At 44.3% G+C, this 72,089-nt stretch overlaps 1 protein-coding gene across 1 annotated transcript; it reads left to right on the top strand.

Annotated features, from left to right (window-relative positions):
- The first annotated feature begins 32,621 nt into the window (after positions 1 to 32,621).
- On the top strand, positions 32,622 to 59,949 carry LOC142187830 (vomeronasal type-2 receptor 26-like). Its single transcript, XM_075261679.1, has 6 exons — positions 32,622 to 32,741; positions 36,079 to 36,272; positions 36,660 to 36,912; positions 42,844 to 42,924; positions 56,393 to 56,516; positions 59,048 to 59,949. The coding sequence occupies exons 1-6, from the start codon at positions 32,622 to 32,624 to the stop codon at positions 59,947 to 59,949; spliced, it is 1,674 nt and encodes a 557-aa protein (XP_075117780.1).
- The last annotated feature ends 12,140 nt before the right edge of the window (positions 59,950 to 72,089 follow it).

Below are 72,089 nucleotides of genomic sequence, written 5' to 3'. Positions count from 1 at the left end.
TAGATGACATCATGGTCATTTGGGATGGATCCAAAACAGAATTTGAATCTTTTGTTTCTTCTCTCAATACCAATGACATTGGGTTGTTTTTCACCTTTGAGGTGGAGTCTGGGTCCCTTCCTTTTTTGGACCTTGACATTTCGAGGGCAGGGGATGGTGACTTACACACTACTGTTTATCGAAAACCTACAGCTACCAACTCTTTACTACGTTGGGAGAGTCACCATCCCTTGCCTTTGAAAAAAGGTATACTAAGCTGCCAGGCGGACCAGAAGGAGAACTGCTCCCAACGGCACCCCCTCGACAAAGTACCACCACTGAGGGTCCTAGTGTCACCAGGCGTGAGAAGTATAGGTGCATGTTGCGGGAATACCTTTCCGACCACAGCCCTGTCCTCTCCGATCCCTTGAACTTGCCCTATATGCCTTGGAGGTCCTGTCCTGCCACCAGCGTCCTGAGAGAGAGTTCAGTGCAGCCAGTGGCATCATCACTGACAAGCGCACCCGCCTGTCAGCTGAGAGTGCCAACCGGCTCACTTTGATAAAAATGAACCACCACTGGATAGAGCCTTCATTTTCGTGCCCACCTGTGTAAAGCACCCCAACATGAAACTCCATGTCTGTGCTCAACCTCTCCAATTCCTCCTCCGCATCCTGATACTCATCCACCATAAGCGTTGCACAATTCTGCTCCTACTAGGCTCCCTCCACCATGAATTTCCCAGAACTCTGCTGGTTAGAGGCTCAATCCACTCTGATTTTCAAAAACAATGCTGGTGCCAACCTCAACTCACTACATGAGCCAAATACACTGCTGTTGCAAGGCTCTCCTCACTCCAAGTACCCAATACAATGCTGGTGACAGGCTCTCCTCACTCCAAGTGCCAAATACACATGTTTCAAGGTGTTTTCCACTGTCAGAGAGGTGGTATTGAGTGTGTAAAGTGTGTAGTTGTTAGGCTGTGATGTTGGGGTAATAGAGGGTCTTTGGTGTGTTAGATGCCCCCAGACATGCTTCCCCTGCTGTCCCAGTGTCATTCCAGAGGTGTTGACATCATTTCCTGTGGTGTCATAGTGGTGACCCTCCTGAGACGGATTTGGGTTTCCCCCTTAACGAGTATATGTTCCCCATAGACTATAATGGGGTTCGAATCGGATTTCAAACCTCGAACATTTTAGTGTTCGCTCCTCTCTACTAGGAACCTATCTATAAAACATAGTGTAGAATACTCTTAGGGTTCCTAGGAAACTATTTATAAAACATAGTGAAGAAAACTCCTTGGGCTCCTAGTAGCGTATAGATAAAACCTAGTAACCTATAGAAAAGGAAAACTATTTAGGATATTCAGGACAAACACGGCTGATTATCAGCTGATTCACCCAAAGCAAGGTTATGCAACCTTTTATTTTACAATTCAATGCTGTATATGCACAAACCAGAATCCTACAGATAGGTCTACATGTACCTTACACTAGCCCAACATGCCAATAAATTTCTAGACAGATCACTGAGAAGAGCAGACAAGGTGTCAGGTGAAACGATGAATCACACTAGGATGCGAGAAGGCCCGAATAATAGATGGCTTTGTTTGGAACATGAGTTGTCTTTAGTTAAATAGTCATAGGTTCCCTGGTTGGCAAAGTAAAGGCTAAAATACTTTTCCCCTATGCCCAACAGCAGCACAACTGGGGTATTTCTGCCCCTATGAGCTGTTAGGACAGGTCGAATTTTTAATTACCTAACAGCTTTTGACCCCTATAAGAGGCCGGAAGACCTTCTCCTCCCTTGTGTTTTTTTCTGTCCTGTGGGACAGGACAGGTGGTAGAGGGGAGCAGGAGTTCTGACCTCTTATAGGGGCCTGCTGCTCTCTCCCCCCCCCCCTCTTACCTGACAGTGGAAGACCTTTTTTGCTTCTTTTTTCTCCGTTGCCCTTTCAGAGCCTTTGCTGCTTCCTCCTCCCCCGCCGGGGGAGCTCTCCGGCTCAGGCGTGCGCCTGTAGCATTGCGGCGCCGGGTCTGGGGCTTCCCTGCGCAGTTAGGAACTTTTGCTCCTGGGAACCTCTGGTTCCCCGGCTCCACCGGCTTATTCGTCCGCCGCGCATGCGCGGTATGCAGATCGCGCGGTGGGCGAACTGAACTCCCCTAGAGATGAGCGGATGCTGGGGTGAGTAAGGGGTGAGTAAGGGGTGAGTAAGGGGTGAGTAAGGGGTGAGTAAGGGGTGAGTAAGGGGTGAGTAAGGGGTGAGTAAGGGGTGAGTAAGGGGTGAGTAAGGGGGGGGTCCCTCCCCCTATTTTTTGCATTCTTTCCTCCAAATTTTCCCTCTGGTAGTCCCACCCCCTGGCCTATATAATCCCTCCTAAACCATGTTTCAGTGCCTGTTGCTCCGGTTACTGGCACCTCAACTAGAGAAGCTCCTTGGTCAACTTTGCCCTGGGAAGCTGCTCTGTTTATACAGGTTTGGTGATGGCGGCCAGGGGGAAGGGGTGGTAAGAGAGTCCCACTTTGGGGGCAAAAGTTGTTAGTGTTTTTTTTTTTTTTGTTTCTTCTCAGAATGTCTTCTTCCTCCTCTACTGTTCCTCCCGGAGGAAAGCCGTGGCGAAGAGGAAGCATCTCTCATGCGCTACCTGCAGAGTCCCACTGCCTGACGACTTCCAGTATCGCTTTTGTCCAGGGTGTAGAGCCCCCCCTTCTGAGGCAACCCCCGTGCTGGAAATGGTATCCTGGGTGAAGGGCTGCGCCTCAAGGACGTGGAATCGTCATCGGATTCTGAGGAGGAAAAGGAGATCTTCCCCTTAGAGAAGATGTCTAGGGTGTTTAAAACACTTAGGATCAGAGACCGGGAAGGTGGAGAAGGCCCAAATAGAAGGTCCCGTACCTTCAGACCTGCTTCAGAAATGCTTTGTCTGATGGAGAGCGAATGGAGGCACCCGGAAAGACCCTTTGCGCTATCCAGGCGATTTAAGACCTTATTCCCGGTCTCTGAGAGTCAGTTAAAGGGGTGGGTCCTCCACCGAAGGTTGACGTGGCTGTGGCGAAGCTGTCGAGGTGCACAGTCCTCCCGACAGAAGACGGATTGAGTCTCAAGGATCCGATGGATCGTCCTGTAGAAGGATCACTGAGACGAGTCTATTCGGCCTCCTCGGCCCAGGCCTCCGTGGGCTTGGTCACAAACGAGGTGGCCACTGGTCTGCAGGCAGAACTCTCGTCTCTTGCCAAGGACATAGATTCCGGAGTGGATCGAGATGACCTTCTGGCAGTGATGTCGGACATCACTCTGCTGGTGGATCATCTGACTGAGGTGACCCATTTCCAGACCCGTCTGGCCGCCAGATCTATGGCACTGGCTACTGCTGCTCACCGAACCCTGTGGCTGAAACCCTGGAAGGCTGACCTCTCCGCCAAGAGTAGCCTGTGTGGTCTCCCCTTTGAGCCTGGACAGCTGTTCGGGAAGGAGCTCGACCAAATTATGGAGGGACTAGCCGACTCCAAAGGCAAGAATTTGCCACAGCCCCTTGAAGGTCGGAGTTCCTCCTTTCATGGAAGAGGCACCTCCAGGAGAGGAACTAGAGGTCAGCGATCATCCGGCAGAGGTCGAGGCGTAAGCACCTCCTTTTAATCCTTCCACCTCGCCCCCCCTCTCCCCCCACCTCCCCTGTGGTGGGCGGTCGTCTTTCCCACTATGTGGATGCCTGGCGCCAAAATATTCGGGACCCCTGGGTCATTCAGACGATCCAGGAGGGTTATAAAATTAATTTTATTTCCCAGCCGTCAGAGAAGATGGTAAGATGGTAAGAACCCGCCCTATTCAGGGCCCCAAATAACTTCATGTGGAGAAATTAATTCAGGAGTACGTGGACAAGGCCACGCTGGAGGTGGTTCCTCGCGCAGATCAAGGCACAGGCGTCTATTCTCCAGTCTTCTTGGTCCCCAAGTCATCGGGCGAGTGGCGTATGATCATCGATCTCAGGTACCTGAATCACTTCATCTGCAAGGTGCGTTTTCGCATGGAAACCATCAGGTCAGTGCTGCCCTTCCTACAGCCTGGAGATCACTTCGTCACTCTGGACCTGAAGGACTCCTACCTCCACGTACCTATCTTTCCGGCACACCGAAAGTTCCTAAGGATTGCCGTATATATAGAAGGGAAAGAGGCGCACTTCTAGTTCTACTCCACCCCCCACACCTTCACAGAGGTCATAGCTCCGGTCGCTGCCGCCCTGCGCCTTCAAGGCATATTTATAGTCCTCTATCTGGACGACTGGCTTCTCAAAGCTCATTCAAAGAAGGTTCTTACCATGCAGGTGCAGACCGTCATAGCTCTACTAGACAAGCTGGGGTGGCTGGTAAACTGGCAGAAGTCAGTGGTGGTGCCATCAACTCAAGTTCAGTTCCTGGGACTTATTCTAGACTCTCTCAACATGACGGTCTCTCTACCCTCTCCTCACAAAAGGAAGATTGCTCGGGCAGTACATCATCTATCTTCTACACGGAAGGTCACCATCAGGACGGCCATGAAGGTCCTTGGGTTGATGTCCGCTACCCTAGATGCAGTTCCTTGGGCCTTATGGCATATGCACCCACTACTGAACGAGATCTTGAGAGTCTGGAATCACAGTCCTACAGGATTACAGAAGCCAATCCAGTTAACCATCGGCACCCGGCAAACCTTGCCCTGGTGGACCCATCTTCGAGCTGGGAAGTCCTTGGTCCAGCCCGTCTGGACCCTGTTGACTACAGATGCCTCCCTCACAGGCTGGGAAGCTCATCTGGGGGAGACCCCGGTACAAGGTATGTGGAATCAGCGGGGGAGGACGCGCTCATCCAACTGGCGCAAGCTTACTGCAGTTCATCGAGCCCTTCTGTCATTTGCATTACTTCTGCGGGGGAAGGCGGTCAAGATAAGGTCGGACAATCTGACGACAGTCCATGATATCAACAAGCAGGGAGGAACCAGGTCCCCCTCGCTCTTACAAGTCACCAACCTGATCTTCTCCTGGGCAGAATGGAACCTCTCCCAGCTGGCCGCAGTACATATCCAGGGCCGCCTCAACGTCCTAGTGGATCAACTCAGCAGAGGCCGCCCGACCGCAAGCGAATGGTCCTTGAATCAGGACATCTTCCACTACCTGACCAGGAGGTGGGGTCTCCCCGAGGTGGATCTGATGGCCACCCAATACAACGCCGAAGTAGAAAAGTTTTGCTCCCTGTACCGGGAAGACAACCCTTTGGCGCTGGATGCCCTGTCAATTCCGTGGAGGCTATTGGGGTTGGGGTTGCAAACTGAAAACTAGTAGACATGAGAATAAATGAATATTTGTCTGTGTCTGTATGATATATCTGCTGAGCACATTACTGACCCCAGTATTTCTCTGTGTAATTGTAGACAGTGACATCTGCCATAAATGTCCTGAAGAAGAGTGGCCTGATGAGAAGAAAGTGATCTGTATCCCCAAACCCTATGAATTTCTATCTTATGAGAAGGATGTTTTGGTTTTTGTATTTTTAGGATTATCTTTACTTTTTCCTATTATAACATTGTTTATATTGGGAATCTTCATCTATTACTGGGACACTCCAATTGTTAAAGCCAATAACCGGACTGTGAGCTTCATCCTCTTGGTCTCCATCTTGCTCGGCTTCCTCTGTGTCGTCTTCTTCCTTGGTCGTCCAGTGGCCATAACCTGCTTACTGAGACAGACATCATTTGGGATCTTCTTTTCCATTGGTGTCTCTTCTGTTCTTTCCAAGACTATCACAGTCTGTATTGTCTTCAAAGCCACCAAACCTGGCAGTGTCTGGGTGAAGTGGATCTCACCCAGAGTCTCTTATTCCGTGGTCTTGGTGTGTTCTTCTGTACAAGTTCTCATTTGTGTTATTTGGATGTTGGTGTCTCCTCCCTATGTAGAGTTTGACCATCAGTCTTATCCTGAGAAGATCATCATTCAGTGTAATGAGGGCTCAGATCTCTGGTTCTACTCCATGTTGGGTTATATGGGGCTCCTGGCCGCTGTCAGCTTTCTTCTGGCTTTCATGGTGAGGACATTACCGGACAGTTTTAATGAGGCCAAGTACATCACCTTCAGCATGCTGCTGTTCTGTAGTGTCTGGATGGCCATGATCCCGGCTTATCTGAGCACCAGAGGGAAATACATGACTATTGTGGAGATATTTGCTATACTGACCTCATGTGCAGGAGTTCTCGGATGTATATTTTTCCCTAAACTCTCCATTCTGCTTTTAAAACCAGAACTAAACTGCAGAAAAAACATAAAGGAGAAAAACTAATTATAAAAGGTGTAATGATGTAAAGTATATTTTATATGTTGTGCTTTTTTTTTTTAAAAAATGATTTCTTTACCATATTGGACTGACTGTTCATTGCTCTATGTGATGGATTTCCAGGTATCTTGTATGTGATAGTGCAGGTTATTGTTTGATGTTATGTGTCCATTTTGCATCTTAGGCCAGGTCATCTCCTGTCCCTCTTGTTGAGATGATCAAAAGGAGATGAGATAGAAAATTTAACCAAATGCATTTTTGGCTTGAAAAAGCGTCAGATTAGATGCGAAACGGCTGTTGTCATTTTTTTGTGCCTATAATGCTTTTTCTCCCTCCCTGTATAATTATTTTTATCCGCACTTAATAAAGGATTTTGTTTTTACATACGAGAAGTGTCAAGTATCATCTGCCGACTATTGAATGGTGAGTGCCCACTCCAACTTTTTTCTATTTTTTCTTTGAATAACTATGTGTTTCACTTGTACTGGTGCACCTGGCCAGTGAGCTAAACTGACAGGGTTTTAGTTGCACCTTGTTCACATGGAGTGTCACACAGTACACACGGTTCACATTGAGTTCAGGCTGCAGTGTCTTGCAGTAGTTCACATTTAGTCCAGGCTGCAGTGTCTTACAGTAGTTCACATGTAGTCCATGCTGCAGTGTCTTTGCAGAAGTTCACTGACTTTCAGGCTGCAGTATATTTTCAGTAGTTCACATTGAGATCAGACATACATCCGCCCACCATTGGGCCTGTGGATCTCGCTGCAGTGTCTTGCAGCTAAGAGGTTCTGTAGCTTAAAAAAAAATAGTTATATGTATACACAGAACCGTAACAGAGCTGAGTGTGCTGCAGGGTTCAGTGCACACTCAGCACTGCTACATCTGAGATGCAGCAGAGCTGAGTGTGCAGCAGGTTTCAACGCACACTCAGCACTGCTACATCTCAGATGTGAAATTCTATCCCATCCTTTCCACTGGAAATGAAACATTAGCATGCGCTGATCACAATTCCGGATATGGCAGCTGCGTTCAGCAGGGTGCAGGGTACAACGCAGACCAGGCCCGAGGACCAGGAACAGGTGTTACAAATACTGGAGCATCTGCCATTTCCTTCCAATTTTGTGGTTGTGGACCCGCAACCGATGTTTCTGGGCCTCAGTGATGATGATGAGAGACAGTTGCCATCAGGGCAAGCTGTGGTTATGTGCAGTTTGCAGTAAGGGGACAGTGAGGAATTGGAAGAGGAGTTGGTGGACGACGAGGCCACCGACCCGACATGGACAGGGGTGATGTCTAGCGGGGAAAGCAGTGTAGATCTGGAGGCAAGCTATGCAGCAAAAAAGGTGGCTAGAAGCAGAGGCATAGACTGGGGCGAAAGCAGTGTAGATGTGGAGGGAAGCGCAGCAGCAAAAACGGTGGCTACAGGCAAAGGCATGTCCAGAGGCAGCAAGGCCACTCATGCAAAACTCTACCCTGTTGCAAGACTTATTCCTAGGTCTGGGATATGTTAATGGCACCCCCTGGCCAAATTACCGCCACTGAGGGGCCTTGTGTCACCATGAGGGACAAGTATAGGCGCATGTTGTGGGAGTACCTGGCTGACCCCAGCTCTGTCCTCTCCGATCCCTCTGTGCCCTACACTTATTTTCTCTTCTCTTTTGCTGCAATACACAAATCTTCTGAAGTTCTTTTGGGATCTCAGAGGAGGTGGCCTCAGTGCTGAAAAACACATCTGATGCCCCTTGGCGATATGCATTAAGAGAACCTTTGAGCAACCAAGTGTAGTCAGCTAACATAGCATGGAGTATGGCTAAATGCAGAGAAAGAAGTTGTACCACTTCCAGAGATGGTAACTTCAGTGCTGCAGTTGGTAATGGACGGTGTAACGGGATTAGCTCAGGGATTGCTGTCTTGACCACTTTTTGGCACAAAATGAAAGTCCAATCCAGCCAAGTATGGTGCAAGGATTTAACCCCACATATCCCAAAACCTGGAGTAGCTGAATGGAGTAAACACACCAATACTCCCTGCTCCAGCAGCCAGACCTTTACCAGGGTTTTGGTAAGACCCACCAGCCAGGAGCGCAGCTTTGCTCAGCTGCACCTAGATTGTGTATGACAGGAACCTGGGAGAAATATATACTCCTTCTACCACTTTTCCCTTGGTCCTGTCACAACGGTCACACCAGATGTTCGGATTGTCTTTCATTAAAGTTTCCTTATACTTTAGGAAATAAACTTGTGAGGGTGAAAGTTTGAGAGACATGACATCAAACAATCCTTAACTGTACTTGTATGACTGTGAAGAATGACAACAGTGGCCCTTGGAAATAGGTAGACACGAGCGACCTGAGTATCCAATATATTGTTTAGTGTATCACACCGTATTGAGGGGAAGGGGTTCAACTTTACTGTGGGCTACAGGTTCTATGCTAGGGACGGGCTGCATCTCAATGGGGAGGATGCAGCTGTGCTGGGAGAGAAGATGGCTAGACGGTTGGAGGAGTGTTTAAACTAGGAACTGGGGGGGAGGGTAACAGATGCAGAGGGTAAGATAGTGTAGAAATGGAAATAGGGCTAGATACTGTAACTGGGGGTGGAGCGGGGGGCGGGGTTAGAGCAGTCAGTAGGCAGTGGAAGAGTAGGGAAGATAAATCTATGAAATGTATGTATACGAATGCCTGAAGCCTTACTAACAAGATGGAGGAACTAGAAATGATGATGGAAGAAGATTATGACATGGTGGGGGTAAGTGAGACATGGCTGAACTTTAGCTATGACTGGGCTGTAACTGGGCTGAGGAAAATGATTATGTGGAGTCCTTATGGGTGGAAATTATGGGAGGAACAAAAAATAATAAAATACTGATAGGGGTTTGTTATAAATCTCCAAATATAATGGAAGAAGCTGAAAATATACTAATAAATCAAATAGATGAGGCCGCAAAGAAGAATAAAGTCATTATTATGGGGGATTTCACCCACCCAGATATCAACTGGGAGGCAGAAACCTGTAGGTCCAACAAAGGGAACAGCAATAAAAGACAATTACCTATCACAACTAGTGCAGGACCCAACAAGAGGCGAGGCACAACTAGACCTAATTGTAAGAAATGAACCTGACACACTGTCACAAGGGGAGGTCAGGGGACATCTGGGTAATAGTGGCCATAGCATAATAAGTTTTCTTGTACACATTAAGAAGAGGTTCATTAGAGGGGGTACAAAAACACTAAACTTCAAGAAGGCCAATGGTCACCAGTTGAGAGAGGAGCTTAGCAGCATAAACCGGGACAATGTCCTCAACGTGACGGGAACACAAACTAAATGGGACATCTTCAAAAATACACTAAATAAGAGCACTAGAAATCACATACCCTATGGGAATAAGCGGGCCAGAAATCATAGAAAACCAATATGGCTAACTAATACGGTACAGAATGCAATGAGGGGTAAAAAGGAAGGATTTATAGGACTAAAACAAGAGAGTAGCGACAGCATTAAATACTATAAAGGAGGAAAATAACCTGTGCAAAAGACAAATAAAAGAGGCGAAGATGGAGGCCGAGAGGAAAACTGCCAAGGAAAGTAAAAGTAATCCAAAATTATTCTACAATTACATAAATAATAAGAGAATAAAAACTGACAATGTAATCTGGGAGTAATGGTGGAGGAGGATGAGGAAAAAGCACAAGTATTAAATGCCTTCTTCTCTACAGTGTTTACACAAGACAATCCATTGGCCTGCAACATGATTAGGGGGAATGTGAACTCTCAATTAAATGTCACCTGCTTAACCCAGGAAGAAGTGCGGCGCCGCCTGCAAAACACTAAAATAGAGAAATCGCCCGGTCCAGATGGAATACACCCCCGAGTTCTAAGGGAATTAAGCATGGTCATAGATAGAGCCTTGTATCTAATATTTAAGGATTCAGTTATGGCTGGGTCTGTTCCACAGGATTGGCGAATAGCAAATGTGGTGCCAATTTTCAAAAAGGGGTGTAAAAGTGAACCTGGTAACTATTAGAGATGAGCGAACATCGTTCTATCGAACACGTGTTCGATCAGATATCGAATCGAACACCGCATGGTAAACTGACTAAAAACTCGATTCCCCTCCCACCTTCCCTGGCGCTTTTTTTGCACCAATAACAGCACAGGGGAGGTGGGACAGGAAAGACAACAGGGACCTTGAAAAAAAAAATAGAAGAATGCCATTGGCTGCCGAAAACATGTGAACTCTGATTGATAAGAACTGCACCGCCCAGCTTCGCATCCTTCTGAGCTTTCACTTGGTCACAGACGGAGGTCTGTGGCCATTGAGATAGGTATTAGATTTGGCTAGGCAGGGATAGGATAGGAGAGGAGAGGAGAGGAGAAGAGAACCAACAGCTCTTAAGAGCAACATTGAAGGGAGAATCAGAAAAAGAATGTCACAGTGTCTACCCACTAACGCTAACGTGGGATTCACAGGCTGCATCAGCGCTACCCAGCTTTCCGTGGTGGGGATAATACTAAGTGGGATACACTGAAAGTGTATTTCCACATACCCTATATACCCTTAATCCACGTTCTAACAGTGTACCCCCCGGAACTAACTGGCATACACAAATGTTCAGCCCATATACCCTCAATCCATGTTCTAACAGTGTGCCCCCCCCCCTCCCGTAACTAACTGGTATACACTGAAATGCTCAGCCCATGGAATGTGGATTAAGGGTATATAGGGTATGACAGTGTCCCCTCACACCCACCCGCACCTAACTTGTATACACTGGAATATTCAGTTCCTCTACATACATTCAAAAGCCCAGGATAATGAAGCTTCACCCAGGTTGTGACTGTTAATTCCCCAAATTATTTGGGGATGCATACACCTGAAATCTTATCCTATTGCCATATTCACCTGGGTTGTCAGTGTTTTAATTCCCCCCAAATAATTTGGGGATACATACACCCTACATCTCAGGCTATTGCTATATTCACCCAGGTTGTCAGTGTTAATTCCCCAAATTATTTGGGGATACGTATATACATTTTAATTCTCAGGCTAATGAAGCTTCACTAAGGTTGTGACAGTGTGTAACCCCCCAAAACCTTGGCATACATACAGTACATTCTAATTGTCAGGCTATAGAAGCTTTAGCCAGGTTGTGACGGTGTGTAACCCCACCAACACTAAGTGGGATACACATTAATTGTCAGACTATGTACGCTAAACTCAGCATTCCACAGTGTGTCCCCACAAAACCTAAGTGGCATTCACACCAATTGGCAGGCTATGTACGCTCAACCCAAGGGATACAGGTCCAAATTATACACCCAATTAGTGTAATTCGTAGAGGGATCGGAGAGGACAGGTCTGTGGTTGGCCAGGTACTCACGCAACATGCGCCTATACTTTTCCCTCATGATGACACTAGGCCCCTAACTGGCAGTAGTTTGGGCAGGGATGGGGGGGAAACATTAACATGTACCAGACCTTGTACAGTGTTCCCCTGGTGATTGTGCAGCGGATGGAAGTTGTGAGCCTCATGGAGGAAATTTCCTCTCTGACGCCCAAGAGGGTTTACGGAAACATTCCCATCATATTCTGCACCAGTTGCTTGTGCCAATTATTTTAGCAATTTTTTTTTCCTCTCCCCTAATATAACAAAGGAATAGACAGACCTATACCGGGGGTAGATGCTTGCAAAAATCCAGCATTATTTGCTCTCCATGATGTGAAGTATGCGTTTGTCTCTTGAAAAGCAAACAGACATCAAGTCAGCCATGTATGCCAGAGTATTACTTGGCATGACTTTGCTGCCCCCAACTGGAAGGGTCACTCTCCATTTCTTCCACTTCCCACTCCTCTTCAAACCATCCGTGCTGAAGTAAAGGGATACACTGAACTTCCCCCACTAGCCTCGGGTTTGACAGTGTCATCACATGCCACTTCATCACCCTCGTCTTCCTCCGCCAGCCAACGGTGCGAAGATGACAGGATTGTGCTCTGAATGTTTTTAGTGTAGCATAGCTTACTTTTCACTTTTGAAAAATTCCGCACTTTCACCAGTATATCAGGCACAATGGTGTAGGTTTCAAAGAACCATTGCACCAACTATTTTAAAACGTGGGCCATGTCTGGACCATGTTTGAGTCTGGAAAATTACATATCTAATACCAGGTTCCTGCCATTATCACAAAACAAAAAATGCCTGGGCCCAGGTGCAGCGGCGGAAACCACATTGCCGTCGCTTCGAGGATGGCATCCCTAACCTCCTGGGAAGTGTGTTTTCTGTCGGCCAAGCTGAGTTGCTTTAGCACGACCTGCTGTGGTCTCCACACCCCAGTGCTGAAGCACGTTCAGGTCGCATGTGTGGTTGAGTTTGCAGCACAGTAGGCTTTCAGTCAACCCCTGCCATGAATTTTGGGCTGGTAGAGGAGATAAGCCACCCCAGTTTGCAGCCTGGGCCCATCCACAACTCCATTCAGCCGGCCTGTCATTACTGAGAGGAAGTGTGTCTGACCACAGGCGCTTGACCATGCGTCTGTGGTCAAGTTGAGCTTACAGTAAAGTGCGGAACTCAGGGCCCCACTTATGTTAGGGGACACGTGGTGGCGCAAGGCGGGGACGTCACACCAACAGAGGTAGTGTCGGCTAGGGCCATCATAGCAAGGTGCCGCACCTGCCAGCAGGTCACAGGAGGCCTGAGTCTCCACAAGCCTGGACGGCTAAATCTCCTGGGCCAGCAATTTTAAGATGAGCTGGTTGAAACCTTGGGCATGTGGGTGGGTTGCTCTGTTCTTCTGCCTGCGATAAAAGGCCTGGGAGATGGGGAGTTCCTGGGAAGAGGCGCATGATGGCCCAGGCGAAAGGAGCAGTGGCAAGAAAAGTGGAGGATGAGGGGGAACTCCCCAAAGTGTCATAGGCAGATGTTGAGGTGTCCAGGCTGGTGGTTTCTCTGGGGTGGCTAAAAGAGTGAACATCTAGGGCCTTGCTGCTTCTGGCCTTGTTTCTGGGATTCACCTGTCCTGTGCCTATGGACATGCCTCTGCCTCTAGCCACCCTCTTTGGTGCTGCACTTCCCTCTACATCTACACTGCTTTCCCCCCTAGACATCACCCCTGTCCATGTCGGGTTGTTGGCCTCGTCGTCCACCAATTCCAATTGCTCACACTCCTCTTTCTGCAAACCGCACATAACCATTGCTTGCCCTCATGACTGACTTTGATGAAGCCTATGGTTTTGAAGTTGTAACTCCATCAAAGGTCTCTGCTGCTCACACACCCTGCTCAACACATGTTATATAGGCTTTCAGCGTGTGGTGACCTCGAAAAAACATCCTGAGCTTCACGGACATATAGGCTTTGCAGGAGTAAATTGAGGCTAGCAACGGCTAATGTAGACTTGCGAAAGTGGCCCCCCAAGCTCCACACTTTCACGACTAGATCATCAACATTGGGGTCCTTTTTAAAACCGTTGCAGCACTGAGTTAAAAATGCGGCCCAGGCATGGAACATGTTGCAGGCTGCCAAACTACAGAGCCGATCCCAGGTTCCGGCCATTATCACACACGATAATTATCACACACCTGGGCCCATGTGCAGTGGCAAAAACCACATTGCTGTGTCATCGAGGATGCCATGCCTCACCTCCGAGGCAGTGTGCTGTCTGGCAAGGCAGTCCAACACAATTTGCGACCCGTTCCCCGCCTCAACTACATTCAACCAGTGTGGCAAGATTGAAAGGTAGCGTCCCTGTCCGCATGCACTTGTCCATGCGTAGGTGGTCAAGTGGAACTTGCAACTTGGAACTGTGCAAAGCACTGAACTTAGGAACCGCATCATGTTTGGGGAAAAGTGCAGGTGTGGACGGCACAGTGAGGTGGCGCAGTAGCCAGCAGGCCCAAAAAGGGCAGAGTGTCCACAAGCCGGGACGCCAACATCTCCTGGGCCAGAAGTTTTAAGATGAGGCCGTTGAAGCCTTGGGCATGTGGATGGGTTGTGCTGTACTTTAGCCTGAAATGAAAGGCCTGGGAGATGGGGAGTTGCTGGGAAGAGGCGCATGATGGCACAGGCCTCCCCAATTGTCCATACAATTGGTTAGGAAAGAAGGTTTCCAGGTATTTTTCCACTGTGTGGGCCAAAGGGTGGCAAGATGAAATCAGGTGGAGGTAGCAACAGCCTTAGGAGGCCATACAGTGCCCAATGACAGAGTAGGGAGGTTGCAGCAGCGTGATATAGATTAGATATAATGACATAGATTTGATAGTTTCCCTGATCTATTGCTGATTCAATGACTTACGAGTAGGTAGGCTCCAGCGAAGCATGTGGTCTACCGCAAGCATATTTGTCTCCTGAACTCCCACTTGTACCACCCTCCTGACTCCACCATTGGCTCATGGGCAAGCTGCATATTATTATTATTATTAATTATTATTATTAAATAATATTTATTTATATAGCACCATTAATCCCATGGTGCTTTACATTTGGGGGTTACATACAATACACAGAATATACAGGTAGATATAATACTAACAATGACTGACTGGCACAGTGGGGTAGAGGGCCCTGCCCGCGATGGCTTACAATCACCTTCTCCCGATGATGATGAAATCCTTTCATCACCCGGCTTCCAATTATGATCAGCAATATGGTCATCCCCTACTGTCTGTAGGTTACTGATGTCTTCCTCAATGGTCTCTCAACAAGTAGCCTGACTGCTCACAACTCCAGCTCCCACACCACTCTCCTTATCACTACTTGAGGAAGCGGTGGATGTCTCCTCTAGATCTTGGCTAGCACTAGCTGCTGACCATGGCCGCCGATAAGCCAGTATTACTGCTACTGGTGTCAGGGGCCCAGCCAAATTGAAAAATGGGGGGGCCCGGTTTTGGCCCGCCATCGTGTACCCTGGTGCCCGCAGCAGTCATCAGGGCCGGCGTCAGCGCACGGCATAGTCGGGCAAGTGCAAGTTCCGCTGGGGATAAGTTGACAGCTGATTCTGACTGGTTACCAACGTATCCCGGCAAGGGAGGCCAAAAACAATGTGAAAAAGCCCTGAGGATTTATTAGGAGGGCTCGTATAAATGGTGTTGGCTCTCTATAGGCGCTTTCACACGTAGCAGATTTTACGTGCAGATTTCCTGCTGTGGATTTGGCGCTTCTGATTGACTTTGAATAGCCAGCAGAAAATCCTCACAAAATCTGCTACATGTGAAAGCACCCAGGGTAAATTTAATACATAATTGGTATGTCGCAAAATAAAGTAGTTTTAGACACTTAGGCTGTATGTGGCCCCAAAATTCCTGATGGCGGCCCTGCTGCTGACTGTCCTGTATCTGTGTCCTCACTGTATAATGGCTCTGAACCCACAGCACAGAGTATTTCTCTGGCAGAGGGAGCAGTAGAGGAATAAGGCAGGTTCACAACATGTTTGGGCACAGGGCCTGCTCCTGGGCCATTCCAACTAAGGGTTGTGTCTGACAAAACCTCCGACTCTTGACTGGGGGTGTCTGATATGACCTGGGATGAAGTGGATGTATGAGACAATCTGTCTACAAATGTAGGACTGCTGGTCAAGACATCACAGCTACTTGCCACTGGGATGTCAGGCCTCTGTAAGTGACCCCTGCTGCTACGCCCCCTTACTCTGCTGCAACCTGTGCCAGAAACATTTAGCCCTTGGACCCTTCCCTGTGCACGGCCTGTCGATTCTCTGTCTGACATCCTGTTAATTGAAAAAATGTATTTGCAAAGCAAATAAATACAGGGCAAAAAGGCTTGCAATTTTTTATTTTGCAGAGATCGGCGAATAAGCCCCTCATTTCTTTCCCCACTAATGAACATCTTTAACCCCTTAGAGACACAGCCCAAAAGTGCGTTAAGGACCAGGACTCTTTTCAAAAACTGTCATGTGTCACTTTAAATGGCAAGAACTTTGAGACGCTTTAACTTGCACAAGTGATATTGAGAATGTTTTCTCGTAACACATTATACTTCATGTTAGTGGTAAACACTAATCAATATTTTTGTATTTACTTATAAAAAAAAAATAGGAAATTTGATGGAAAATTGAAAAAAAAAATAGAAATTTTCAAAATGTGAAATTCTCTGCTGTGCAGGCAGATAGTCATATCACCCAAATACTTGAATAAATATTCTCCCATATCTCTGCTTTATATCGGATCATCTTTTGATTGTCTTTTCATTTATTTGGATGTTACGAGGCTTACAAGTGTAACAGCGATGTTCCAGATTTACAAAAGAAATTCCCCAAACTAATTTTTTAGGGACGACTTCAGTTCTGAAAGGAATTATAAAGGCCGATATAATAGAAACCCCCATAAATCACCCCATTATCAAAACTGCACCCCTCAAATAATTCAAAACAGCATTTTGGGATGTTTGTTAACCCTTTAAGCATTTCATAAGAATAAAAATATGGAGGTGAAATTTAGACATTTCATTTTTTTTTTCACTAACACATTCATTTAGACCTAAAATTATCACATTTACAAAGGGTTAAAGGAGAAAATGCATCTGACAGTTTGTTATGCAATTTCTTCCAAGCACATAAATTCCCCACATGTGGGTGTAAACTGATTTTTGGGCAGACGGCAGCGCATAGAAGGGAAGGAGCGACACTGGGGGTATGAAAAGCAGATTTTGCTGGAATAGTTTTAATGCGCCATGTCTCATTTGCAGAGCCCCTAAAGTACCAAAACAATGGAAACCCCCCAAAAGTGACCCCATTTTAGAAACTACACCCCTCACAGAATTCATCAAGGGGGATAGTGAGTACTTTGACCCTACGCCTGTTTCACAGATTTTACTAACATTGGGATGTGTAAATGAGAAATGACTAAAATGTCAATTTATGCTAAAGTTTTCATTTTCACAAGGGGTTAAAAAGAGAGAAAGCCCCCCACAGTTTGTTAAACAATTTCTCCTGAACACGGCAATACCCCATATGTGGTCATAATCTGCTGTATGGGAACATGGTGGGGCTCAGAATGGACAGAGCGCTATTTGGCTTTTGGAGGGCAGATGTTGCTGGAATAGTTTTCAGGTGCCATGTCGCATTTGCAGAGCCCCTAGAGTACCAATACAGTGGAAACCCCCTAAAAGTGACCACATTTTGGAAACTACACCCCTCATAGAATTTATCTAGGGGTAGAGTGAGCATTTTCACCTCACAGCTGTTTCACAGATTTTATTACGGTTACGGTGTGCAGTGTACAGTATAAGTAACATGTGACCTTTATTCTGCGGGTCGGTACAGTTACGGCGTGTAGTGTACAGTATAAGTAACATGTGACCTTTATTCTGCGGGTCGGTACGGTTACGGCGATACCTCATTTATATTATTTTTTTATGCGATACTAATTCTGCAGAACAAAAACACATATGGGGACATAAATCCATGTTTTTTTTGCATCGCCATCTTCTGAGAGGTTGGGGGGGACAGAAATGCCGGGCAACAGCTTGTTTGCCATGATCATGTTTGATCACAGCAATAAAGGGGTTAAAACCTTCGATCGATGAAAGCACTGACCAAAGGTTATGGAAAAGGGTGATAGCTGTCGGAAACAGCTATCACCGGCTTCCGATTCCGCCCGCTCAGCTAGTGAGTGGGCGAGCGCTCCATGACGTAGAATTACTTCATGGTGCGCGAATACCTAGCGCCCATGAAGTAATAGTACGTCATGGGTCGCTAAGGGGTTAAAAAAAGTGAGATAAAGGCAGTGATTACTGGATAAGAATTACAAATTTTTTGCAGTACTGTACCACAAAATGGCCTGTAATTTTATACTTGGAACAGATCTGTTTCCCCACTAATAAACATCTCTAATTAAGCATTAGAATAACCGCTAACTGCAGAGATTAATGACTAAGAATTATTGATTTTTAGTACTATTGAATTGAGAAATGGCCAGTAATTGTAGACTCTGCAAACAATGGGTAATATGCCCCTTTTTGTTTCCCCACTAACAAACGCCTTTATGTAAGTGTTAGAACAAATGATTGCAGAGATTACTGGATAAGAATTCTGTTTTCTTTGGAGCAGTAGTAATAAAGACCTGTGATGATATGTTTTGAATGAACAGTGAATAAGCCCCATATAATAAATGCCTTGAAAGTCATGAGAACAGATAAGTGCAGATAGTAGAGGATGATAATTCAGTGGTTTTTTCTGCACTGCACTGGAAAAGGCTTGTTGTGTTCCACCTTGAACATACAGGTATAAGTAATGAGCAGCAGTATAGCAGCAGTGAGCGCTGCAATGTGTATTAAGATTCTGTTATTGACACACTAACCACCCAAAATTCTTTTGATTTCCTCCCTATACTTCTACTGTACATTTGTAGTCCTCCCTGAACTTCTATCCATTTTCTATCACTTTCACTAACACACATCACAGGGCTGGCTGCTAATTAGCTGCAAGCATGGTATTATTGGTGAACCCCCAGTTCCCAGAGTTCCATTTCCCTTTCTCTAACTTGTGCAGCAGCCATTTTATGAAAAAATGTGACTCAAATGCGGAGAAAATGTACTTGGTGACTAAATGCAAACTCAATAGTATAAGCCAAGTCTTTACATCTCCACCTGACGAAAGACAGAGCGTAATACAACAAATGGATACTGAAATTTGCAGTATTTTACACCGCTCTGACTAACCGGATAATGTGAAAATTAAAAGATAAAAGATACAGCAATACAAGGCAAAGTGACTGGGTTCTTTCTAAACAGGAAGCTAAAGAGCTAGCGACTTCAAACTTGTTAACCAATCTGATCCTGATCATCAACAATTGCCAAATACAGCCGCTGATAAAAGATTCCATCCTTGCAATTGTAACACATGTGAACCCCCGTTTTAAGAAAAATACTGAACTTTGTTAAGTGGGATGATGCAGAGCATGGAATGATGATGCAGAGTTACAGCATAGAATGATAAAGGTGAAAAAGGGCGCTATTGTACCTGGTTCTAACATGCTGGACCTTGTGTTCAATGTGAGGCAAAGCCACAGGCTCCCAAGAAACAAAACCCCTCCAGGCTGGGATACATTTATGCTGGTCATGGCCGACATCAATATGCCGTATACTGTTGTGGGTAATTCATCTACTAGAGAGATTCTGGACGGTTTAAAAATGAAACTGATTGAGTCGTCTGTAAATGTGTTATGGTCAGCAGGGTTTATTAAAAAAACAAACTAAATGAAAACCCTATGGAGCCCTCTGGGCCACTGACTACTATCCAACCTGGTGTGAACACAGGCTAACAGTTCCTGTCACTGCCAGCTAAAATAAAGAACCAGGTGCGCTCTGTTAACATTCACAGAGTCCTGTGCAGTCAGAGCAGCCACACAAATAAACAAACTGGCTAGCCAGAACTCCAGGACATATTGACGAGAAGTGTTTTGACAGCTAAGGGGCGGGGTTAAAACAAGGGGCGTGGTACCTGTTCATTGATGAAAAGTATGAACGCTAAACTATTGTGGGACACTACACCTGCTCTAGGAAACCTTCATGATATGAATGGGCACAGCGCTTTGTTTTCTTGCTGATGGGTTTCTTTATCAAATCCCAGACAGTCTGGATGATGTTGAGATCAAGGATCTTTGGTGGCCATGTCATCACTTCCAGAACTCCTGATTCTTATTATTTTTCAATTCTGTCCTGGGAATTCACATATTAAAGTAAAAATTGTAGGAACATAAGGTATGTTGTAATGTGTGGTTCTTATCAAACATGTTTGACACGGAACAAACCATCGACCAAAACTAACCAAACCCAAAACAAAACATCCTGTGAGGTTCTCCCATCTCTAGTCTATGACATTGGTTGTATGTTTGGGGTTGTTCTCCTTCTGCAGAATAATTTTGGAGTCAGTTAAACGCCTCCTCGATGGTATTGCACGATGGATAAGTATCTGCCTGTATTTCTCAGATGTAACATACTTTGGTTGTACTTTGGTTATCTCTGACATTCCCATTGATATAAATGGAGGTGTGCAGCTCCTGCCCAACCACTGATAAACTACTGCTCCATTCAGAAAGGGGGATAAAAAGTCTCCATCATTCCAATAGGTGAGCAGTTCATACCCTACTGTCTAAAGGAACAAATTGGAAAATCTCTTTACATGTAACATGCTAACAACACTGTATTAGTGACTGTTAAAGGAGTTTAACAGGACCTTGTTATTAATCTTGACTCTTCTTGGGCAGTGACATTGCGTCCATTGGTCACATGGCCGTGTTGCAACTTATTCCTATTGGAATGGCTGAAGATAATCTGCAGTACTAAGCACAGCCACTAGACACATTACGGCACTGAGCTTGAGAGGTTGTGAAGAGGCCTCAGCGACCAATATTATAGTCCCGAGAAAAACAGTAACTTAATTCTTACAATTGTTTTTTGTTTCCTTATGTGATAAGATATCAGTCTGCATTATACCAAGGTAAACTTTTCTGCATCTGTATATGAGCTATTATTAGAGATGAGCGAACAGTGTTCTATCGAACTCATGTTCGATCGGATATTAGGCTGTTCGGCATGTTCGAATCGAATCGAACACCGCGTGGTAAAGTGCGCCATTACTCGATTCCCCTCCCACCTTCCCTGGCGCCTTTTTTGCTCCAATAACAGCGCAGGGTAGGTGGGACAGGAACTACGACACCGGTGACGTTGAAAGAAGTAGGCAAAACCCATTGGCTGCCGAAAACATGTGACCTCTAATTTAAAAGAACAGCGTCGCCCAGCTTCGCGTCATTCTGAGCTTGCAATTCACCGAGGACGGAGGTTTCCGTCCAACAGCTCTTGTAAGAGCTAAATTCCAGGGAGAAGCTTGTCAGTGTAACGTGGCACTGACGGGCTCAATCGCCGCAACCCAGCTTTCCGCGGATCCTGAATGGAATACACTGACAGTGTATTTCCGTATACCCGATATATACCCCCGATACCCGTTCCAACGGTGTGCCCCCCCACCTTCACCTCAGAAATACCCTGCAAGTCCCCTAGCAATAGAATTGGGGCTATATACACCCACTATTTTTGCTACTGGTATACAGTGCCATTGTCTGACTGGGAATTCAAAGAATATATGAGGGTTACATGCACCCACAATTTTTGCTACTGCTATACAGTGCCATTGTCTGACTGGGAATTCAAAGAATATATTGGGGTTACGTGCACCCACAATTTTTGCTACTGCTATACAGTGCCATTGTCTCACTGGGAATTCAAAGATTATATTGGGGTTATGTGCACCCACAATTTTTACTACTGGTATATAGTGCCATTGTCTGACTGGGAATTCAAAGAATATATGGGGGTTACGTGCACCCACAATTTTTGCTACTGCTATACAGTGCCATTGTCTCACTGGGAATTCAAAGAATATATGGGGGTTATGTGCACCCACAATTTTTACTACTGGTATACAGTGCCATTATCTCACTGGGAATTCAAAGAATATATGGGGGTTACGTGCACCCACAATTTTTGCTACTGCTATACAGTGCCATTGTCTCACTGGGAATTCAAAGAATATATGGGGGTTACGTGCACCCACAATTTTTGCTACTGGTAGATAGTGCCATTGTCTCACTGGGAATTCCACAAATAATTTGGGGATTCATTCACCCTACATCTCAGGCTCTTGCCATATTCACCCAGGTTGTCAGTGCTGCACCAGCTCGTTCCCAGACAGCTCGGCCCGAAAAACACGTTACCTATATAGAGGATTTGGACAATGAAGACAACATGTTCTAAATCTAATGTCTGCACCTTCTCCAGAATTAAAATAAAGGCAGCGTTTAACTTTCAAATAGCACTGCACAAAGGAAGAGCTTATCAGCTTGTCTCATGACATGCTACTGAAAAGTGTCATTTGTGTATCTTAATGTAAATATAGTTGTATAAGCTTTTTGGGTTTTAGGCACTGCCAAGTTATTTATTACCACCCGCTCCCTTATAATGATGATGACGCCAAAGTCACTGTGGGTGTTCAGAGCTCACAGCTTTGGGTGACATTTGTCTTGCTCTCCGTCGGTACCAGCTGTCTTTTTGGATACCGTAAAGTTATGATGACTTTATTAACAGCTATAGAAGCTTTAGCCAGGTTGTGACGGTGTGTAACCCTAACAACACTAAGTGGGATACACATTAATAGTCAGTCTATGTATGCTAAACATATCACTGAAGTAATTTTTTTTCCCTCTCCCCTAATATAAGAAAGGAACAGACATTAGACCTAGACCGGGGTTCGAGGCTTGTAAAAATCCAGTATTATTTGTTCTTCATGATGTGAAATATGTGTTGAAAAGCAACCCAAGATGAAGTCAGCCATGTGTGCCAGTGTGTTACTTGGCATGCCTTTGCTGGCCCCAACTGTAAGGGTCACTCTCCATTTCCTCCATTTTCCACTCCCCTTCACACCATTTGTGGTGAAGCAATGGGATGCACTGAAGTGCACCCTCTAGCCTCGTGTGGGATAGGGACATCAGATGCCACTCCAACCCCCTCGTCTTCCTCCGCCAGCCAACGGTGCGAAGATGAGAGGAGTGTGCTCTGAATGTTTTCTGCCTAGCAGAGGCTAGTTCTCACTTACGAAAATGGCCCCACTTTGACCTGTATATCAGGCACAATGGTGTAGGTTTCAAAGAAACATGGCACCAACAAGTTGGAAAACGTGGGCCATGTGTGGACCGTGTTTGAGTCTGGCAAGCTCCAGATCTGCTACCAGGTTCCAGCCATTATCACAGGCGCAAAAATGCCAGGCCCCAGGTGTAGCAGGGAAAAAAAAAATGCCATCTCAGCCAGGATGGCATCCCTGACCTCGGAGGCACTGTGCTGTCTGTCCCCAAGCTGATGAGCTTCAGCACCGCCTGCTGATGTCTCCCCACGCCAGTGTTTTAGCGTTTTCTGCTAGTAGCTGGGGTGGACGTTGCAGCGTAGTAGGGTTTCAGTCTACTCCTGCCATGAATTTTGGCCTGGGAGAGGAGATAGGCCACCCCAGTGTGCACCCTGGGCCCAGACTCCACCACATTCACCCTTCCTGTCATTAAAGATAAGCACTGCAGCATCCCTGACCACAGGCGCTTGTCCATGTGTCGGTGGTCAAGTGGACCTTGCATCAAAGCGCAGAGCTCTGGGCCCGACTGATGTTATGGGACACATGCAGGCGCAAGGCAGGGACAGCACACCAAGAGAAGTAGTAACGGCTAGGCCCAGCATAGGGAGGTGCCCCAGCTGCCATCTGCTGACGGAAGGCCTGGGTCTCCAGAAGCATAAACAAACACCAACATCTCCAGGGCCAGCAGTTTATCGATGAGGCTGTTAAAGGCTTGGGCATGGGGGTGGGTTGTGTTGTACTTCTGCCTGCAATGAAAAGCTTGGGAAATGTGGAGTGGCTGGGAAGAGGCGCATGATGGTGCAGGCCAAAAGGGCGCATGAGGGTGAACTCCCCAATGTGTCAGAGATAGGTGTGTAGGTGTCCTTGCATCATATACTTGCACCATATTTGGCTTTGGAAGTTAATTTTGTGCCAAAAAGTGGTTAAGACAGCGATCCCTCAGCTACTCCCGTTACACTGTCTATTGAAGTTAACATCTGTGGAAGTGGACCACCATTTCTAAGATCCCAAAGGAAGCAGGCAAGAGATGTGCAGTTCAGAAAAAAAGATGAGAAAATAAGTGTAGGCTGTAGAGCACAGAGGGAACGGAGAGGACAGAGCTGGTGTCGGCCAGGTATTCCCACAACATGCGCCTATACTAGTCCCTCCTGGTGACACTAGGCCCCTGAGTGGCAGTAATTTGTCCAGGGGGGCCATTAACGTGTTCCAGACCTAGGAATAAGTCTTCCAACAGGGTAGAGTTTTGCATGCCTTTGCTTCTACCCACTGTTTTTGCTGCTTAGCTTCCCTCCACATCTACACTGCTTTCACCCCTAAACATCACCCCAGTTTATGCCTTTGTTTCTACCCTGTTTTTTTTTGTTGAATTAGCTTCCCTCCACATCTACACTGCTTTAGCCCCTAAACATCACCCCAGTTTATGCCTTTGCCTCTACCCAGGTTTTTTGTTGATTTAGCTTCCCTCTACATCTACACTGCTTTAGCCCCTAGACATCACCCCTGTCCATGTGGGGTCGGTGGCCTCGTCATCCACCAACTCCTCTTCCAATTGCGCACTGCCCCCTTACTGCAAACCGCACATGACCACAGCTTGCCTTGATGGCAACTGTGTCTCATGATTCCAACTTAGGTCCAGACAAGTCGGTGGCGGGTCCAAAACCCCAAAATTGGAAGGAAATGGCAGATGCTGCAGTATTTCTAACACCTGTTCCTGGTGCTCGGGCCTGGTCTGTGTTGTACCCTGCACCCTGCTTAACGCAGCTGCCATATCCAAAGTTGTGCTGAGCGCATGCTAATGTTTCGTGTCCAGTGCAATGGATGGGATGGGATTTCACATAAGTCTGCCACCCATGGCCACTCATGGTTGAGCAACTGAGGGAGTTGACTTTGACGAACCCGAGGGTTTTGGAGTTGGAACTACATCAAAGGTCTGTGCTGCTCACACACTCTGCTCAACACATGATATGTTTAGTGCCAGCAGTGTGGAGACGTCGCACAACAGCCGTTGTTCCAGCAGGTACAGGCGTTGTAGGAGTGCATAGAGGCTAGCAGCGGCAACTATAGACTTTAAAAACTATCCGCACAAGCGCCACACTTTCACCAGTAGCTCAGGAACATTGGGGTACCTTTTTCAAAAGATTAGCAGCAATGAGTTAAAAACGTGGCCCAGGCATGGAATATGTTGCAGGCTGCCAAGCTACAGAGCCAATCCCAGGTTACGGCCATTATCACACATGACAACATGCCTGGGCGCAGGTGCAGTGGCAAAAACCACATTGCCGTTTCATCGAGGATGGCATGACTCACTTTGTAGGCAGTGTGCTGTCTGGCCCCCAAGCTGATGAGCTTCAGCACGGCCCGCTGACGTCTCCCCACACCAGTGTTGCAGCGTTTCCAGCTCGTAGCTGGGGTCAATTTAACAGCGGAGGAGGGTGGTGTTTCAGCCCTCCTCCCAGGAATGTTGTGTGGGGAGACAAGTCAGGCCACCACATTTTGCGACCCGGTCCACGCCTCAACTACATTCAACCACTGTGCCCAAATTGAAAGGTAGCGTCCCTGTCCGCATGCACTTGTCCATTCGTAACTGGTCACATGGAACTTTAGGGCTAAGCGCTGAATTTAGGGACCGCCTCATGTTTGGGGGAAAGTGCTGGTGTGGACGGCACAGTGCGGTGGCGCAGTAGACACTCTGCCCAAAAAGGGCAGAGTGTCCCCCAGCCGGGATTCCAACATCTCCTGGGCCAGATTTCTTGAGATGAGGCCGTTGAAGCCTTGGGCATGTGGGTGGGTTGCGCTGTACTTTAGCATGAAATGAAAGGCTTGGGAGATGGGGAGTTGCTGGGAAGAGGCGCATGATGGCGCGGGCAAAAGGAGAAATGGCAGGAAAAGATGAGGATAAGGGTGAACTCCCCAAAGTGTCAGAGGCAGATGTGGAGGTGTCCTGGCTGCTGGTCTGGACTGCAGCGCCAGCCCTGTCAACAGTGGGAGAGGCAGTGGCCGCCAGGCCAAACGACGATTATCCTGCGCTTGCTCTCACCCACTGAGCCCAGGGCTTGCCTTCCAAATGATGGCACCCGCAAGAGGTGGTGAGATTCCTCTCCGCAGATCTCCAACCCATCTTGGACTTGCAAATTGCACTAAATTTGTCATGTAACTGACATGTATATGATGAGTCTATCCATTGTCTGTTCATTTTGGTGAAAGTCAGCCTGTCAGCTGACAGACAGCTGTGCTTGTCAGTGATGATGCCACCGGCTGCTTGTACCCCCAGTTTTTGCTGCTTAGCTTGCCTCCACATCCACACTGCTTTTGCCCCTACACATCACCCCTATCCATGCCTGTGCCTCTAGCCATAAGTCTGCCACCCATGGAAACTCATGGTGCAGAAAGTGAGGGAGCTAACTCTGAGGATCCCTTGGGTTTTGTAGCTGGTACTCCATCAAAGGTCTCTGCTGCTCACACACCCTGCTGAACATACGGTATCTAGGGTTTGAGCGTGTGGTGACCTCGCACAACAGTAGGTGCTTCAGGCAGATGTAGGCCTTGCTGGAGTGTATTGCGGCTAGCTCCAGGTACTGTAGACTTGGGAAAGTGGGTGTCCAAGTGCCGCACTTTCACCCTTAGCTCAGCTAATTTGGGGTATGTTTTTAAAAATCATTGCACCACTACATTGAACACGTGGGCCAGGCATGGAACGTGTTGGAGGCTGGCAAGCTCCAGAGCCCTCCAACAAGACAAAAAAGCCTGGCCCCAGGGGCAGCGGGGATAAACAAATTGCCATCTCATCCAGGATGGCATCCCTGACCTCAGAGGCAGTGTGCTGTCCGTCTCCCAAGCTGATGAGCTTCAGCCCAGCCTGTTGACGTCTCCCCACACCAGTGTTGCAGCGTTTTCAGCTCGTAGCTGGGGTCAATCTAACAGCGGAGGAGGAGGAGGGTGGTGTTTCAGCCCTCCTCCCAGGAATGTTTTGTGGGGAGACAAGTCAGGAAAATTCTTGAAACGGGAGAGTTTTGCATCTTTGCCCTTGCTGCCTATGGACATCCCTTTGCCTCTAGCCACCATTTTCCCTGCTTTGCTTGCCTCCACATCCACACTGCTTTTGCCCCTAGACATCACCCCAGTCCATGCCTTAGCTTGTACCCCCAGTTTTTCCTGCTTAGCTTGCCTCCACATCCACACTGCTTTTGCCCCTAGACATCACCCCAGTCCATGCCTTAGCTTGTACCCCCAGTTTTCCCTGCTTAGCTTGCCTCCACATCCACACTGCTTTTGCCCCTAGACATCATCCCTATCCATGCCTCTGCCCCCAGCCATAACTCTGCCACCCCTGGAAACTCATGGTGCAGAAACTTTGGGAGCTGACTTTGAGGAACCCTTGGGTTTTGTAGATGGAACTCCATCAAAGGTCTGTGCAGCTCACACACCCTGCTCAAGATATAGTATTGTAGGGTTTCAGCGTGTGTGAATGACGGACAACAGCCTGTGTTTGGACAGATGTAGGCCTTGCTAGAGTGTTTTTAGGCTAGCAGCGACTCCTGTGCACTTGCAAAAGTGGGCGCACAAGCGCCGCATTTTCAACAGTAGCTTCGGTACATTTGGGTATGTTTTTAAAAAACTTTGCACCACTAAGTTAGACGTGGGCCAAACATGGAACGTGTTGGAGGCTGGCAAGCTCCAGAGCCGCTACCAGGTTCCAGCCATTATCACAGGCGTAAAAATGCCAGGCCCCAGGTGTAGCAGGGAAAAAAAAATGCCATCTCAGCCAGGATGGCATCCCTGACCTCGGAGGCACTGTGCTGTCTGTCCCCCAAGCTGATGAGCTTCAGCACCGCCTGCTGACGTCTCCCCACACCAGTGTTTTAGCGTTTGCCGCTAGTAGCTGTGGTGGAGGTTGCAGCGTCGTAGGGTTTCAGTCTACTCCTGCCATGAATTTTGGCCTGGGAGAGGAGATAGGGTACCTCAGTTTGCACCCCGGGACCAGACTCCACCACATTCACCCTGCCTGTCCTTAAAGATAAGCAGCATCCCTGACCACAGGCGCTTGTCCAAGGGCCCACCTGATGTTGAGTGACACGTGCTGGTGCAAGGCGGGGACGCTACACCGGGAGAAGTTGAGACGGCTAGGGACGGCATAGTGAGGTGCCACAGTTGCCATCAGGTCCGGTAAGGCGGGAGTTTCAACAAGCCGGAACGCCAACATCTCCTGGGCCAGCAGTTTAGCGATGTTGGCGTTCTAGGCTTGCGTGGGTGGGTGGTTAGCGGTGTATTTCTGCCGCCGCTCCAATGTCTGAGAGATGGTGGGTTGTTGTAAAGAAGCGCCTGATGGTGCTTTTGATGGTGCAGGAGAAGGAGATAAGACAGAAACAGGGGAGGATGAGGGAGAAGTCAACAAAGTGGCGGAGGCAGATGAAGTGATGTCCTGGCTCGTCCTCTGGAGTGCATCGCCAGCACAGTGAGCAGAGGCAGTGGCATGAACGGCGGGCGACATTTGTCCTGCCGTTGCTGCCTGCCACTGATTCCATTGCTTGGATTCCAAATGACGGTGCACTGAAGTGGTGGACAGGTTGCTCTTCTCAGAGCCCCTACTCGATTTCGAGAGGCAAATTGTGTAGACGACACTATATCTGTCCTCGGCGCATTCCTTGAAAAAACTCTACACCTTCAAGAAACGTGCCCTCGATGGGGGAGTTTTTCTGGGCTGGGTACAAAAGGGAACATCTTCGGACATTCCGGGTCTGGCCTGGCTTCGGCAAAGCAGCTGACCTCTGCCTCTGGACATGTCTCTGCCTCTAGCTACCCTTTTTGGTGCTGCACCTGCCTCAACATCCACACTACTTTCCCAGCTTGACATCTGCCTTGTCCAGGTGGGGTCGGTGTCCTCGTCGTCCACCACCTCCTCTTCCAACTCCTGTCTCGCCTCCTCCTCCTGCACAATGCGCATGTCAACTGGCTGCCCTGACAGCAACTGCGTCTCATCGTCGTCGATGAGGGTGGGTTGCTGGTCATCCGCCACCAAATCGACCGGAGATGGAATGGAGGAGACTCTAGTGTTTGAGCATCTGGACACAGATACTCGTCTGTTAGGTCCGTGGAATCGCGAAATGGAGGGGCAGGTTGCGATACAGTCAAAGGAAGGGAGAACAGCTCTGGGGAGCAGGGACAGTTGGGGTTATTGTTCTGGGAAGATTGGGAATTTTGGGTGGAAGGAGGACAAGACTGTTGGGTAAGAGGAGGTAGAGGCTGCCTGGCTGGTGGAAAATGTGCTTTAAGCGTTTATCCGACAGCCATTGCAAGACCTGTTCCTGGTTCTCGGGCCTACTAATCTTTGTACCATTCAGCCTAGTTAATGTGGAACTTTTGTGCAAAGCGCAGAATTTAGGGCCCGCCTGATGTTAAGGGACACACGCTGGTACAAGGCTCAACTCAACCTAAGGGCCAAAAACACTGCTGGTGCAAGGCTCTACTCATGCCAAGGGCCTCAATCTCTGCTGGTAAGCTCAGCTTAAGGTCCTGTAACTTTGTTTGGAAGGGCTCATGTTAAGGGCTAGAAAAGTGAATTTTGGAAGGTCTTACCACATCACACACACACACACACACACACACACACACACACACAATGACAGTTGAGGGTGAGGAATAAAGGATTTCCCATTGCCTATTCCATCTGTGGTTGTCATGGGGAACGTGATTTAAAGGGGTGGTTGTTACTGTTTGTTGAGCTTAAATTGGGGTTTGTGTCCATCCATTTGGGGAGTAAAGAAGGTTTCCAGGTATTTTCCCACTTTGATAGAGGTTTTTTTGAATGTGGAAAGTGTGTAGTTGTTAGGCTGTGATGTTGGGGTAATAGAGGGTCTTTGGTGTGTTAGATGCCCCCAGACATGCTTCCCCTGCTGTCCCAGTGTCATTCCAGAGGTGTTGGCATCATTTCCTGGGGTGTCATAGTGGACTTGGTGACCCTCCAGACACGGATTTGGGTTTCCCCCTTAACGAGTATCTGTTCCCCATAGACTATAATGGGGTTCGAAACCCGTTCGAACACACGAACAGTGAGCGGCTGTTCGAATCGAATTTCGAACCTCGAACATTTTAGTGTTCGCTCATCTCTAGCTATTATTATTATTATTATTATTATTATTATTATTATTATTATTATTATTATTATTATTATTATTATTATTATTATTTCATTATTATTATTATTATTATTATTATTATTATTATTATTATTATTATTATATTACTATTATTATTACTAGTTGTAGTGATGATGGTAAATGACATTGTATTAGGATTATTATGGATGTTCCTATTGCAGTAAGTTCTTTCTAGTGTAACTGAATACAGGGTTAACTTTTCAAAGGCAAAAATAAAAAATAAATAAATAAATCTGTAAAATTAAACTTAGATCTTCTCCTCTTTTATCTTATAATCTTTATCCTCCTGGTGATTGTAGTCAGTGTAAATCAGTGGCAGGTAACATATATAAGCGGCTGCTGAGCTGACTGTCATATCTTCCCTGTGCTGAGGATCTGCAGGGCTGTCACTGTCTGTGCTGTACCAGACCTTGTCTGGACCATGAAATTGTCTCCTGTTCTCTATGTCTCTTACATGTTTGTAACTTTTGTACCTGTGACCTATTTTGGGAGTATAACCCCTCGCTGTGCGTTGTCTGGATATAAACCTGCCTTTAGATATGAATATTATCAGCCAGGAGACGCCATTATCGGAGGTCTGATTGCGGTTCATCAGGGCAGATCACATTACAAGTCTTATGATCATCCGTTATTGTTACATCTCTACTGTCATCAGTGAGTATTTCTTCTGATTCCTTCTCTCATTATCTTTATAGGGAAAACAAACAGTACCAGAAATATCTCAGTAATATTTTGTATCCACCCAGAAGAGCTGACGTGACTGATATGACTATATTCTCCCTTCTCACACTACTTGGAGATTGCATTTTTTTAAAAATTAATTTGTTTTTTACTTTAAGCAAAATTAGAAGAATCCGACTCCTTCTTGTTTTATGAGTTTTAAGTTAAATAATAATAATAATGAGGAATAATTGTATAAAATTGATTAACTAGTTCTCTGAGAATGTGTTATTTCTTTAACCAAAGTCTAACTCCTAAATGTAACGCACATATAATAGGATTTACATGCTTATTTTTTGGTTCTTTGTATTCTGGGGCTCACAGGTCAATTTCATAGGGTCAGGATTTTGTATCAGTATCTGTGACCCACACCCAGGAGCGTTTCTAGAACTTGAGAGAGATACAAATCTTTCCATAATAGGATTTCTCTTCGTAATGCAAAATACTGACCGAACACTGACTGTGTGAATGTGGCTGATTAACTCTGAGGTTCTGTGCTGTAATCACACAGGGTGGACTGAAATTCTCAGCACAATGTGTGTGTCTTACAGAGCAATGTGTGTGTTTTACAGGCGGATCCCTCTCTCCCACTGTGCCAGTCAGTCGTTGTTAGTATTCAGAGATGAGCGAACACTATTCAAAACAGCCATTTCCAATAGCACGCTCCAATAGAAATGAGAGCGTGCTAATACGGCTGTTTCGAATAGTGTTCGCTCATCTCTATCAGTATTACTTGTGTTTGTATAGTCTGTGTACTGTATGTAAACCTGAAATGTAAAGCAGCCTGGAATGAAAGGTGCTATAGAAATAAATAATAATAACACTTGTTGACAGATAATATTATAGTTTTTAACATAACTCACCACCATATTAATTTCTTTTTATTGCATGTCTATAGGATTTTGTTAACCTTCTACCATTTATAAATATATATGTATGTATGTATGTATGTATATGTATGTTTGTATATGTATGTTTGTATATGTATACCTAGTGAGAAGGTGACAGGCAGAGCGCTGGAATCTCGCTCATTACTGGGCCAGATAAAGGCTGCAGATTCTTCACTCTAATGCAGATCCATGGAGTGAAAGGAGGCGCGTGGGTCTGTCCTGTAACACTCACTCCGGTGAGACAAGGTTGTGCTGGTTTTGTTCGTATGGCTGGTAGTAAGCCACATGTATAGTTAGCTTAACGTTAGTTAGCATTTCTGTTTAGTTAGTTGATCAGACGAACAGAATTGTATTTTGTTTTTGCCTGAAGTTAATCCTACTTTTTGATTTGTTCATTTTTGCACCTGAAGTAATTATGTTCCTGTATTTTTTTTTTTCTAAATAAACCTGTTTGCTGCATATTTTGTGTCCCTGTCTCTAACTGTTTGGGTCCACAACACTGCTTCTAATGAGCTTCCTTTGCTACATATGGTGCTTTGGATGCAAGAAATTTAAATAGTCTTAAAGAGACATACACCATTTTTTTCCTTCTCCTATTTCCTGGGTGAAAGGTGCAGGAGAGATTAAAAAGGAGACCACTAGCATGGAGGTCTTTGTCATACAATTTGGACAGGTCATCCTACAGCAGCAGCAAGCTCAGGCACAGCAGCAAAAAGCCATGATGGAAACTGAGATGCAAGAACAGCAAGCTCAGGCACAGCAGCAGGAGGTGAACTTGTGGTTTATGAAGATGCTGACAGAGCTCAGCAAGGCTCTGGTCGACCACAGGACGGCAGGAGGGTGTACTGGTGCAAAAGAGACCCAGATCGTACAGACCACCGCCTGAGCTGCAGTGCAGCGTTCTCTGCTGAGTAGCTGAGTGAGAGAACCTGCCTAGGGATCAGTAGGCCAATATAATGGCACTGTTTCTCAATGTGGAAACTCAGAAGGCCTACTTTGACCTGTGTGAACAGAAGGCTAAGGATTACCCCAAACTGAGATGTGAGATCTTGGTACATCTTGGGGTGAACGTGCATGTACGTACTGGGAGAGTGCACCACTGGACTTTCTCTGAGAGTCTCCCACCCCAATTCCTGATGCATGATCTAGTGTATTTGATGAGGAAATGGGTTCAGCCTGAGGAGGCCACTCCAGCACAGATAGTGGAGAGAGTGGTACTAGACAAGTGCAATGGCTGACCAGCTAATGTGTGTTTGATGGAACGGTACTGAGCCAAAAAGGAGCTACTGCAGTCATCTCTCAAGCCTGTTACCCCCAAGATAGGTAAGACTGTACCAACTACTGTGGGGGTGAAGAAGGTTGTGATGGGAGGATGCTCAGAGGGGAACAGGCAGCAGGGACTGTGAACTTTAAATCCAGATCTCAAAGTGGATTTGATGGTGCCAAGAACTGGGTCATGTTGCTCCCCACTGTCCCCTGAGATGGAACCAATAAATTGCGGCAGTACTAGGCGGGTATACCTGTTTGCTCTAGCCATTTGTTCCGCAGAAACTACAACTGAACCACAAATGTGCAATGTGACTATGGCTGGGTGTGATTTACTGGCTATTCTGGACTCTAGGAGCCTGGCAACCTTGGTGCATCAAGATCTGGTTGTCTTTACACTGTATAATTGACAAACTGTCGGGGTCTTGTGCATACATGGTGAAACTAGGGAATGTTATATTGCAGAGGTTACCAGAAAAACAACCACTGGTCCCACCTCTCACAAACTGGGTGTGGTTAAGTACCTGTTCCATAGTGGGTGTGGTTAAGTCCCTGTTCCATAATGTGATCATAGAGAGGGATTTTCCTCTGTTCTGGGATATGTGGAAAAAGCAGAAGCCGCCATGCCCTAAAAATGTGAATGTGTATAATGTCTTACCTAAGGTTAACCCTGAACCCTTTGATCCTGACAGGGAAACTCCAGATGTGGGGGTGACCCAAGATAGTAATGATTTTTTCCCTTTCTGTGTTAGTTGGTGATGCTGAAGGTCAGGAGGGGGTTCCCTAGGTGTCAGAGCTCAAGGTGTCCCATCACAATTTTGGGACTGCTCAAATAAGCGATCCTAATCTGGCATATGCCAGTGAAAATGTAAAAGTGGTAAACAATGAACCCCAGTATGCAGGGGCTGATAAGGAGTTCCCCTATATGTCTATGAACTAGGACCTATTGTATAGGGTGAACCAAATATGGGGAGAAATTGTTGAGCAATTGGTGGTGCCCCGGCCCTATCAACGGCTTGGGTTAGATTTGGCACATAAGTATGTGTTAGGAGGACACCTGGGGTACAAAAAGACCAAAGAGCACATTCTACAGCATTTCTACTGGCCAGGAATTGATAACCATATTCAAGAGTAGTCTAACTCCTGCCCAGAGTGTCAACTAACCGCTCTTGTGTCACACTTTAGGACTGCTTTAGTACCCCTACCCATCATAGAAGTACCTTTTGAATGACTGGCAATGGACCTGGTAGGATAATGTGTTCTCTGAGTCGCCTGCATGTACCCATGTGACAGAACATGACATTGTCACTGAGCCGCAGGTACAGATTAGAGATGAGCGGACAGTAAAATATTCGATATTCGTTATTCGTTTCGAATAGCCCCCAATATTCGACTATTCGAACGAATATCGAACCCCATTATAGTCTATGGGGGGGAAAGTGCTTCGTTTCAGGGGATCCCACCATTCAAAACAGGAGGGTCACCAAGTCCACTATAACACACCAGGAAATGATGCCAACACCTCTGCAATGCAACTCGGACAGCAGGGGGAGCATGTCTGGGGGCATCTAACACACCAAAGTCCCTCTATTAACCCACTATCACAGCCTAACAACTACACACTTTACACATTCAAAAAAACCTCTATCAAAGTGGGAAAATACCTGGAAACCTTCTTTACTCCCCAAATGGATGGACACAAACCCCAATTTAAGCTCAACAAACATTAACAACCACCCCTTTAAATCATGTTGTCCATGACAACCACAAATGGAAAAGGCAATGGGAAATCCATCAGTCCCCACCCTGACCTGTCATTGTGTGTGTGTGTGTGTGTGTGTGTGTGTGTGTGTGTGTGTGTGTGTGATGTGGTAAGACCTTCCAAAATTCACTTTTATGGCCCTTAACATAGGCCCTTCCAAATTAAGTTACATGCCCTTAAGCTGAGCTACCAGCAGAGATTGAGGCCCTTCAGGTGACTTCAGCCTTGTACCAGCAGAGATTTTGGCCCTTGGGGTGACTAGAGCCATGCAGCAGCAGTGTATTATCTTTTGGCCCTTGGGGTGACTAGATCCATGCAGCAGCAGTGTTTTATTTTTTGGCCCTTGGGGTGACGAGAGCCATGCAGCAGCAGTTTTTCATTTTTTTGGCCCTTGGGGTGACTAGAGCCATGCAGCAGCAGTGTTTTATTTTGTATCCCCTTGGGGTGACCCCTAAAAAACTAGATTTCAGGCCCTTGGGCTGGAGCCCTAAAACATAAATTTTCAGGCCCTGGGGGGGTATCTATGAAAAATTAATTAAAAAAAAGAAAATTAAAGTTTTTTAACAATTACATAACAGTGAAGGGGCTGGGGTTGGAGGAGGAGGAGGAGGAGGAGTGAAATGGGTGCTAGCAGTCCCTCTCCAGTACCTGGACTGTGGACTGGATACCCAGCTGGATATCCACGTCCTCGCCCACGTCCCCTGCTGCTACGCTTCTGCATGATTTGCAGTTTCACTATATGTATACAGTGTTCCTGCAGTGTAGCTCTGAAAAGAGCTGTTTTTTCCTGCCTATAAAACACTACAATCTGTTTCTCACACTGAGAACAAGCTCTCCCTATCACTCCAAAACGAAAATGAGAAGAAGATGGCCGACACTATTCTTATGAATCAGAGGTCACATGTTTTCGGCAGCCAATGGGTTTTTCCATTTTTTTCAATTCCTATGTTGTCGTAGTTCCTGTCCCACCTCCTCTGCACAGTTATTGGTACAAAAAAAGAGCCAGGGAAGGTGGGAGGGGATACAAATTGTTACTGCGTTTGCGGCCTGATATTCAATTGGAATCGAATACATCGAACGACCTGATATTCAATCGAGTAGCTACTCAATCGAACAGTGTTCGCTCATCTCTAGTACAAATTACTCTAAAACAGTCCCGGATACCTGAAGCTCATAGACAAGTCATATCTAAGAAGGTCAAAGATATGTAGGCACTTGGGGACACTGTGAAATCTAAGAGAGACTGGTCAAATCCCATTGCTTTGATTCCTAAGTCAGATCGTACCATGAGGTTCTGCACTGATTTCCATGAGCAGAATGAGCTAAATTAGCCTTAACCCTTAAATAAAAAGCAAGTAATTGGGCATTGTTGGCTACTATCACAGGTTCCTAACTTTGCAACTATTGCAGCCCCACTGACAGCTCTAACTAAGGGACCAAGTTCTGAAATGGTCAAATGGAGTGAAGAGGCTGAGGGGGCATTCCAGGAGCTGAAGTCGGTTCTCTACAAACAGGAGGTTTTGGTCACACCTGACTTCACAAAAGAATTTTTGGTTCAGACTGATGCCTCTGATGTAGGGTTAGACACCACTTGTTTACACCACCTGTAAAAACCTACCGCTTTGTGGAGAGGGAGTATTTAGCCATTAAGTGGACCCTAGAGTCCCTAAGGTGCTATCTACTGGGCTAGCACCTTAAAATGGTCACTGATCACTCCCTCTGACATGGATGTATATAAGAATATAAGAGACAACTCTGTAGGACACAAGCAAGATATACATCTTAATGCTCAATAACCCTTTTACCTACATGGATCAAACTATGATTCCTCTCCATGTGCTCCTATGTATAGTGGAGGTCAGGAAGGGGTTATGTATGTATCTGTGTAACATCAGTTATAAAGCACCATTGAAAGTGATGGACCTCTAGAAATGTCTCTTATTATGTGTATTCTTATTGTTTATAGACCTGATACTGAAGAATATAAAAGCATCTTGTCCTTCATCATTGCTGTGGATGAGATTAACAGGAATCCTGACCTTCTACCCAACATGACTCTGGGGTATCATATATTTGATACTTGTGGATGTGCATTCAAAACCATACACTCTGCCTTAAGTATATTGTCTGGAAAACAGCCGGAGGTTCCCAATTATTCCTGTAGAGATCGTGGAGAAGTGATGGCTTTTGTGAGTGACTCTAATTATGACTCAGTGCAGGTAATGAATGATATCATCAGTGTATATAAGCACACACAGGTGAGTGGCTTTTACATATCTGTATTATCTAATATACTATACAATAATTAATGATGTCATATGAGATTATACATTACGGTCAGACATTAGAGGGGTTGTCCAGAAATGTTTGCTTTATGGCTATTCTTCAGCACAAGCCATAAATATCTGATCAGTAGGGTGGGATATACTGATGGCCCCAGCATGGGTCAGCTGCTTGGAATTGTGTGTTTTCAGTACTAATCGGTATATGGAGCCAGAAGCAGCTGACGCTATGTTCTATGGGTCAATACTTGAGTTTAACTCCCATTGATGGTGATGGACCCTAAATGGGACATGAAACCATTGAGCATCTCTGGAGAGACCTGAAAATGGCTGTCCACCAATGTTCACCATCCAGCCTGACGGAACTGGAGAGGTTCTGCAAAGAAGAATGGCAGAGGATCCCCAAATCCAGATGTAAAAAACTTGTTGCATCATTCCCAAGAAGACTCCTGGCTGTACTAGCTCAAAAGGGGCAAATACTCAATACTGAGCAAAGTCTCTGAAAACTTATGGCCGTGGGAGGTTTCAGTTTTTCTTTTTTTAAAAATTTACAAAAATGTGGCTCAGTGGTTAGCACTGCAGCCTTGCAGCGCTGAAGTCCTGGGTTTGAATCCCACCAGGAACAAAAACTGCAAGGAATTCTCCCCATGTTTGTGTGCATTTCTTCCCATTCTACAAAGACATACTGATAGGGAAAAAAAATCCCTATATGGGGCTCACAATCTACAAAAAGAACAAAAAAAATTGCAAAAATATCTCCATTTTTTTTATTTGTCAAGATGGGGTTCTGGGTGTACATTAATGAGAAACCAAATGACCTTTTTTGATTTTAGGAAATGGCTGAAATTAAACAAAGAGTGAAAAATTTAAAGGGCTCTGAATCCTCTCTGTACCCACTATAAGCCTGACTCAAGATCACATCTCTCTCAGATGCAATATCCTCCTTTGACTGAGCTGAGCAAAAAACGCTGAAATAACTGAGATTCTTTTTTAGATTTGTGATCACGGGCATATAATGAGACTCTTAATCAACTAACATTGATATTTTTTTCAGATTAACAACAATGCTCTGTCACATTGTGTATTTTATCACACAAGTTAGAATAGCAGTAGTTATTTTCACCAACAGGATTGTCTTGTCTTTAAAAAAATGAATGTTTAAAGATTGTGCATAGAGATGAAACTGCTTTATTGCACAATTGTCAGACAAAATTAGATTATTGGCCATGAAAGGGTCATCTGTACATGTAGGCAGCAGCAGCAGAAGAATCTCAGATTCACCAAGTCACTATTTTCTAGGTGATTATATCCCACCTCTATTGAATTCTACCATTAATCTCGGTAATTGCTTAATTGTCCAATTTCACCTAATCCACTAACTATTGCTGGAATTCCTATTGCTTTTTCTGAACTGTCCTATAGTTATGTTGTACAGATCTATTTGCATGTCCATCATTATTGTAAGCATGTCTGATGTGTATTTCCTGGTGATATACCTGTTGGCGTCCATTTTTGTTCTTTGGAGGTGAATCACCATTTGTTCATCCTAATAATGGGCCATAAAGCAAAAAAGTCAGGTCAACCCCTTATCTATTGATGGAGGTTATGGAGGAAAGAAAGTTTCTACACAGACATAGAAGTAGTTCTTTTCTTTTCAGTAAATTATCTTGGGGAATTCATTAAAAGAGTTCAAAAAGCACCAGGACGTCTTTCTTGTGAGTAACCAAATATATAATGAAAGGTTTTAGTTATTGATGATTTCTTAGTGGGGGTGACAACACTTACTGCCATGTCTGTATGCTGAGAATAGCTGATCTTGATGAATATGTCTCTGTGTTCATTATAAGTTTGCTATTTATTTTATATGTATATCCACATGAAGAGAACATCACATCCATGTAATAACTGTAGCATATCCATCATATCCTGCAGACAGCAAAGACTATATTCCTTTTAGGAAAGCAAGTTTGAACTGTAAGTAAATTCTAGAGATGAGCGAACAGTGTTCTATCGAACACATGTTCGATCTGATATCACGCTGTTTGCCATGTTCGAATCAAATCGAGAACCGCGTGGTAAAGTGACTGAAAACTTGATTCCCCTCCCACCTTCCCTGTAATAACAGCGCAGGGGAGGTGGGACAGGAACTACAACAACGGAGGCAGTGAAAAAAATACTAAAAACCCATTGGCTGCCGAAAACATGTGACCTCTGATTCAGAAGAACAGCGGCGGCCATCTTCGAGTCAGTCAGAGCTTGCACTTCGCCAGGGACGGAGGTCTCCGTCCATTTAGATAGGGATTAGATTCTGCTTGGCAGGGACAGGATAGGATGGGAGAGGAGAGGAGAAGAAAGCCAACAGCTCTTTTAAGAGTTACATTGAAGGGAGAATCAAAAAAAGAATGTCACAGTGTCTACCCACTAACGCTAACGTGGGATTCACAGGCTGCATCAGCGCTACCTAGCTCTCCGCGGTGGGGATAATACTAAGTGGGATACACTGAAAGTGTGTATTCCCACATACCCTATATATCCTTAATCCACGTCCTAACAGTGTACCCCCCGGAACTAACTGGCATACACTGAAATGCTCAGCCCATATACGCTCAATCCACGTTCTAACAGTGTGCCCCCCCCCCACCCCCGTAGCTAACTGGTATACATAAATGGAACATTTCTGGGTATTGGCACATTCACCTGGGTTGTCAGTGTGAAATCCCCAAATTATTTGGGCAAACATAAATGTACCAAGGTATGTATTTATGTTAACCACCAATTATTCAAACAATTATAGAAATCCAAAAATTGAATAATTGAAATTGTATTAAAACAACTTTTAATGCATGCTCAATAATAAAGACATGAACCATACAATTACTACTATTGCAATATCGGCTTAAAATAAGGTAACTCGATCAGAATACACTCTATCTCAAATTTCATGAGACACATAAGACACGGTGGTCTTACCAATTATAATCAAGACACGTGACTCACCAAATAGCGTAGTAGACGGGGTCACGTATTGGAGGTCCGTAGTGTCCAAAAGGAGGCAGGGAATTGCAACAGGAAAAGAGTTCCAGCACTCAGGGTGTATGGATTAAAAAACACCCATTCACACTAATAATCCATGCAACGTGTACCTAATATGACCCTGGTCCTAACTCAGGATCACCCCTCTAGTATTGGGAGTCCTGACTGGAACCTGTCCCTACCGAAGTGATTCTGGGAAATGTATAAAAAGTAATGTGCACAAGTACCTTGGGGTTGGCATATCTACACTGCTTTCGCCCCTAAACATCACCCCTGTCCATGTGGGGTCGGTGGCCTCGTCGTCCACCAACTCCTCTTCCGATTGCGCACTGTCCCCTTACTGCAAATCACACATAACCACAGCTTGCCCTGATGGCAACTGTGCCTCATCATCCCCACTGAGGTCCAGAAACGTCGGTGGCGGGTCCACAACCACAAAATTGAAAGGAAATGGCGGATGCTGCAGTATTTCTAACACCTGTTCCTGGTGCTCGGGCCTGGTCTGTGTTGTACCCTGATGAGCGCATGCTAATGTTTTGTGTCCAGTGCAATGGATGGGATGGGATTTCATATAAGTCTGCCACCCATGGCCACTCATGGTTGAGCAACTGAGGGAGCTGACTTTGATGAACCCTAGGGTTTTGGAGTTGGAACTCCATCAAAGGTCTGTGCTGCTCACACACTCTGCTCAACACATGATATGTTTAGTTCCAGCAGTGTGGAGACGTCGCACAACAGCCGTTGTTCGGGCAGATACCGGCATTGTAGGAGTGCATAGAGGATAGCAGCGGCAACTATAGACTTTCAAAACTATCTGCACAAGCGCAGCACTTTCACCAGTAGCTCAGGAGCATTGCGGTACTTTTTTAAAAACCGTTGCAGCACTGAGTTAAAAACGTGGCCCAGGCATGGAACATGTTGCAGCCTGCCAAGCTACAGAGCCGATCCCAGGTTCCGGCCATTATCACACATGACAACATGCCAACATCTCCTGGGCCAGAAGTTTTAAGATGTGGCAGTTGAAGCCTTGGGCATGTGGGTGGGTTGCGCTATACTTTAGCCTGGAATGAAAGGCCTGGGAGATGGGGAGTAGCATTGCAAAGTGTGTAAACCACACTCAGTTTGTCCTCGACCTATACATTTACAAATTATCTCCCCCATCGAGGAACGTGGCCTCGATGGGGGAATTTTTCTAAGGAAGCTAGAAAATAGAGCCTTGCTGGCTCAGGCCTAGCTTCTGTCATGCAGCTGTCCTGAGACTCTGGACATGCCTCTGACTGTAGCCACATTTTTCCCTGCTTAGCTTGCCTCCACATCCACACTGCTTTTGCCCCTAGACATCACCCCTATCCATGCCTCTGCCTCTAGCCATAACTCTGCCACCCATGGAAACTCATGGTGCAGAAACTGAGGGAGCTGACTTTGAGGAACCCTTGGGTTTTGTAGATGGAACTCCATCAAAGGTCTCTGCTGCTCACACACACTGCTCAACATATAGTATCTAGGGTTTGAGCGTTTGGTGACCTTGCACAACAGTAGGTGCTTCAGGCAGATGTAGGCATTGCTGGAGTGTATTGCGGCTAGCACCAGGTACTGTAGACTTGCCAAAGTGGGAGCTTAAGCGCCGCACTTTAACCAGTACCTTGGGTAAATTGTGTTAAGTTGTTAGAAACAGTTGCACCAATAATTTGAAAACGTGGGCCATGTGTGGACCTTGTTTGAGTCTGGCTAGCTCCAGATCTGCTACCAGGTTCCGGCCATTATCACATACGCCAACCTGCACCTGGGCCAAGGTGCAGCAGGGCAAAAAACATTGCCATCTCATCCAGGATGGCATCTCTGACCTCGGAGGCACTGTGCTGTCTGTCCCCCAAGCTGATGAGCTTCACCGCGGCCTGCTGACGTCTCCCCACGCCAGTAGCTGGGGTCGATTCAATGGTGGAGGAGGAGGAGGAAGAGGGTGGTGTTTCAGCACTCCTGCCAGAAATAATTGGCGGGGAGAGAAGGCAGGCCGCCACAGTTTGTGACCCGGTCCCAGCCTCAACTACATTCAGCCAGTGTGTCGTGATTGAGATGTAGCGTCCCTGGCCGCATGCACTTGTCCACGTGTCGGTGGTCAAGTGGAACTTTGTGCAAAGCGCAAAACTTAGGGCCCGCCTGATGTTATGGGACACACGCTGGTGCAAGGCTTAACTCATGCCATGGGCCTCAATCTCTGCTGGTAAGCTCAGCTTAAGGTCCTGTAACTTTGTTTGGAAGGGTTCATGTTAAGGGCTAGAAAAGTACATTTTGGAAGGTCTTACCACATCACACACACACACACACACACATCTACAATGACAGTTGAGGGTGAGGACTGAAGGATTTCCCATTGCCTATTCCATCTGTGGTTGTCATGGGGAACGTGGTTTAAAGGGGTGCTTGTTAATGTTTGTTGAGTTTAAATTGGGGTTTGTGTCCATCCATTTGGGGAGTAAAGAAGGTTTCCAGGTATTTTCCCACTTTGATAGAGTTTTTTTTGAATGTGGAAAGTGTGTAGTTGTTAGGCTGTGATGTTGGGGTAATAGAGGGTCTTTGGTGTGTTAGATGCCCCCAGACATGCTCCCCCTGCTGTCCCAGTTGCATTCCAGAGGTGTTGGCATCATTTCCTGGGGTGTCATAGTGGACTTGGTGAACCTCCAGAGACGGATTTGGGTTTCCCCCTTAACGAGTATGTTCCCCATAGACTATAATGGGGTTTGAAACCCACTCGAACAGTGAGCGGCTGTTCGAATCGGATTTCGAACCTCAAACATTTTAGTGTTCGCTCATCTCTAGTAAATTCTCTTTCTGCAGATCATTTATGGAGATTTTGACCCCTTCAAGAATGATAAAGAACCATCAGCACGTCTATTCAGGATGATTCCAGATGATCAGGTCCTATATACTGCTATTGTTAGCTGTCTCCTATACTTTGGATGGAATTGGGTTGGAATTATCGCCCCACCAGATATAAGTGGTGATATGGGGTTATTACAACTGAAGCAGAAAATGGAGCAGAATGGGATCTGCATTGAATTTATTTTACGACTGACTGGTTCTGAAGAAAATAATAGACGACTGACGGCTAATACAATAAGCAAATCAACGGCTACAATCCTGGTGATATTTGGCCAATACACCATGCAATATGCCGAGTATATCATACTCAATAAATATTACTTAGAGAAACACACTCTGATCCTTCACGACTCTTGGATGCAATCCTTGGAATACAGAAGAGATTTATATCCATTGATCAACTGCAGCATCATTTTCATGTTACAAGATAAAACAATTCCTCACATTAAATACATGATGTATAATATAACTTCATTAAGCCGCCCAGATGACCAAATATTAGATGAGCTTTTGTATACAAAATATTCCTGCCTTAAAAAAAATAAAGACAGTGATGATTTCCTTAAGATATTTGGTAATAATTATGTATATTGCAACAATCACCATAAACTTTGGCAACCTCTCATTTGTAAAGATAGAAACTTCTACCATACATATATATCAGTTTATATCCTGGCTCTTGCCATTCACAAGATGACCAGAAATAAATATGGAACAATCCAAGAAGTAAGTGGTATGTGCAGGGGTGAACCTGCTCCTTTCGCCGCCCGAGGCGAAGTGCAGAAAGCCGGGGAGGGGGCAGAGCGGGGGCGTGGCTTAGCGGAGGGAGCGCGGCTTATCAGAGGGGGCGGGGCTTAGCGCCGTTCGCCGGCAGAGAGCAGGCCCGGAGACTGCCTGCGCTCTGCCTGAGCGATTGGGGAGGCTGCTGGAGCAGCGCTGCTCCAGTGGCCTCCCCAAACCACCGCTCCGTACTAAGCCAGTCCAGGACAGCTTGTCATGGACTGGCTTACTTTAGCAAAAATGCCGCCCTCCCTGAGGCCCTGGCATAGCGCCACCTGAAGCGCTCGCTTCAGGTCGCCTCATGGGAGGTGCGGCGCTGGGTATGTGTAAGAAGTTGTATTTTGGTAGAACTCCTTCCTCTCATTAATCACACATTTTCTAGATTCCTTTTAGTTCTAATTTCAGAACTGCCTCTTATTTATTAATACAATGTTATTAGGACTGTGCAGCAGGTGCGGCCGTGGTGTCAGGGTCGCAGCCTCTTCCGCTGTAACAGTGCAGTCCAGCATGCATGGGGTTAATCCCCTTTCAGCCAATAGACATGGTCACATTGCCCATCTCTTTCATCTGGACCGCCATGACCATTTCTTCCAGTCTCTGTAAAGTTTGCAGTGCACACATTTTAGGCTCCTCACTTTTCCAGGCACCTGACCCACATTGTCCTTACCTGCACCCATCCTAATGCTACCCCTAGTTATAAAATATATAATAAAACCCCCAATAAAGAATAATACCCCCAAGTGTATCTTTAAATTATTAACTTCCCTGTGTACCCCATGTAAATAGTGCCCCTTACTAATAATGCCCCTGTGTGCCCCATAAATAGTCCCCCTTACTAATAATGCCCCTGTGTGCCCCATAAATAGTCCCCCTTACTAATAATGCCCCTGTGTGCCCCATAAATAGTCCCCCTTACTAATAATGCCCCTGTGTGCCCCATAAATAGTCCCCCTTACTAATAATGCCCCTGTGTGCCCCATAAATAGACCCCCTTACTAATAATGCCCCTGTGTACCCCATGTAAATAGTGCCCCTTACTAATAATGCCCCTGTGTGCCCCATAAATAGTCCCCCTTACTAATAATGCCCCTGTGTACCCCATAAATAGTCCCCCTTACTAATAATGCCCCTGTGTGCCCCATAAATAGTCCCCCTTACTAATAATGCCCCTGTGTGCCCCATAAATAGTCCCCCTTACTAATAATGCCCCTGTGTGCCCCATAAATAGTCCCCCTTACTAATAATGCCCCTGTGTGCCCCATAAATAGACCCCCTTACTAATAATGCCCCAGGTGTTTCCTAATTAAAAGGGGAAAAAAAGGTAAAAACAACAAACAATTGGGGTTCCAACACCTGGAACCCCCACTGATCAGCTGTGTGAGTGGACCGTGGTACCTGTGTAAGAGCTGTGACTGCTTCTCTCTTTACAAAGTGTCATTCATTTCATAGCGGCCATATAATGTAGCGACAGCCTGGTCCTATACACATCTATGTGACAAGACAACAGCAAAAAATGTGCTGTGGAAAAGTGGCGGTGACGCAACACGTTTCTTCTTGCAGCCTTCTTCACAGAAAGATTGCAGAAGTTTCCTCTGCATACTCTCTGCTTCAATTATATCTAAACCAGGGGCCACACGGTGGCTCAGTGGTTAGCACTTCAGCTTTGCAGCACTGGAGTCCTGGTGCTCAAATCCTGCCAAAGGCAAAAAACCATCTGCAAGGAGTTTGTATGTTCTCCCTGTGTTTGCATGGATTTCCATCCCATATTCCAAAGACATACTGATAGGGGGGAAAATGTACATTGTGATTTCTATGTGGGGCTGACAATCTACATTAGAAAAAGCTAATTATATCTAAACCACTGGTGTCTCCATAAGCATGCTGCATCTGTATTGGAAATCACAGCGTGTATGTTATTTTAACGCAAAATGAGAATTGGGCCCCACGCGGCAAAAACACCATGAGAAAAAAAAACTGGCATTTTACAGTTCCTGAAAAGGGAATGAAATTCTAGAAAATCCCATCCAGACATTGTGAAAAAATCTGCGCAGTCAACACGCTGCAATTTCCAAAACTGTCAATTATATCTACGAAAACACGGGCGGTTTCCCAATAGATATAATGGAAGCAGAAAGTCTGCGGAGGAAACTTCTGTGGACCCTCCGTGAAAAGCGCTGTGGGAAAAACACCACAATGCCCAGGATATGGAGCTGGATCACTACTAGAGATGGGCAAGCCTCAAGAGATTGATTTCTCCAATATTTCCAAAGTTCATTTTTATTTCACATAGAACCAGAAATGTTTTTATTTTACTCTGAAATGTCTTCAGTTCCTAAAGTGCAATAATAAGATTCCCAGGGGAGGTGCAGAGAGGAGTGAGTCTGTTTGTAATAAGCTGGGTGTGTTACAAATTATGCAAAAAAATAGCGTTTGGTCTTCTAAGGGTTAGGGGGCATTCACACTACCGTCGGTGTCCGACATGTAGTGTCCGCTCCTAGTGTCCGCTCAAAATCTGTCACGGACACTAGGAGCGGACACTAGATGTGTCCGTGACACCTGTCATTCACTTTAATGAGCATCGGGTGCGTTCTTTTGCACTCCGTGCCCGTCCTTCCCTGTCCTGCATGCAGCTTTTTTCTGTCCGCTTGAGAAGTCGGACATCTTCTCTTGCGGACAGGGAAGGACGGGCACGGAGTGCAAAAGAACGCACCCGATGCTCATTAAAGTGAATGACAGGTGTCACGGACACATCTAGTGTCCGCTCCTAGTGTCCGTGACAGATTTTGAGCGGACACTAGGAGCGGACACTACATGTCGGACACCGACGGTAGTGTGAACGCTCCCTTAGAGATGAGCGAGTAGTGTCCGATCGAGTAGGTGTTCAATGAGAATACTACGGTATTCAAAATACTCGTACTCGATCGAACACTACTAGCTGTAGGAAGTTTAAGGTTCAATGCAGAACCAGCGTAGATTGGCAGAATGCTATACATTCTATACATGCTATACATGCTATACCTGCTATACATGTTATACATGCTATACATTCTATACATGCTATACATGCTATACATTCTATACATTCTATAAATGCTATACATTCTATACATGCTATACATGCTATACATTCTATACATTCTATAAATGCTATACATTCTATACATGCTATACATTCTATACATTCTATACCTGCTATACATTCTATACATTCTATACATGCTATACATTCTATACATTCTATAAATGCTATACATTCTATACCTGCTATACCTGCTATACATTCTATACCTGCTATACATTCTATACATGCTATACATTCTATACATTCTATACATTCTATACATGCTATACATTCTATACCTGCTATACATGCTATACATTCTATACCTGCTATACATTCTATACCTGCTATACATTCTATACATTCTATACCTGCTATACATGCTATACATTCTATACATGCTATACATTCTATACCTGCTATACATTCTATACCTGCTATACCTGCTATACATTCTATACCTGCTATACATTCTATACATGCTATACATGCTATACATTCTATACATTCTATACATTCTATACCTGCTATACATTCTATACCTGCTATACCTGCTATACATTCTATACATGCTATACATTCTATACATTCTATACATTCTATACCTGCTATACATTCTATACCTGCTATACATGCTATACATTCTATACCTGCTATACATTCTATACATGCTATACATGCTATACATTCTATACATTCTATAAATGCTATACATTCTATACATGCTATACATGCTATACATTCTATACATTCTATAAATGCTATACATTCTATACATGCTATACATTCTATACATTCTATAAATGCTATACATTCTATACATGCTATACATGCTATACATTCTATACATTCTATAAATGCTATACATTCTATACATGCTATACATTCTATACATTCTATACCTGCTATACATTCTATACATGCTATACATTCTATACATGCTATACATGCTATACATTCTATACATGCTATACATTCTATACATGCTATACCTGCTATACATTCTATACATTCTATACCTGCTATACATGCTATACATTCTATACATGCTATACATTCTATACATGCTATACATTCTATACATTCTATACCTGCTATACATTCTATACATGCTATACATTCTATACATGCTATACATGCTATACATTCTATACATGCTATACATTCTATACATGCTATACCTGCTATACATTCTATACATTCTATACCTGCTATACATTCTATACCTGCTATACATTCTATACATTCTATACCTGCTATACATTCTATACATGCTATACATTCTATACATTCTATACCTGCTGTACATTCTATACATGCTATACATTCTATACATGCTATACATTCTATACCTGCTATACATTCTATACATGCTATACATTCTATACATGCTATACATTCTATACATACTATACATTCTATACATGCTATACATTCTATACATGCTATACATTCTATAAATGCTATACATTCTATACATGCTATACATGCTATACATTCTATACATTCTATAAATGCTATACATTCTATACATGCTATACATGCTATACATTCTATACATTCTATAAATGCTATACATTCTATACATGCTATACATTCTATACATTCTATACCTGCTATACCTGCTATACATTCTATACCTGCTATACATTCTATACATGCTATACATTCTATACATTCTATACATTCTATACCTGCTATACATTCTATACCTGCTATACATGCTATACATTCTATACATGCTATACATTCTATACCTGCTATACATTCTATACCTGCTATACCTGCTATACATTCTATACCTGCTATACATTCTATACATGCTATACATGCTATACATTCTATACATTCTATACATTCTATACCTGCTATACATTCTATACCTGCTATACCTGCTATACATTCTATACCTGCTATACATTCTATACATGCTATACATTCTATACATTCTATACATTCTATACCTGCTATACATTCTATACCTGCTATACATGCTATACATTCTATACCTGCTATACATTCTATACATGCTATACATGCTATACATTCTATACATTCTATAAATGCTATACATTCTATACATGCTATACATGCTATACATTCTATACATTCTATAAATGCTATACATTCTATACATGCTATACATTCTATACATTCTATAAATGCTATACATTCTATACATGCTATACATGCTATACATTCTATACATTCTATAAATGCTATACATTCTATACATGCTATACATTCTATACATTCTATACCTGCTATACATTCTATACATGCTATACATTCTATACATGCTATACATGCTATACATTCTATACATGCTATACATTCTATACATGCTATACCTGCTATACATTCTATACATTCTATACCTGCTATACATGCTATACATTCTATACATGCTATACATTCTATACATGCTATACATTCTATACATTCTATACCTGCTATACATTCTATACATGCTATACATTCTATACATGCTATACATGCTATACATTCTATACATGCTATACATTCTATACATGCTATACCTGCTATACATTCTATACCTGCTATACATTCTATACATTCTATACCTGCTATACATTCTATACATGCTATACATTCTATACATTCTATACCTGCTATACATTCTATACATTCTATACCTGCTATACATTCTATACATTCTATACATTCTATACATTCTATACCTGCTATACATTCTATACCTGCTATACATTCTATACATTCTATACCTGCTATACATTCTATACATGCTATACATTCTATACATTCTATACCTGCTGTACATTCTATACATGCTATACATTCTATACATGCTATACATTCTATACCTGCTATACATTCTATACATGCTATACATTCTATACATGCTATACATTCTATACATACTATACATTCTATACATGCTATACATTCTATACATGCTATACATTCTATACATGCTATACATTCTATACCTGCTATACATTCTATACCTGCTATACATCCTATACATGCTATACATTCTATACATGCTATACATTCTATACATGCTATACATTCTATACATTCTATACCTGCTATACATTCTATACATACTATACACTCTATACATGCTATACATTCTATACCTGCTATACATTCTACACATGCTATACATTCTATACATGCTATACACTCTATACCTGCTATACATTCTATACATGCTATACATTCTATACATGCTATACATTCTATACATGCTATACATTCTATATATGCTATACACTCTATACATGCTATACATTCTATACATGCTATACATTCTATACATACTATACACTCTATACATGCTATACATTCTATACATGCTATACATTCTATACATGCTATACATTCTATACATTCTATACCTGCTATACATTCTATACATGCTATACATTCTATACCTGCTATACATTCTATACCTGCTATACACTCTATACATGCTATACATTCTATACATGCTATACATTCTATACATACTATACACTCTATACATGCTATACATTCTATACCTGCTATACATTCTATACATGCTATACATTCTATACCTGCTATACATTCTATACATTCTATACATGCTATACATTCTATACATGCTATACATTCTATACATTCTATACCTGCTATACATTCTATACATGCTATACATTCTATACCTGCTATACATTCTACACATGCTATACATTCTATACATACTATACACTCTATACATGCTATACATTCTATACATGCTATACATTCTATACATGCTATACATTCTATACATGCTATACATTCTATACATGCTATACATTCTACCAATCAACACTGGTTCTTCTCTTACCTTTAGAAGTCTTCTCTGCGCTGCGTCCCCGCGTCTTGTTCAGGCTGTAATTCACTCTGCCTAGGCATCCGGCGGACATGCACAAGCCAGCTCCCAGAAAAAGCTCCTGAGTGGCTCCCATTGATTTCAATGGGAGCCGTCTTTTTGGTTAGGGTTTTGAGGTGAATACAGCCTCAAAATCCTGACAAAAAAAAAAACAAAGGAACGCCTCTCGGTTCTTCCTGCAGCACTTTAAACAGAAAGTTTCCGGCATGTCCGCACTGTGGTTTTTAATGCAAAGTGGGCATGGGATTTGCAAGAAAACGCTGCAGACAAATCACAGCATTTCAGGCCCCCCGCCTTAGACATCAAAAATATTTTTTAAGAAACTTAAGATTTTTCTCATCTGCTGGAATTATTCTAACCTTCCTTCTTTTTTGTCACTCAGCTGCATAAGTATGTGAGAAATGTCCATTACACCGATCCCAATGGAGATGATATTTTATTCAATGAGAGAGGTGCAATCACATTTACGTGGCACTTAAATAGCTGGGTTTGGAACCAGATTGGCGGCAGTGACGATATATATTCTTTAGAATATTTTGGCACTTTTAAAGAAATATCAGTAAATCTCAGCAAGTTCATTATTAAAGTAGGAAACATCACATGGAAGAATGTCAGAGTAAGATGAGCTCTTATCATTATTCCTCACATGACATGCATGCTCGGCTGTGCTAAACATGAGCATTACACACGTGTTCTTCCCAACCATTAGGCTGCTTTTACACAAACTATTAGTTTTATTGGCTACAAAAAAACAAACATTGAACATCCAATCCAGATATCATCATGGCTCCTTAGAAAGTTCTTTGTATTGTCCCTTCATGTATTTGTACATTGTTATTAGATCTTCCCGTAGACGTCTTCTCTCTAAACTGAATAACCCCAAGTTTGTTAACCTCTCGTTGTCCTCCAGTCCACCCATTCCCCTAATCATTTTGGTTGCCGTCTTTGCACTTTTTCAAGTTCACTTATGTCTTTATTGTATATTGGGGCCCAAAATTGCGCACAATATTCTAAGTGTGGCCGTACCAGTGATTTGTATACAGGCATAACTATGTCCTTGTCATGAGAATCTAGACCTCTTTTGATGCATCCCATAATTTTATTTGTCTTGGCAGCAGCTGCCTGACACTGGTCACTAAAGGTAAACTTGCTGTCCACCAAAATCCCTAAGTCTTTTTCATTGGCAGTCTTACCCAGTAATTTACTATTAAGTCCATAGTCAGACATTTTATTACGTCGACCAAAGTGCATTACTTTACATTTGTCAACATTAAACTTCATTTGTCAAGTCTCCGCCCCCAATGCTTCCAGTTTCCTTACATCCCCCTGTAATATTCTACTATCCTCCTCATTATCGATTACCCTACAAAGTTTAGTATCATCTGCAAATATAGACACCCTGCTCTGTAATATGGACACCCTGCTCTGTAATATGGACACCCTGCTATGTAATATGGACACCCTGCTCTGTAATATGGACACCCTGCTCTGTAATATGGACACCCTGTTTTGTAAACCCTCTACCAGGTCATTAATAAAGATATTAAACAAGAGAGGACCTAATACTGATCCCTGTGGTCCCCACTGGTGACTGTGACCCAGTCTGAATATTTACCATTAACAAGTACCCTCTGTTTCCTATCAGTGAGCCAGTTGCTAACCCAAATGCATATGTTTTCCCCCAGTCCCAACATTCTCATTTTGCAACCTTTTATGTGGTATAGAATCAAAAGCCTTTGAAAAGTCCAGATACACCACCTCCACTGCATTACCCATGTCCAGATACACCACGTCCACTGCATTACCCATGTCCAGATACACCACGTCTACTGCATTACCCATGTCCAGATACACCCCATCCACTGCATTACCCAATTCCAGATACACCATGTCCACTGCATTACCCAAGTCCAGATACACCACGTCTACTGCATTACCCATGTCCAGATACACCACGTCCACTGCATTACCCAAGTCCAGATACACCACGTCTACTGCATTACCCATGTCCAGATACACCACGTCCACTGCATTACCTATGTCCAGATACACCACGTCCACTGCATTACCCATGTCCAGATACACCACGTCTACTGCATTACCCATGTCCAGATACATCACCTCCACTGCATTACCCATGTCCAGATACACCACATCTACTGCATTACCCATGTCCAGATACATCACCTCCACTGCATTACCCATGTCCAGATACACCACATCCACTGCATTACCCATGTCCAGATACACCCCATCCACTGCATTACCCAATTCCAGATACACCATGTCCACTGCATTACCCAAGTCCAGATACACCACGTCCACTGCATTACCTATGTCCAGATACACCATGTCTACTGCATTACCCATGTCCAGATACACCACGTCCACTGCATTACCTATGTCCAGATACACCATGTCTACTGCATTACCTATGTCCAGATACACCACGTCTACTGCATTACCTATGTCCAGATACACCACGCCTACTGCATTACCCATGTCCAGATACACCATGTCTACTGCATTACCCATGTCCAGATACACCACGTCTACTGCATCACCCATGTCGATACACCACGCCTACTGCATTATGCATGTCCAGATACACCACGTCCACTGGATTACCCATGTGCAGATACACCACGTTCACTGCATTACCCATGTCCAGATACACCACGTCTACTACATTATGCATGTCCAGATACACCACGTCCACTGCATTACCCATGTCCAGATACACCACATCTACTGCATTACCCATGTCCAGATACACCACGTCTACTGCATTACCCATGTCCAGATACACCACGTCCACTGCATCACCCATGTCCAGATACACCACATCTACTGCATTACCCATGTCCAGATACATCACATCCACTGCATTACCCATGTCCAGATACACCACATCCACTGCATTACCCATGTCCAGATACACCACGTCCACTGCATTACCCATGTCCAGTCTTGAATTGACCTCCTCATAGAAGCTGATCAGATTAGTCTGACAGGACCGATTCCTCATAAACCCATGCTGATTTGGTGTTATAAGATTATTTACATTGAGATACTCCAGGATAGCATCTCTTAGAAAGCCCTCAAATATCTTTCCCACCACAGAAGTCAAACTTACTGGCCTATAGTTTCCAGGCTCACTTTTTGAAAATTGCTACCACATTTGCTATTCGCCAATCCTGTGGTACAGACCCAGTCATTACTGAATCCTTAAATATTAGATACAAGGCTCTATCTATGACCATGCTTAATTCCCTCAGAACTCGGGGGTGTATTCCATCTGGACCGGGTGATTTCTCTATTTTAGTGTTTTGCAGGCGGCGCCGCACTTCTTCCTGGGTTAAGCAGGTGACATTTAATTGAGAGTTCACATTCCCCCTAATCATGTTGCTGGCCAATGGATTGTCTTGTGTATACACTGTAGAGAAGAAGGCATTTAATACTTGTGCTTTTTCCTCATCCTCCTCCACCATTACTCCCAGATTACATTGTCAGTTTTTATTCTCTTATTATTTATGTAATTGAAGAATAATTTTGGATTACTTTTACTTTCCTTGGCAGTTTTCCTCTCGGCCTCCATCTTCGCCTCTTATTTGTCTTTTGCACAGGTTATGTTTCTCCTTATAGTATTTAATGCTGTGTCGCTACTCTCTTGTTTTAGTCCTATAAATGCTTCCTTTTACCCCTCATTGCATTCTGTACCGTATTAGTTAGCCATATTGGTTTTCTATGATTTCTGGCCCGCTTATTCCCATAGGGTATGTGATTTCTAATGCTCTTATTTAGTATATTTATGAAGATGTCCCATTTAGTTTGTGTTCCCGTCACGTTGAGGACATTGTCCCAGTTTATGCTGCTAAGCTCCTCTCTCAGCTGGTGACCATTGGCCTTCCTGAAGTTTAGTGGTTTTGTACCCCCTCTAATGGACATCTTAATGTGTACAAGAAAACTTATTATGTTATGGTCATTATTACCCAGATGTCCCCTGACCTCCCCTTGTGACAGTGTGTCAGGTTCATTTCTTACAATTAGGTCTAGTCGTGCCTCGCCTCTTGTTGGGTCCTGCACTAGTTGTGATAGGTAATTGTCTTTTATTGCTGTTCCCTTTGTTGGATCTGCAGGTTTCTGTCTCCCAGGTGATATCAGGGTCGGTGAAATCCCCCATAATAATGACTTTATTCTGCTTTGCGGCCTCATCTATTTGTTTTATTAGTATATTTTCAGCTTCTTCCGTTATATTTGGAGATTTATAACAAACCCCTCTCAGTATTTTATTATTTTTTGTTCCTCTCATAATTTCCACCCATAAGGACTCCACATAATCATTTTCCTCCCAGATGTCCTCACACAGGACTGGCTTAAGGCCGGATTTTACGTATAAGCAAACCCCTCCCCCTTTCTTATTTGTACGCTTCTTTCTAAACATGCCGTACCCTTGTATATTTACAGCCCAGTCATAGCTAGAGTCCAGCCATGTCTCACTTACCCCCACCATGTCATCATTTTCTTCCAACATCATCACTTCTAGTTCCTCCATCTTGTTAGTGAGGCTTCGGGCATTCGTATACATACATTTCATAGATTTATCTTCCCTACTCTTCCACTGCCTAATGACTGCTCTAACCCCATCCCCCGCTCCACCCCCAGTTACAGTATCTAGCCCTCTTTCCATTTCTACACTATCTTGCCCTCTACATCTGTTACCCTCCCCCCAGTCCCCAGTTTAAACACTCCTCCAACCGTCTAGCCATCTTGTCCCCCAGCACAGCTGCCCCCTCCCCATTGAGATGCAGCCCATCCCTAGCATATAACCTGTAGCCCACAGCAAAGTCGGCCCAGTTCTCCAGGAACCAAAACCCCTCCTTCCTACACCAACTCTTGAGCCACTTATTTACCTCCTTAACATTTCTGTGTGGCTCACAGAACAGGCAGTATTTCTGAAAATACTACCTTGGAGGTCCTTGCCTTTAACTTGCTCCCTAGATCCCTGAACTCAGGACCTTCCACCTACTGCTAGCCTTGTCATTTGTACTAACATGCACCATGACCGCTGGATCCACACCAGCCCCATCCAGTAATCTGTCAACCCGATCCGCAATGTGTCGAACTTAAGCGCGAGGAAGGCAACACATCGTATGACAATCTTGGTCTTCGTGACAGAATGCCCTATCTGTTCCCCTAATCCCCAATTACCAGCACCTGTCTAGTCTTCTCTGCACTCCTATCCCCCTTCTTACTGGAGCAGACATTCCCCTGGCTTTCAGAGGAAGTATCTTGCTGCAGCAGTGTTACCCCTGTACTAATATCCCCCTCATCTGCCAATTTATCAAACTTGTTGGGGTGTGCCAGTTCAGGACTAACCTCCCTGGCACTCTTCCCTCTACCCCGCTGCTTTCTATCTGTCACCCAGCTAGCTGCCTCATGTTCCTGCACCTCCATGCTACCATCCCCCTCTGCACTTGCTCTAGCTAGTTGCTGCTTTCCAAGTTATCAATGAATCTCAGTGTTACAATTTGCTCTGGGCTTCCAAATGTGCAATGTGCTTGCATCTTACACAGCAGTACGCCCCCTAAAGTGGCTTCTCAAGAAGAGAATACATATTACAAGATGCACAATGGACCTCATTTGTAAGTATGGAGCACATTTACCCGATAAGGAATATTACAGCCATGATACAATCCAGCTGTGTGACTGGTCAGTAATAATATACACTGTATGTATGACTGTATGTATTGTGTATCATTTACTGCATGTACAAGATGCCACAAGGCCGCTGTAATGACCATTGTATTCCGGGATACGGAAGAGCTCCTAATGGAGGATATCATGTCTGCTGCTATAACTGTGTCCCGTGTTCTGAGGGGGAAGTGTCCAATATAACAGGTAAGAATATATTATACCTGAGATAATCCAGCATATACAGTGTCTTGCAAAAGTATTCGCACCCCTTGAACTTTTCAACCTTTTGCCACATTTCAGACTTCAAACATAAAGATATCAAATTTACATTTTTTGGGGAAGAATCAACAACAAGTGGGACACAATTGTGACCTGCAACAAAATGTATTTGATATTTTAAACTTTTTTAACAAATAAAAAAACTGAAAACTGGGGCGTGCAAAATTATTCTGCCCCTTTACTTTCAGTGCAGCAAACTGACTCGGCTCAGTACATTGAGGATCTCTGAATGATCCAATGTTGTCCTAAATGACTGATGATGAGAAATAGAATCCCCCGGTGTAACCAAGTCTCCGTATAACTGCACCTGCTCTGTGATAGGCTCAGGGTTCTGTATAAAGCGCAGAGAGCATCATGAAGACCAAGGAACACACCAGGCAGGTCCCAGATACTGTTGTGGAGAAGTTTAAAGCTGGATTTGGATTCAAAAAGATTTCCCAAGCTTTAAACATCCCAAGGAGCGCTGTGCAAGCAATCATATTGAAATGGAAGGAGTATCAGACCACTGCAAATCTACCAAGACCCGGCCGTCCCTCTAAACTTTCATCTCAAACAAGGAGAAGACTGATGAGAGATGTAACCAAGAGGTCCATGATCACTCTGGAACTGCAGAGATCTACAGCTGAGGTGGGAGATTCTGTCCATAGGACAACAATCAGTCCCTGTACACTGCACAAATCTGGCCTTTATGGAAGAGTAACAAGAAGAAAGCCATTTCTCAAAATATCCATAAAAAGTCTTGTTTATAGTTTGCCACAAGCCACCTGGGAGACACCAAACATGTAGAAGAAGGGGCTCTGCTCAGATGAAACCAAAATCCAAGTTTTTGGCCACGATGCAAAATGATATGTTTGGCATTAAAGCAACACAGCTCATCACCCTGAACACACCCTGATCCCCACTGTCATACATGGTGGTGGCAGCATCAGGGTTTGGGCTTTTCTTCAGCAGGGACAGGGAAGATGGTTAAAATTGATGGGAAGATGGATGGAGCCAAATCCAGGACCATTCTGGAAGAAAACCTGCTGGAGTCTGCAAAAGACCTGAGACTGGGACGCAGATTTATCTCTAACAAGACAATGATCCCAAACATAAAGCAAAATCTACAATGGAGTGGTTCACAAATAAAGGTATCCAGGTGTTAGAATGGCCAAGTCACAGTCCAGACCTGAATCACATCGAGAATCTGTGGAGAGAGATGATATGTTCACAAATGCTCTCCATCCAACCTCACTGAGCTCCAGCTGTGTTGTAAGAAAGAAGGGGCAATAATTTCAGTCTCTCAATGTGCAAAACTGACAGAGACAAACCCCAAGTGACTTGTAATCGCAGCAAAAGGTGGCGCTACAAAGTATTAACGCAAGGGGGCTGAATAATTTTGCACGCCCCACTTTTCAGTTTTTTATTTGTTTAAAACATCCAATAAATTTCATTCTACTTCACAATTGTGTCCCACTTGTTGATTCTTCCCCCCAAAATTTAATTTTTTATATCTTTATGTTTGAAGCCTGAAATGTGGCAAAAGGTTGAAAAGTTCAAGGGGCCAAATACCTTCGCAAGACACTATAGGAGACAGAAACTAGTGTGAGACTGATGTTTTCATAAAAAATTAAGAAACATTTATCTGAATACAAAAACATGCGAGGATTCAGGTAGAGAATTTTTTTTCTACAGTCAGGAAATGTTTTTGAATAGTCACTTTCTCAATAAACCCCTATAGAGACCTGTTGATGTATCGCAGCGCTACGCCTGTCCATGAGGGGTTTGTGGTACTGCAACTATAAATAAGTGAACCTGTAATGGACTGAGTTCATTACACGTTTTCTAACATATGTAGATTTGGATAATCCCATAATTTTGGGGGATCATCACCCACAAATCACTGCTAGATATTGACCACCAACATCAAAACTGGTGCTTATGACATCACATAAGAAGCCACAAGAGACACAAATAAGATGGAAGAAGATGAGAAATTCACACAGACACTTATACTAATTTAGAAAAAAAACAAATCAGTAAAAAAAAAAAAAAAAAACTAATTAAACACGAGTTGTCTTCCTGAGATAATTTAATAGTCACACATCTTCTTGTTGGGAATGGTTCTATTAGCTTCTAATATATAAAACATTCAGCACACAGCGGGCCGGACAGATTATTATTTTATTTATTTTAACACAAATTAAGATTCTTGTGCACTTGGCTCAGAAAATCTTCTCGATTATCTTCTTTCTGATACTTCACAGGTTTGTACACAAGTCACTGGGAAATTAACACAAAAACTTTGCTTGTGTATTTGTCGCTTTTGCAATTTTCAAAAATCTTTTATCGGTTGTTAATTGAAAGTCAGAATTTTCTTGAAGACTTTGTTCATGAATCCTAAATGAATATTTCTGTCTGTATGATATATCTGCTGAGCACATTACTGACCCCAGTATTTCTCTGTGTAATTGTAGACAGTGACATCTGCTATAAGTGTCCTGAAGAAGAGTGGCCTGATGAGAAGAAAGTGATCTGTATCCCCAAACCCTATGAATTTCTATCTTATGAGAAGGATGTTTTGGTTTTTGTATTTTTAGGATTATCTTTACTTTTTTCTATTATAACATTGTTTGTATTGAGAATCTTCGTCTATTACTGGGACACTCCAATTGTTAGAGCCAATAACCGGACTGTGAGCTTCATCCTCCTGGTCTCCATCTTGCTCGGCTTCCTCTGTGTCTTCTTCTTCCTTGGTCGTCCAGTGGCCATAACCTGCTTACTGAGACAAACATCATTTGGGATCTTCTTTTCCATTGGTATCTCTTCTGTTCTGGCCAAGACAGTCACAGTCTGTATTGCCTTCAAAGCCACCAAACCTGGCAGTGTCTGGGTGAAGTGGATCTCACCCAGAGTCTCTTATTCCGTGGTCTTGGTGTGTTCTTCTGTACAAGTTCTCATTTGTGTTATTTGGATGTTGGTGTCTCCTCCGTATGTAGAATTTGACCATCACTCTTATCCTGGGAAGATCATCATTCAGTGTAATGAGGGCTCAGATCTCTGGTTCTACTCCATGTTGGGTTATATGGGGCTCCTGGCCGCTGTCAGCTTTCTTCTGGCTTTCATGGTGAGGACATTACCGGACAGTTTTAATGAGGCCAAGTACATCACCTTCAGCATGCTGCTGTTCTGTAGTGTCTGGATGGCCATGATCCCGGCTTATCTGAGCACCAGAGGGAAATACATGACTATTGTGGAGATATTTGCCATATTGACCTCATGTGCAGGAGTTCTCGGATGTATATTTTTCCCTAAACTCTACATTCTGCTTTTAAAGCCAGAACAAAATTCTATAAACATCAAAAAGGAGAAAAACTAATTATAAAATGTGTAATTATGTAAAGTATATTAAAGGCTTTAATGTGTAGCACAAAGATAAATAATAAACTTACTCATAGACAATCATTTTCAATTCTACTTCTGGCTCTTTATTTTTGAAGCCACGCCCCCCGCTGAACTAGCTCTGCCGGATCCCTGACATTCCTCCTCTGGCCACTGAACTCGTGAGATGGAGGAACATGTGACACAGCTTGCCTGCTCTGCTCTCCGCCTATCACTACTCAGCAAGGACCTTCTGACTTCACAGTCACATGACATGCTCTAGCCTTGTTACTGGGTGGGCGTGTCTGTGCTTGCAGGAAGGTCCTTGTACATGTATCTTGTAAAGTAGAAGAACATGAAGAGAAGTGAGGTGGCTGCTGTGCTGTGGAGATATGAAGGATTTAGGGTGTAGTGTGGGTGAGAGATGTAGGGTGCATGGTGTACTGTGGAGGGGAGGACAAATCTGGGAGATAGATCTGGAGTACATTGTGTAGTGGGGCTGAGAGATGTAAGTGCATGGTGTACTGTGGGGGGGAATATCTGGGTTACATTGTGTAGTGTGGGTGAGAGATGTAGAGTGAACGGTGTCCTGTGGGGGGAGGAAAAATCTGGTGGGTAGATCTGTGGTACAGATCACCACTACACCAGTGGTTTAGATATATATACAGTCCTATGAAAAAGTTTGTGCCCCCCTATTAATCTTAATCATTGTTAGTTCTAAATATTTTGGTGTTTGCCATGTCAGTCTGATCTATCTAATAACTGATGGACACAGTAATATTTCAGGATTGAAATGAGGTTTATTGCACAGAAAATGTGCAATATGCATTAAACCAAAATTTGACCGATGCAAAAGTCTGGGCACCTCAACAGAAAAGTGCCAGAATAGTAGTAGTAATAGTAGCTCCTCCTTTTGCCTCTAATCGCTTCCTTTGACTGTACCGCAACCTGCTCCTCCATTTCGCGATTCAACGGACCTAACAGATGAGTATCTGTGTCCAGATGCTCAAACACTGGAGTCTCCTCCATCTCCGTTTGATTTGGATGACCAGCAACCCACCCTCATTGACAACGATGAGACGCAGTTGCCGTCAGGGCAGCCAGTTGACATGCGCATTGTGCAGGAGGAGTAGATGAGACAGGAGTTGGAAGAGGAGGTGGTGGATGACGAGGACACTGACCCCACCTGGACAGGGCGGATATCAAGCGGGGAAAGTAGTGTTGATGTTGAGGCAGGTGCAGCACCAAAAAGGGTAGCTAGAGGCAGAGGCAGAGGTCAGCAGCTTAGGCGAAGCCGGGCCACATCCGGAATCTCCTGAGATGTTCCAGTTTGTACCCAGCCCCAAAAAACCCCCACCTCGAGGGCATGTTTCTCGAAGGTGTGGAGTTTTTTCAAGGAATGTGCCGAGGACAGATATAGTGTTGTCTGGACAATTTGCCTCTCGAAATTGAGTAGAGGCTCTGAGAAGAGCAACCTGTCCACCACTTCAATGAGCCGTCATTTGGAATCCAAGCACTCGAATCAGTGGCAGGCAGCAACGGCAGGACAAACGTCGCCCGCCGTTCACGCCACTGCCTCTGCCACTGCTCACAGTGCTGGCGATGCACTCCAGAGGACGAGACAGGACACCACTTCATCTGCCTCCACCACTTTGTTGACTTCTCCCTCATCCTCCCCTGTTCCTGTCTTATCTCCTTCTCCTGCACTATCAAAGGCACCATTAGGCGTTTCTTTACAACAACCCACCATCTCTCAGACATTGGAGCGGCGGCAGAAATACACTGCTAACCACCCACACACGCAAGCCTTGAACGCCAACATCGCTAAACTGCTGGCCCAGGAGATGTTGGCGTTCCGGCTTGTTGAAACTCCCGCCTTCCTGGACCTGATGGTAACTGCGGCACCTCGCTATGCCGTCCCTAGCCGTCACTACTTCTCCCGGTGTGCCGTCCCCGCCTTGCACCAGCACGTGTCACTCAACATCAGGCGGGCCCTTAGTTCCACGCTTTGCACAAAGGTTCACTTGATCCACTTGACCACTGACGCGTGGACAAGTGCATGTGGACAGGGACACTACATTTCACTGATGGCACACTGGGGGAATGTAGTTGAGGCTGGGGCTGCTTCCCAAACTGGCCCGGTGTACCTCGTCTCCCCGCCTAACATTCCTGGCAGGGACACGAGAAAAACACCCTCCTCCTCCTCCTCCATCGCCTCCTCCTCTGCTGTTAGATTGACCCCAGCTAGTAGTTGGAAACGTTGCAGCACTGGCGTTGGTAGACGTCAGCAGGCCGTGCTGAACCTGATCAGCTTGGGGGACAGACAGCACACTGCCTCCGAGGTGAGGGATGCCCTCCTTGATGAGACGGCAATATGGTTTGAGCCGCTACACCTGGGCCCAGGCATGGTCGTTTGTGATAATGGCCGGAACCTGGTAGCAGCTCTGGAGCTTGCCGGACTCCAACATGTTCCATGCCTGGCCCACGTCTTCAACCTAGTGGTGCAACGTTTCCTAAAGAGCTACTCAAGTGTTCCGGAGCTACTGGTGAAAGTGCAGCGCATGTGCGCCCACTTTCGCAAGTCGCCAGTAGCCGCTGCTAGCTTAAAATCTCTCCAGCAACGGCTGCATGTACCACAACACCGGCTTTTGTGCGAAGTCCCCACACGCTGGAACTCAACTTATCAGATGTTGAGTAGAGTGGTTGAGCAGCAGAGACCTTTGATGGAATACCAGCTTCAAAACCCTAGGGTGCCACAAAGTCAGCTGCCTCAGTTTCTCAGCCATGAGTGGCCATGGATGAGAGACCTTTGTGACATCCTACGGGTGTTTGAGGAGTCCACAAGGAGGGTGAGCTCTGAGGATGCGATGGTGAGCCTTACAATCCTGCTCTTGTGTGTGCTGAGAGAATCCCTGATTGACATCAGGGATAACTCAGATCATGCAGAGGAGTCAGGGATAGCATCCGATCCGTTACAGCTGGAGAGTAGGTCCACACATCTGTCTGCTTCATCGCGTTTAATGGAGGAAGAGGAGGAAGAGCTGTCCGATGATGTGATGGTGATACAGGAGGCTTCCGGGCAACTTCGAATCGTCCCATTGTTGCAGCGCGGATGGGTAGAAAGGGAGGATGAGGAGGAAATGGATATTGAACTTTCCGGTGGGGCCAGAGGAGTCATGCCAACTAACACCGTGGCAGACATGGCTGAGTTCATTTTGGGGTGCTTTACAACTGACAAGCGTATTGTCAAAATCATGGAGGACAACCAGTACTGGATCTTTGCTATCCTTGACCCCCGGTATAAAAACAACATCTCCTCTTTTATTCCGATAGAGGGGAGGGCCAATTGCATCAATGCTTGCCACAAGCAATTGGTGCAGAATATGATGGAGATTATTCCAGCATGTGACGTTGGCGGCAGGGAGGGCAGTTCCTCCAGCAGGCGAACAAGTGCTCACTGGTCCACACAAACAAGGGGCACACTGTCTAAGGTCTGGGACACCTTGATGGCACCCCCTCGCCAAAGTACCACCACTGAGGGTCCTAGTGTCACCAGGCGTGAGAAGTATAGGCGCATGTTGCGTGAATACCTTTCCGACCACAGCCCTGTCCTCTCCGACCCCTCTGCGCCCTACACATATTGGGTGTCGAAGTTGGACCTGTGGCTTGAACTTGCCCTATATGCCTTGGAGGTGCTGTCCTGTCCGGCCGCCAGCGTCCTATCTGAGAGGGTGTTCAGTGCAGCCGGTGGCATCATCACTGATAAGTGCACCCGTCTGTCAGCTGAGAGTGCCGACCGGCTCACTTTGATAAAAATGAACCATTACTGGATAGAGCCTTCATTTTCGTGCCCACCTGTGTAAAGCACCCCAACATGAAACTCCATGTCTTTGCTCAACCTCTCCAATTTCTCCGCATCCTCATACTCAGCCACCATAAGCGTTGCACAATCCACCATAAGCGTTGCTCCTACTAGACACCCTGATTTCCCACAACTCTGCTGGTTAGAGGTTCCCTCCACCCTGATTTCCAACAACTCTGCTGGTTAGAGGCTCCCTCCACCCTGATTTCACACAACTCTTCTGGTTAGAGGCTCCTTCCACCATGAATTTCCCCAAACTGTGCTGGTTAGAGGCACCTTCCACCATGAATTTCCCCAAACTGGGCTGGTTAGAGGCTCCTTCCACCATGAATTTCCCCAAAACTGTCCTGGTTAGAGGCTCCCTCCACCATGAATTTCCCCAAAACTGGGCTGGTTAGAGGCTCCCTCCACCATGAATTTCCCCAAAACTGGGCTGGTTAGAGGCTCCCTCCACCATGAATTTCCCCAAACTGGGCTGGTTAGAGGCTCCCTCCACCATGAATTTCCCCAAACTTGGCTGGTTAGAGGCTCAATCCACCCTGATTTTTAAAAACAACGTTGGTGCCAACCTCAACTCACTACAAGGGCCAAATTCACTGCTGGTGACAAGCTCTCCTCACTCCAAGGGCCAAATACACATGTTTCAAGGTGTTTTTTCCACTGTCTGAGAGGTGGTATTGAGTGTGTAAAGTGTGTAGTTGTTAGGCTGTGATGTTGGGGTAATAGAGGGTCTTTGGTGTGTTAGATGCCCCCAGACATGCTTCCCCTGCTGTCCCAGTGTCATTCCAGAGGTGTTGGCATCATTTCCTGGGGTGTGATAGTGGACTTGGTGACCCTCCAGAGACGGATTTGGGTTTCCCCCTTAACGAGTATATGTTCCCCATAGACTATAATGGGGTTCAAAACCCGTTCGAACACTCGAACAGTGAGCGGCTGTTCGAATCGGATTTCGAACCTCGAACGTTTTAGTGTTCGCTCATCTCTAATATTACACTATTGACTGATCCCTCAATGTCAGGTGGAATTCCTAAAGTGCCATAATTTTAGAAATATGACATTTCAATATTATTAAAGACGTAATCCAGTATATTGGACAATGTTCTAGCATTCTTCTCTACAAGCTATTATCTAATCTATTATGTTCTTTACCAGCCATCGAGCTATTGACTGAACATTCTTGTGAGGGATGACAAAATCACAAAAAGGAGCAAACACTGGAAAATAAAGAAAAACTTCCCAGACACTATAACAAGGCTACTATTGTATGCTCAGGAAGAAGACCATCAGAAATGGAACGGTGTCCTGGTGTCTGTCCATCAATAGTGATAGCAGAACACTATATCTCTCTCTCTCTATATCTCTCTCTTGCTCTCCCTCTCTTTCTCTTTCTCTCTCTCTCTCTCTCTCTCTCTCTCTCTCTCTCTCTCTCTCTCTCTCTCTCTTTCTCTCTCTCTCTCTCTCTCTCTCTCTCTCTCGCTGAAAGTGAGTTTTTAAGCAAAAGTATCTTTAACAGGAGGAAAATGAAATAGTTCTGTTCAGTACAAGTAGAATTAAGCCTATGTTACTCAGTTTGGTAAATGCTTATCAATGTATAATAGATACCAGATGCTTCCTGGTTGTGTAACAGTCTTGTACAAGGCTCCTGGTTTTCTCTCTGTCTGATACCAGCACTATATTATATTAATGTATGCATGCAGGAAATTGTTGCTGCTTCTACTTGGAGGTGAAACCCTAAAGGCATCATTCACATTGCATGAAATATGTAAAGGCAAGTCTCAGAACTGTTACTATGAATTACAATTCTTGATGGAAGGTCTCAGAGTTTTGTATTCATTGTGCTCACCGCAGGAATTTTTCTTCCATAAAGGTACATAAAATTGGAAGTTTATAGTCAATAAGGCGAGTCTCCATTTTATTGTGGTAATGCTGCTGGAAAATCATTCTAATCTGACTTTGTGACACTATTACTACATGATACTGACCGGCCAGGTCACCGAGTGACAAATCTTGTTTTCTTAAGTGATTATTTTTGCAACAAATTAGAAATCCATACACAATGTTGTTGTCACTTCCTCTTTCTAGTCTGACTGTGATGCATTGGGTTTCTGCATCATTTTGAATGACCAGATCACCCCTTGAGTGACACATTTTTAAGCATTTTTTGCATTTGAATAACAAAAAACCTGTTCTGTTCAGTCTGGATTGACTCTGTGATGCAGTACGTTACAGCAAAATTTGACTGGCAAGGTCACTGTTTCAGTGCCAAATATAATTTTTAACCAGTCACTGACTTATTTTTCATTCAGTGTTTAACCTACTTCTTCATGATATTAACCCTTTGAGAGCTCAATCTCGTATTACTCAGCATGTTATACAATATATATTTATATAATTCACAAAAACTACCCTCACTAACTCAATATAGTCTGACTATGATGCAATCTGAGTGCCAAATGTAAATGTATTAAGCATTTTTTGGATGCAAGGTGTTACTTGCTACCAAATTTAAATTGGCTTTAAAATAGTTTAAAACACTTATGGCTCCAAGAACCCATTTAAAAAAGTAGTGAAGAATATTATTAGGGCTCCGAGGAACCTATTTATCTTGCTCTCTAAGGGCTAGTTCTCATGGGGGCCGGTGAGGCGGATTTTGGCACCGGGAGTGACGTGGGGAGCCGCATCACTCTCGGGTCAAAACCCGCCTGCCACGATCGTCGCAATTGTGGCTTCCCCCTCTGGAGTCAGCTCAAATGAATGGGCCAACACCAGAGGTTGCTGCTGCCAGGCGGAAGCCACCTTGCCCCCGTGTGAACTAGCCCTAAGGCTGAGGCCCCACTGGGTGGAAATGCAGCCATTTTGGGGATTGCGAAAACACAGTGGAAAAAACAGCAGCGTTGTACAGTACCAGCATAGTCAATGCAATTTTGTCTAATCCTAGCCCCACATTGCGGGAAAAAAAAAAAAAAACGTTGCAGAAAAGCTACATTTTTCAAAAATGCAGCATGTCATTTATAGTTGCGGAAACGCTGAGTTTTTCCCTCCATAGATTTCTATGGAAATTGTGAAAACCGCAGCAAAAACGCAGTATGATAAATGTATTGTGGAAACTCCACAGAGATGCCGCGGAAAAGCATCAAAATCCGCAGACAAAAACTCACTGTTTTGCTTGGTTGAGACTAAGGCCTCACGGGCCAGAACCCCAGCGCTAAAGCTCTGCGAGAACAACCGCGGTGTGAACGCATTGCGGTTCTTTCCGCGGCGCTTTGAACATAAAGTTCACAGAGTTTACTTCCGCAGACTTTCTGTTACATTTATATCTATGGGAATGCCACCGTAGATATAATGGACATGCTGCGATTTTCAAAATCACGACGGTTTAGGAAACCTCAGTGTGTCCGCGCTGCGTTTTTTTCCACAAAGTGGGCATGGGATTCGTATGAATCCCATCCAGTTTGTAAGTACTGTAAAACACCGCATTTTTTTTCCGCAGTGTTTCCACCACAGCCAAATTGCAGAGTTTCTGGCTCGTGGGGCCCCGGCCTAAATCGCAGAGGCCCATAATTCCTTAGGATTTTCAACATAGTCTTTCAATTACCTTTACTGCACATGAGAAACTCGAGCAAAAATGCGGTGAAAAACTCAACAGAAAATTCATATGAATTTCCGCAGCACAAAACATGTACATGTGCATTTTTTTTTCCGCGACAGAAAACACAGCGTTTTCTTTGCGTTTTTTTGTGCTGCGTTTTTTTTGCTGTGTTTCCGCCCAGTGGGGCCTTAGCCTAAGGCAAACACAGACAAAGTTATGTCAAAGTTTTTATACATTTTTATACCTTGGGATTTCTTCAGATCCCTAAGTAGAATAGATAGAAAACAATGAGAGGTGTAAAAAAAATAATTACAAAAAACCCCATTCAGACTCAACTTGTTTTACTTCTTTTTACTTTTTCTGTGTATGCCACTCTCCTGAATATATCTGGAGTTCTTCTGTGACATTATGAAGTTTAGGAAGCCCATGAGACCACTGGTGGCCCAATCACAGCCCGTAGTGTTGACAGCGGACCTATAAAGTTACAGAAAGCTGCTGGAGATCACCAGTAGAGTGCCAGAAGGCACAAGAAAGGTCTGCAAGACATAACTACAATTTGATGGCCATTTTAGTTTTATCAAGATTAATCTCCAATTGTTCTGTTTCTTAAACAATAAACAACAATTTAGAATATTCGGGTTGAACCTGGCTCGGTTCGTCTGTCCGTTCATACTTTTTACCAACTCTTCAATCTTCACCTGCCAGGTCAGGCCGGTTATACTGACAGATAGTGAGCCACAGTTATTCTTTGAATTCTGTAATAGTCACTCCTCCAGTTCCAATGCCCTGTTACTGTGGCATCTGCCCTCATACAGAGATTATTTTTGGTATCTTTTATAAAAATTCCAAATATTTCCCTTTCAACTTGTAGGCAATCCCGGCATTCTGACAATATGACCGAAATACTGTATTTCTTTAAGTTCTGTAGCTCACACTGTAGGTATAATAACTGTTAGGGGCTCAAGACCCCCCCGAGTTATGTTGTCCTAGGCCTAATTAAGAGTTGGAATATATTGAGCTCGGGAAACAGACGGTCAGACACCTGGGTATCGTGAATGGAATGTTTCACTTTATTGTTCAGCAGCATAGGATTATAAAGGAAGCACATTTACATATAGGTCACATGACCCGACAGCTAAATATGGTCTCATGGATCCGGTAGCACATTGTCACATACATATATATATCTTCAACTCAACATCTGCCAACTTATGCGACAGTTAGCAGGACATCCTTGATAAGCACAAAATGTTACATATACCACAGCACTGAGCATCAAAGGTCACGTACACCACAACACCTCATATCTACAGTTTTTAGAATGATAACAGACTACGTCTAACCACTGGCGTGCAGCTATCTATAGTTCAGCAGAATGAGTCTAACTGCTAGCGTGCAGTCTGAGACTTGTGGTTTTGCTGTCCAACTGACTTTTACTATATTGTCTCTTAATAAAAGAACAAGCTTAGTTTAACCCTTACAGTATCTTTTTTAAAAAATTCAAAATATTTCCTTTTCAACTTGTAGGCAATCCCGGCGTGCTGACAATATGACCAAAATATTTCTTTATTGTATCTCTTTAAGTTCTGTAGCTTACACTGTAGGTATAATAAGAAAGAAGAATTGCTCTTCTCCAATACCAGTGTCATGTTGTTTATTCTGCTTCCATAATAATTGGAGGATATAATTTTTGTTTTTATATTTTTAAAGCCACTTTTTCAGCCCTCTTCTTTGACGAGGCGGAGTCTAAGATGGGACCACAATGAAGACTGCTGTAATGTTAAAATATGCTGTCTTCATTGTGGTCCGATCTTAGACTCCGCCTCGTCAAAGACGAGCCTCCTGCAGAACCAGTGTTGATTGGCCGAATGATGTACACTGTATAGCATTCGGCAAATCAACGCTGGTTCTGAATCAAATTTTTACTGCGAACAGCGAGTGGTATTCAACCGAGTACAAGTATTTTGAATACCTACTCGATCGAATACTACTCGCTCATCTCTAGTCATCACCATAGGCAGCACTAGTTTTTATATAAAATTTCTGTAAATATATGTTTAGCATAAAAATTTGGTTGAAATTGGCCATTTTCTAACTCATCTTCTTTTGATCATCTCAACAAGAGGGACAGGAGATGACCTGGCCTAAGATGCAAAATGGACACATGACATCAAACAGTAACCAATACAGGATACCTGGAAACCAATCACACAGAGCAATGAACAGTCAGTCCAATATGGTAAAGAAATCATTTTCAAAAATTGCACAACATATAAAATATACTTTACATCATTACACCTTTTATAATTAGTTTTTCTCCTTTATGTTTTTTATACAATTTAGTTGTGGTTTTAAAAGCAGAATGTAGAGTTTAGGGAAAAATATACATCCGAGAACTCCCGCACATGAGGTCAGTATAGCAAATATCTCCACAATAGTCATGTATTTCCCTCTGGTGCTCAGATAAGCCGGGATCATGGCCATCCAGACACTACATAACAGCAGCATGCTGAAGGTGATGTACTTGGCCTCATTAAAACTGTCCGGTAATGTCCTCACCATGAAAGCCAGAAGAAAGCTGACAGCGGCCAGGAGCCCCATATAACCCAACATGGAGTAGAACCAGAGATCTGAGCCCTCATTACACTGAATAATGATCTTCCCAGGATAAGACTGATGGTCAAATTCTACATACGGAGGAGACACCAACAACCAGATAACACAAATGAGAACTTGTACAGAAGAACACACCAAGACCACGGAATAAGAGACTCTGGGTGAGATCCACTTCACCCAGACACTGCCAGGTTTGGTGGCTTTGAAGACAATACAGACTGTGACAGTCTTGGCAAGAACAGAAGATACACCAATGGAAAAGAAGATCCCAAATGATGTCTGTCTCAGTAAGCAGGTTATGGCCACTGGACAACCAAGGAAGAAGAAGACACAGAGGAAGCCGAGCAAGATGGAGACCAGGAGGATGAAGCTCACAGTCCGGTTATTGGCTTTAACAATTGGAGTGTCCCAGTAATAGATGAAGATTCCCAATATAAACAATGTTATAATAGAAAAAAGTAAAGATAATCCTAAAAATACAAAAACCAAAATATCCTTCTCATAAGATAGAAATTCATAGGGTTTGGGGATACATTTCTCTCTCTTCTCATCAGGCCACTCTTCTTCAGGACACTTATGGCAGATGTCACTGTCTACAATTACACAGAGAAATACTGGGGTCAGTAATGTGCTCAGCAGATATATCATACAGACACAAATATTCATTTATTCTCAAAGTTTGAGGTCTAGAGATGGGTAAATCAGCTGATAATCAGCCGAATGTGTCCTGACAATTCTAAATTGTTTACCTTTTACCAAAAACAAACAAATGGAAACATTTCTTTTGCAAATTAAATTGGCCGTTTCATTATACTCTGGGGTCTCTGCAAACCAGAAAGTATAAAAGGTGGAGGTCGAGGGAAGAGGCGTAAGAAAGGTAATGGAAGGTGAGCATGAATGCTTTGCTTTTTTTTTTTTTTTTTTTTTTTACTTATTTACATCTCTTCTAGGCATCCATCTATTATATTCTGGTGTCTGAAAAGATATACTATTGTCACTTTTCAACTGTAGCTGGTTTTCTCTCAGACAGCTAGACATTGGATACATAGGTTTCTATGAGCCATATGTATATTTTACACTAAGTTTTGTCTATAGGTTACTAGGAGCCCAAGGAGTATTCTTCACTATTTTTTATAGATAGGTTCCTAGGAGCCCTAAGAGTATTCTACACTATGTTTTATAGATAGGTTCCTAGGAGTCCTAAGAGTATTCTACACTATGTTTTATAGATAGGTTCCTAGGAGTCCTAAGAGTGTTCTACACTATGTTTTATAGATAGGTTCCTAGGAGTCCTAAGAGTATTCTACACTATGTTTTATAGATAGGTTCCTAGGAGCCCTAAGAGTATTCTACACTATGTTTTATAGATAGGTTCCTAGGAGTCCTAAGAGTATTCTACACTATGTTTTATAGATAGGTTCCTAGGAGTCCTAAGAGTAATCTACACTATGTTTTATAGATAGGTTCCTAGGAGTCCTAAGAGTATTCTACACTATGTTTTATAGATAGGTTCCTAGGCGTCCTAAGAGTATTCTACACTATGTTTTATAGATAGGTTCCTAGGCGTCCTAAGAGTATTCTACACTATGTTTTATAGATAGGTTCCTAGGAGTCCTGACAGTATTCTACACTATGTTTTATAGATAGGTTCCTAGGAGTCCTAAGAGTATTCTACACTATGTTTTAAACCAATTTAAAGTGTGGTTTGCACTGAACCTGAGTTACCGAACTAGAACATGAAACAAATGTTGACATGTTTGCTCCTCTTTCCTTAGGACCAGTCATATTGGGTGCTTTGATGTCGTGATGTTTTGACATTAATGTCTAATCATTTTTTGTGGGATCTTCCTGTGAATTTTTCAAAATTTGCAATGAATCCATCTCATTACACGATGGTTTGCTCCTCTCTAGCAGGTATAACACTGTTTTATTGAAGGTACCAGCAATGTTTTCAGTCCTACACAACACTTTTAGGATAATTTTTTGTGTTTATATAGAACATGACTATTCAGAAATATTTCCTGACACTTTGAGCTTCATAACTTGAACCCTCCCATGTTTTTTTGCAGAT

Source organism: Leptodactylus fuscus, chromosome 1 (genome assembly GCF_031893055.1).
Source record: "Leptodactylus fuscus isolate aLepFus1 chromosome 1, aLepFus1.hap2, whole genome shotgun sequence".
NCBI classification, from domain to species: Eukaryota; Metazoa; Chordata; class Amphibia; order Anura; family Leptodactylidae; genus Leptodactylus; species Leptodactylus fuscus.
Note: the sequence above shows the minus strand (reverse complement) of the source record. Positions and strands in the feature narration are given on the sequence as shown.

Bases quoted from the DNA above. Each gene is read 5' to 3' on its own strand.
- LOC142187830 (XM_075261679.1), top strand. From the start codon at position 32,622: ATGGCACTGTTTCTCAATGTGGAAACTCAGAAGGCCTACTTTGACCTG. The intron at 36,273-36,659 runs GTTAGACACCAC...TATTGTTTATAG, and splicing joins ACTGATGCCTCTGATGTAGG to ACCTGATACTGAAGAATATA. The intron at 36,913-42,843 runs GTAATGAATGAT...CTCTTTCTGCAG, and splicing joins CTAATTATGACTCAGTGCAG to ATCATTTATGGAGATTTTGA.